The sequence below is a fragment of the Malania oleifera genome, chromosome 3, assembly GCF_029873635.1.
Source record: "Malania oleifera isolate guangnan ecotype guangnan chromosome 3, ASM2987363v1, whole genome shotgun sequence".
Lineage (NCBI taxonomy): Eukaryota > Viridiplantae > Streptophyta > Magnoliopsida > Santalales > Ximeniaceae > Malania > Malania oleifera.
In genome coordinates, this window is record NC_080419.1 from 15,074,049 (window position 1) to 15,146,137 (window position 72,089).

General features: G+C 33.6%; 1 protein-coding gene across 8 annotated transcripts; it reads right to left on the reverse strand.

The window, feature by feature from the left end:
* Nucleotides 1–4,115: 4,115 nt before the first annotated feature.
* Nucleotides 4,116–36,924, reverse strand: LOC131150209 (organelle RRM domain-containing protein 1, chloroplastic). Of its 8 annotated transcripts, none has more exons than XR_009135493.1 (6): nucleotides 36,615–36,903; nucleotides 35,937–36,005; nucleotides 34,980–35,086; nucleotides 34,835–34,894; nucleotides 31,967–32,294; nucleotides 4,116–4,434 (listed from the first exon to the last, which is right to left on the reverse strand). XR_009135493.1 is itself a non-coding variant. In XM_058100807.1 (6 exons), the coding sequence occupies exons 1-6, from the start codon at nucleotides 36,847–36,849 to the stop codon at nucleotides 4,431–4,433; spliced, it is 543 nt and encodes a 180-aa protein (XP_057956790.1). In that variant the 5' UTR covers nucleotides 36,850–36,916; the 3' UTR covers nucleotides 4,116–4,430. The 8 variants fall into 8 exon arrangements, 3 of the variants coding, with proteins under 3 accessions (XP_057956790.1, XP_057956789.1, XP_057956788.1); XM_058100807.1 differs by lacking the exon at nucleotides 31,967–32,294 and adding an exon at nucleotides 11,587–11,654 and having other exon boundaries at nucleotides 36,615–36,916; XR_009135492.1 differs by lacking the exons at nucleotides 4,116–4,434; nucleotides 31,967–32,294 and adding exons at nucleotides 23,048–23,203; nucleotides 25,675–25,834.
* Nucleotides 36,925–72,089: the final 35,165 nt, after the last annotated feature.

Genomic DNA, 72,089 nt, shown 5'->3' on the forward strand with positions numbered 1-72,089 from the left:
TTTAGATCGTCGATCCGATGACTGACGGGGCCGAAATCGGGGAGAGAAGGAGGAGAGGCCATAGGAGAGAGAAAGGGAAGAGAGCGGTGCTGATTTTTGCGATTAAAATGAGTTTAGAGTTTTTTATACTACGGGCTTCGTCGACGAGCCACATCATCTCGTCGACGAGTTCTTAAGTAATTTCGTCAATGAACCTTACCCTTCGTCGACGAAATTCAGAGTAGCCCAAATTCTTCTCTCGGTATTTTCTCGTCGACGAAGCCTTGATAAATTTGATGGAGTATTTTCCAAAAGTGCGATGTCGTCGACGATGTCTATTGCCTTCTTTTGTCCCTGTTTCCATTTTCCTCCCTCTTTATTATTAAAATACTATTATTCTTCGGGTCGTTACAGAGAGGCAATGGTAGAGAGGCTAGGGTTTTAGGACCTGATCGCAGGTTTGCAGACAAGAAGGAAGGATAAGAGGATCAGGGATGGAGAGAGGTCGAGAGGGAGAAGGTAAGCTTACAGGTGTAGGGTTCTGGTGTTGCATAGAGGAGGTTAGGAAGAAGAAATAAACCTAGGGTTTCTTGCTCGAAGAGGGAGAGAAAGGGGAACAGAAAAAGAGAGAGCGAGGGCTGCAAAAATTGAAAGGAAGGGAAAATTTTGGCTTAAGTATCTTAAGCCTTGAAGCCTCCGGATTGCAACACGTGTCACACTCCTGGCCGTGCGATTAGAAAGCTATGTAACCTCCCCCATCATCGTGCGATGTGTGCTTCTCCTCAACGAGCCAGATCTTGCCACATTGGTAATCCATGCGCGTCTTGCCGCAGCCATTGAATCTTTGATCCCCATCAACGGCAGTGATTGCCTCGTGTGAAAAGCCTTCATAAATGCTTGCACGCTCATTTGCGCCTCAGGCAACACGTAGCAAGCTTGTCCCCCACACTATTAATCCTTGAAACGACTCATTGCAAGTCGTTGGATTCTTGCCTGCAATGGACGCCCATGATTGAGCCACATAGCCAATCCTCACCTGCATACATCTCTCATTCATAAGATGACACGCGACATTGGCCTTAACCGGGCCTAAAACTAGTTGACCCTTGCCTTGGATCGGTTCTGCTTCGAACTGGTTTGGGTCCTCTGAATCGATATTGAAATCGATTTAGTTTTTATTTTTTTTTATATTTAAATCCTTAAATAATTCACCAAAATCCACAAAAAAATCATAAAAATTTAGAAAAACTATAAAAAAAAAAGGAAAATAAGTTTGATCAATTTTTTTGCTTATTTCCATATTTTTAAACTTGATTTTAAATTATGAAAGATGTTAAAAATCATAAAAATCAAGAAAAATACCAAAAATTCAAAAAAAAAATTGCACTAAAAAAGTGTTTTTACACTTAGAAAAATAAAAAATTTCAAAAAGCCCATGATAAAAAATATTTTTTTGATTTTCTTTAATTGTCTTTTTTGTTATTTGGGGAAAAACACAAAAATTGTAACCAAAATTCAGAAAAATTACAAAAAATATTTTTGAGGTTGAAAATCATCTTTGACATTCTTTATAACCCCAGATGCACTCCCAAACCTCCCGGATTAATATTTTCTTGCTTAGAAAAAGCCTACAAATTCCAAAAATTTCAGGAGTGTATTTTTATAAATTATTTTCTTAATTTTTCATCCCGATGATTTAAAAGAGAGACACGAGCTCTTCGGAGTATGGTATGCCCCGGTTATGAGGGAATACTTATATAGTATTTGTTTTATGCATTTTTTCACAATTTTTTTAAAGGAAGTAATTTTGAAAGCTTATTAAATTTAATTTGTGGGATAATTTTCAATTAATTAGGTACCGTTCGTAGAATGGACGTGCAAGAGGTGCTAATATATTTCTCTCGTGTAACCGAACTTCCGCACCCGACTCTGATAACGCAGACCGATTCTACCATTAATTGTGTAGTAATCAAGTGTTTTAATTACATTTCAAAAGGCTAGTGGCGACTCCATTACACTTTATTTTCCATGAAAATATACTTTTAAAATCCACCATCTCGTCCAAGTTCGCCTCGGGAACGTCGCGACACTAATAAGCCTTTTAATGAATTACCCTTTTCTTGGACAAAAGTATATTAAATATATTAAGTCTAATGAAGATTAATACTTGTCCAAATAAAGTTTCAATCAAATACAAAATATCTTGTTAATGAAAACAAATTTGAAAGCTCATTTTGATATCTTATAAGCTCGTATGTCCTTTATAAAAATATACTTGAACTTCTTTGGGTCTTTAGGACATAAAACTTGTTTTGACTCGATCAGGACCAAGTATGCAAATGTCCATAATATCAAGATGTTTGAAAACTTGTCCCTTTAGAAAACATATTTGAGCATAGGATGTTTTTGACAAATTCTTTGATTTAACGTGTCCTAGTATGCACATGCAATTTTGCTAAACTCTTACTCAGAAATCATGCATGAAACAAAACTGCAAAAGTTATAATAATTCCTACCTCAAACACTTCTCATTACAAATAATTCTACATTAACCTTCCTTTGGTTGTGGTTGGGTTCTTCCGAGTAAGTGTCTTTTTGATCCTTCCTACTTAATGTCTACTTGGTCTGATCTTTGCCTTTGATATAGTATTTCATGTATTTGTCACTTGTACTTGTACTTAACATGATCTACAAAGATGAAATACACTAGGAATCACAAATAGGATAATATCATCAAAACACATTAAATACGATTATGAAGCCACCAAAACTAACAGTTTTATACCTATTTATATCTTTTTAAGGTCAAACTTATATTAGTTTTAAGGTTACAAAACATAAATTCAAGTCATAAATCCTAATAATAAATTAAACCTGTTTCCAAACATTAAAACCCTATTCATAAATTATGATCGTTTCTAAAACATTATAACCTAATAATAAATTGGAATCATTTTATAATATTATAGATCCAATTTATTATAGTTGACATATTTTTTCAATGCTTATTAGCCTTTGTCATTGATGACTATGTGACTTTTATTTTAGGAGTATGTGATCTTCACTTGATGACTAGTATAGCTATCGTCACCTTGCTAGCCTCTTTTGTCTTGGCGACTACTTGATATTTTTAAAATGCCTAGATAACAAGTAATTTGTCTCACAATTTTCCGTTATAACTCCTTGATAATTTTCTTGATTGGACGACTATAATCATTCTACAAGGGAGTGTACAAAGAAAGTGCGAGCAAAACTACAAAGCAAACATACAAGAAAATATTATAGGCCCAATCAAAATAGAAGGACTTTTAGGCATGAGTTTAATAAAAACAAGACTAGTTCTAGTGTGTGAAAATGTGGATAAGCTAGTGCATAAATGTACATCAGTTGTTAACTTGTATATTAGAAATTATATATAAATTAAATAGTTAATATAAAAGATATTATATTTTCATTGTTTATTATGTTTTTTATCTTCTTCTTCTTCTTCTTATTATTATTATTATTATTATTATTATTATTATTATTATTATTAGTAAATGTAAGAATAAAAATATAATTGTTAATTTGTTACTATTTTATGTGTTCCATCCATCACACATTTTTTTATTAGTTAATGTTAACATGAATTCTATTCTTAAGTGTTGAATAGTGTGAAAATAGTTTTGAGCATTGATGTCTATGAAATAGACTTATAAAATGATAGAAAGAAGAGCTTTATGAAAACTTTCTAATAATTAAGTTTATAAAAAATCAAATAAAGATATAGAAGGCGTCCTTTAAATATAAAGGACTCTGTCAAGAGTTGTTTACCTATTAGCGAGGTCAACTACAAAAGATAGTGACCTTTATCTAGGGGGTCATTGAGGTGTAATTCATGCTTTTAAATAAGAACATGTGTTGACCCTACAAGGTTTAAAATCTTATTTTGATGATAACAAATCAGATGAACTTAACATATTTGATTAGGTGATGATATTTCAGGACTCAAGTATGTGAATACAAGGTCAAATGCTCACAAGGATCATTAAAAGCTTATACTCCAACGAAAGATGATCAAATGAAGCTTAAAGTATATTAAGACATGAATTCAAAGAGATCCAAAGATAGCTCAAGCAACATCAACATGAGTAATGTAACAACCCGAAAATCTATACCATTTTTTTATAATAAAATTACTCTGATACTCTTGTATTATAACATCTCAGACCCCAAGTGAGCACTGAGGAATCCCTGATCATGTACATACCTATGCAGCGGAATACATAAACTGTACATCCACATTTATAATACCAGAATTCAGTAAATCTACCCAAGCCATACATACATATATACACATAACCCCAGTATCATTTACTCAAAAATACCATCTCTTGTATACACTTACCCTACAAAAAGGGTAGTGTAATCATCCTCTTTATCTGCGAGCCCGATCTGCTCGCCTAACTGGATCACCTGAAAATATTAAATCACTGGGGTGAGACAACGCTCAGTAAGAGAAAATATGATATTACTAGTGTGTGACAAAAAAACTACATAAATACTATACTGATAAGTAATTGAAACAGTGAAAGCTGATAAAATAATATACAGTACATTTCATATCTATTATAATTTAAAATACATTTGTAATATCTGAGTTTTCTATTTATTCATACTTCTAGCAGTGTAATATCTCTGCTGATATTCTGTAAATTTGTATATATATATACGTAACTGTGAAAAATATCCTGAAAAACTGTACGTCATGATTTAACCCCTCATGATAGGGTTGTGCGGGTCCGTAGGCGGGACTTAATTCTGGTTGGCCTATTAGGTAAGTCAACTATAACTCTACCATTCTCAACTTGGCCAATCTGCAACCTCTTCTAGGCACAATACTGGTATCCACCTCGTCAAACCGGCCACCTCTTCTAGGGAGCCTGCAATCCCTCTAGGCATGGTTGACGGAAACCTTCTACATACTATCTAAGATGTGTGGTTGCACTCTGATCTATAATAGCAACGGTATTGTGCTCTGCTAATAATTGATATGATTCATCAGGATCTAATATTGTGTATACTATATGTATTATCTTACTATTTCACCATGATTTCAAAATAACCATAGCACTATAAATTTGATCTGAAATACTGTAATATTTGACTCAAATAACTGTAATATTTGACTGAATCATCTGTAATATCTGAGTGTTATGGTTTTGGAAAATCATGGAATTCTGTAAATACTGTAAAATATTTGTTTGTAAAATGTATCTGTCTGTTTAATATCTGATAAAACATATTTTTGTGCAAAAATACTATAACTCATGATAGTCTGAAAACTGTATAATGATATTTTTTGCTAATATACTATAAAATATGATATTTGAAAGCTGTATAAATATTGAATTGATTTGTTACGAGCTCATGCCACACAACTAAATAAATAAATTTCCATGCTCTGAAATCTGTATTTTTTGATAGGCTAATAATTTGTGAATTGAATAATAATCTAGTAAAACATATAATTTACTGATAACCATACTAAAATTCCGAGCATAGCATATTTTCCTTACCTAACTGATTGGGAGGCTTGCCTCCAACTCTATTCTCATGCCCTCGGCATACTATCCTCAAAATCTTGAAAACATAACACCCTAATTTTACTCCACAAAACTCCAGTATATTCTCATATAATACAAAATCTGGACTCAAATAAGCCCACTAATACTAAAAATATCTAAATAATCTACTTGCCCTAATTTTGAGATGGTGCCCAAGTTGTTCCAATCAACAATCTGTTTTAGCAGACTTGTAAAGAAACTTCACAGGATCGACGTGGCGACTTCTGATTGTCGAACCGAGGAGTAACAGGGCGAGAAATCTAGAGAGAAGGGAAGAGAAATCAAGTAGGAGAGAGAAAAAGCTGAGAGAAAATGAATTTTCTCGCTGAACCGTCATTTGTTGTTATTTATAGACCTTTGGCCACATGGCCTCGTAGACAAGCCACGTCATCTCGTTGACGAGTCCAAGAAGTGAGATCATCGATGAACTCATTACCCTTGTCGACGAACTTCAGGCCCTGAAATCACCCATCTCGATATTTTTTCATCGACGAGACATATATCCTTGTCGACGTGCCCAAGTAGGCTATTTGTCGACGAACGTTTCGCGTTCATCGACGAGGCCTTGCCGAGTCCCCTTTTAAATTTCCTTCTCCATTTTCTTTTATTATTTAATTGCTATAAATTTTCCGAGTCTCTACATTCTCCATTCCTTATAAAAATTTCAACCTCGAAATTTGCTATTTATATTAAACACCATTCATTAAGGAAAATAGGCTACTTATTATATTAATTATTCTCACTTATGACAGAGGAATACCGTGGTAACAAAAGTAGTTCTGGGAGATTACAAATATACTCAAAAAAGAAAAGTTCTACCAGAACCCAAAACATTGCCTACCCTATACTCTAAAATACAACTATATATTCATCACTCTGTACTGAATAATATAAAACTGTCATTATCTGAACAATACTAACTACTACTGTATCCCACTAAACAGGTGTGGGTATTTTTGTCTGATTTCCTCCTCAAGCTCCCACGAAACTTCCTCTATGGCATGATTCCTCCACAAGACTTTTACTAACTAAATTTTCTTGGTACGCAATTCCTGTTCTTTCTTATCTAAGATCTGTACAAGTGTTTCCTCATATGCCAGTGAATCTCTAAACTCTATCTTTGCATAACTGATTACGTGGAAAGGGTTTGAAACGTATTTCCTCAACATGGAAACATGAAATACGTTGTGAATTCTAGATAGAGCTGGTGGTAGAGCTAGCCTATAGGCAACTGACCCCACTCTCTCAAGTATCTCAAATGGGCTAATGTACTTAGAGCTCAACTTACCATTTTCCCCAAATGTCATAACTCCTCTCAATGGAGCTACCTTCAGAAACACCCGATCTCCCACGTCAAATTCTAACTCCCAGCGACAAGTATCTACGTAACTTTTTTGCCGACTCTGAGCTGCACTGATTCTGTCTTTAATTAGTCAAACTTCATCGTACGCCTGCTGAACCAATTCTGGTCCCAAAACTCGTCTCTCACCCACTTCATCCCAGTATAATAGAGAACGATACCTCCTACCATATAAAGTATTGTAAGGTGTCATCCCGATGTTGGCATGATAACTATTATTATAGGCAAACTCAACCAGCGGCAAATACTTGGCCCAGCTACCCCTAAAATCCAACACACATGCATGCAACATATCCTCAAGTATCTAGATCGTCCTCTCTGTCTGCCCATTAGTCTGAGGATGAAAAGTTGTGCTGAATGCTAAGTGTGACCCCATAGCCTCCTGAAAACTCTTCCAAAATCGTGACGTAAATCGGGGGTCATGGTTTGAGACTATGGATACTGACACACCATGTGAGCAAATTATCTCCTGAATATACAACTCTGCTACCCTGTCCATAAAATAGTTGACTTTGATAGGGATGAAGTGAGCGGTCTTCATTAGTCGATCTATGACTACCTAAATAACGTTTTGTCCCTCTCACGCTAGCAGTAGCCCTGTTACAAAGTCCATGGAGACGTGATCCCATCTCTACTCAGGGGTGTAGAGTGACTGCAACTGCCTTGTGGGTCTTTGGTGCTCAGCCTTTATCTACTGGCACATCAAGCACTGCTTTACGAATTCAACAATCTCCTTCTTCATGCCGCTCCACCAGAAGGATTCCTGTAAATCCCGGTACATTTTAGTACTACCTAGATGCACAGGGTATAAGGATCTGTGAGCCTCCTCCAAGATAACTCTCCTGATTCGAGTATCTACAGGAACGCATAATCTGGAACAAAACCGCAAGGCTTCGTCATCTGATATACTGAACTCTTTCTCCTACCCGTTTTGCACTTTCTCTATCAACTCTGCTAGTTTTGGATTAGTTCTCTTGGCAACTTTAATCCTTTCTTGCAATGTAGGTCGTAACACCAGGTTGGCAATAAATGCCAGGTGATCACCCTCTATCAACTCCACGCCTAACCTCTCCAAATCCATTTGGATAGGGAACTGAATCTCCACCGCTGATACCGCTGCTCCTATTGTTGTCCTACTCAGTGCATTAGCCACCACATTTGCTTTGTCTGGGTGATAGTTGATAGTATAATCATAATCCTTGATAAACTCCAACCATCTTCTCTGCCGCATATTCAAATCTTTCTGGGTGAAGAAATACTTTAAACTTTTATGATCAGTGAAAATCTCACATTTCCCACCATAAAGATAGTGCCTCCAAATCTTCAGAGCATACACAATTGTTGCTAACTCTAGGTCGTGCACTGCATAATTCTTTTTATACTCTTTAAGCTATCTAGATGCGTAGGCGATGACTCTTCCATGCTGCATTAACACACATCCGAGTCCCTTCAAAGATGCATCACTGTATATCACAAATTTATCCTCCCTTGATGGAATAGACAGTACCAATGCAGAGACCAACCGCCGCTTTAACTTCTGGAAGCTTTACTCACAATTATCGGTCCATTCAAACCTCACATTTTTCCTCGTGAGTCATGTTAGCGGACCTGACAATCTGGAAAAACCATCCACAAAGCGTCGGTAATAGCCTGCCAGACCCAAAAAACTTTTAACCTCCTGGACATTTCCTGGTTTTACCCAACTCACCATTGCCTCTATCTTACTTGGGTCAACTGATATACCGTCCCCGGAGATCACATACTCGAGGAAAGTAACTTGCCTCAACTAGAATTCACATTTCTTTAACTTCGTGTAAGACTTCTTTTCCCTTAATACCTGCAATACCAGCCTCAAATGATGCTCGTGCTCCTCAAAACTCCTCGAATAGACTAGTATATCATTTATAAAAATCACAACGAACTGGTTTAGGTATTGATGGAACACCTGATTCATTAAATCTATAAATACTACTGGGGCATTAGTCAACCCGAACGACATTACCAGGAACTCTTCGTGCTCGTATCTGATTCGGAATGCTGTCTTTGATACGTCCTTTGCCTTGACTTTCACTTGGTGATAACTTGATCGAAGGTCAATTTTAGAGTAGACCTGAGTTCCTTGGAGCTGATCAAATAAGTCATCAATCTTGGGAAGAGGATATTTATTCTTAACTGTCAATTTGTTTATTTCCTTATAATCTATACACATTCTCATGGTCGTGCTCCCCAAGGCGACACGTTAGGTCTGATAAACCTTTTATCCAACAATTCTTGCAACTGATTTGTCAATTTTTTCAGTTTAGCTGGAGCCATTTTGTAAAGCGCTTAAGATATTGGTGCCGACTTTGATAATAGATCCACAGTAAATTCGATCTCTCGATTTGGTGGCAAGTTAAGTAATTCTTTTGGAAAAACATCTGAAATTCTCTGACCATAGGAATATCAGCCTGTTTCAGTTCTTCTTTCTGTAATTCTTTTATGTAAGCTATATATCTCTGACATCTACCCTGAATCAGTCTCTTCGTCTGAATAGCTGACGTTAACTGTGGCGAGACAACCTTGCATGAACCCACAAATCTGTATTCTTGCTCGCATGAGGGTCTGAAAATCACTTTGTTTCTGATGACAATCTATGCCGGCGTGATTAGTTGTCAGCCAATCCATACCCAATATTACATCAAATCCCTGTATATCTAGTATTACAAGATCAGCTGGTAGCACTTTCCCCTGAATGAGTACTGAAAAATTTCTAAGTACCTTCTTACACCTCACAATAGATCCAATCGGCGTGAATACCAACAACTCAACATCTAACAACTGTGCTCCTAACCTAGCTACTTTAACATACCCCGATGATACAAAGGAATGTGTGACACCTGTGTCAAACAAGACAACAACTTTATATGACAAAACAGTAAGTATACTAGTGACAATGTCTCCAGTAGTCTCAGCATCTCCCGACGTCAATGCATAGACTCTCGCCAGTGCAAAGTTCCTCTACTGGCCTCCACGGAGCGCCTACCATCGTCCACCCCAATGCGATCTTGGGAGCTGGTGCATAGATTGGTGGTCCCCAACATGATCGAGCCATATGACCAGGTTTCCCACATCGGTAATAGACTTTCTCACACAACCGACACTTGCCCAGACGTCTCTGACCACACCTAGGACAGGTGAGATAAATTTGCCCTTCTTGATATCCACTGTGTCCTATCGTCTGCCTCTGACCCCCACCAGATCTGCCTCCTTCCCATGGACTCTAGCTAGAACTCGTCTGAAAACTTGGAGGCGTGGGCCTCTTCCTCTAGCTCAATCCTCCTACATCTGCCTGCACACTCTCCTCTGCTACAGTGGTTCTATCAACCAACTTAGATAAATCCTGCATCTTTAATACTGCCTCCTGCCTGTATATATCTCGTCTCAAATTTCTTTCAAACATCCTAACCTTTTTAGCTTCATCTGGGACAATATAAGGGCAGAAACACGACTACTCAATAAATTTCGTCGCGTACTGCTAGACTGTCATCGTTCCTTGGGATAGGCTAAAAAATTCTTGTACTTTAGCCTCTCTGACCGTGGCAGGATAGTATCTGTCAAAGAATATGTCTCTAAATTGGGCCTAGGTCATCAACACTGGAATAGGTCTCTGCTCCTTCAGTAATTTCGTGGCAGTCCAGCATCTCTCGACCTCTCTTGCCAACTTATACGTGGCATAGAGGACTCTCTGCTCGTTAGTGCAGTGCAACACCGTCAACACTTTCTCTATTTCCTACATCCAGTTCTCAGCAACTACAGGATCAGCTACTCTTGAAAATGCTGGAGGGTTCATCTTCATGAACTTCTCTATCGTGCATCCCTAAGCTGTAGATGGACCTCCCTCCTCCCTGGAGCTCCGAACAATCTTAGTCATGACCTGCTGAGCTACGCTACGTAAGACAACATCTGAGTCCCTGCCTCCTACACTAGAAGGCTCTGCTCCATCGTCGCCACTAGCATGAGCGCTACTACCTCCTGGATTCATCCTACAATAATATCAAATTATCCTAAAGATCCAAACCTTATAATATTATTCTATCTAAAATACCCCACACTTCCTATCACTAATTTAAGGTCTAATCCTACCATATGGAAATAGAAATTGACGATAGTTTACTATGATTTTCCTGAAATCGTCACCCTAGGAAAATCACGGAAACCACCCCGAAATTCTACCTCCAGACCGCAAAATAGAACCCTAAATTCTCATCCTAATTCCCCAACATCAACTCACTGATATCCTGTTCCACTCTTCTCAAAATTCCATTCCTATATTTTGATATTGTTTTCCGCTGTATTCTAGAGCTTGTAGAACCTAACAACCTAGGCTCTGATACCAAACTATAACGACCCGAAAATCTATACCATTTTTTTTATAATAATAATTAAAATTACTCTGATACCCTTGTATTATAACATCTCAGACCCCAAGTAAGCACTGAGGAATCCCTGATCATGTACATACCTACGCAGCGGAACATATAAATTGTACATCCACATTTACAATACCGGAATTCAGTAAATCTACCCAAGCCATACATATATATATATACACATCACCCCAGTATCATCTACTCAAAAATATCATCTCCTATAGACACTTACCCTACAAAAAGGGTAGTGTAATCACCCTCTTTATCCGCGAGTCTGATCCGCTCGCCTAACTGGATCACCTGAAAATATTAAATCACTAGAGTGAGACAACACTTATTAAGAAAAAATATGCTATTACTAGTGTGTGGCAAAATAGCTACATAAATACTATACTGATAAGTAACTGAAATAGTGAAAGCTAATAAAACAATATACAATACATTTCATATTTGTTTTTTATTTAAAATACATCTGTCATATCTGAGTTTTCTACCTATTCATACGATATTCTGTAAATATGTATATATATACATAACTGTGAAAAATACCTTAGAAAACTGTACGTCATGATTTAACCCCTCATGATAGGATTGTGTGGCTCGTAGGCGAGACTTAACTCTGGTTGGCCTACTAGGTAAGTTAACTGTAACTCTACCATCTTCAGCTCGGCTAATCTGCAACCTCTCTTCTAGGTATGGTACTGGTATCCACCTCGTCAAATCGGCCACCTCAACCCACACTTCTAAGGAGGCTGCAATCCCTTTAGGCACGATTGACGAAAACCTTCCACACACTATCTAAGATGTGTGGTTGCACTCTGATCTATAATAGCAACGGTACCGTGCTCTGCTGATAATCGATATAATTCATCAGGGTCTAATACTGTATATACTATATGTATTATTTTACCATTTCACCATGATTCCAAAATAACCATAGCACTATAAATTTGATCTGAAATACTGTAATATTTGACTTAAATAACTGTAATATCTGAGTGTTATGGTTTTGGAAAATCATGGAATTCTGTAAATACTGTAAAATTTCTGTCTAAAAAATATATTTTTCTGATTAGTATCTACCTGTAAAATGTAGCTGTCTGTATAATATCTAATAAAACATATTTGTGTATAAAAATACTGTAAATCATGATAGTCTGAAAACTGTATAATGATATTTTCTACTAATATACTGTAAAACATGATATTTGAAAGCTGTATAAATACTATACTGATCTGTTACGAGCTCACACCACACAACTAAATAAATAAATTTCCATGCACTGAAATCTATATTTTCTGATGTACTAATAATTTGTAAACTAAATAATAATGTGGTAAAACATATAATTTACTGATAACCATACTAAAATTCCTAATATAGTATATTTCCCTTACCTAACTGTCTGGGAGGCTTGCCTCCAACTCCACTCTCACGCCCTCGGCGTACTATCCTCAAAATCCTAAAAACATAACACCCTAATTTTACTCCACAAAACTCCAATATATTCTCATATAATACAAAATCTAGACTCAAATAAACCTGTTAATACTAAAAATACCTAAATAATCTACTTACCTAAATTTTGGGATGACGCCCAAGTTGCTCCAATTAACAATCTGTTCCAGCAAACTTGTAGAGAAACTTCACAAGATCAACGTGGCGGCTTCTGATCGTCGAACCCAGGAGTAACGAGGCGAGAAATTTAGAGAGAAAGGAAGAGAAACTGAGCAGGAGAGAGAAAAAGCTGAGAGAATGAATTTTCTCGCTGAACCATCGTTTTCTACTATATATAGATCTTTGGTCACGTGACCTCATTGATGAGTCCAAGAAGTGAGATCGTTGACGAACTCATTACCCTCGTCGACGAACTTCAGACCTTAAAATCACTCCTCTCGGTATCTTTTCGTCGACAAGACACATATCCTTGTCGATGTGCCCAAGTAGGCTATTTGTCGACGAACAAAACGTTCGTCGACGAGACCTTGCTGAGTCCTTTTTTAAATTCCTTTTCTCCCTTTTCTTTTATTATTTAATTGCTATAAATTTTTCGGGTCTCTACAAGTAAAGTGTGTGGAAATCTAAAGTTGACTCAAGCTCAAGTCAAAAGGAACACAAAACAATATACCATGGAAGACTTGAAGATTAGAGTTTTTAGGCTAAAAGATCAATGATGTAAGTACTTCATATTAAAATATCTTATGGAAATATATTGAAGCTCTTTAGGGATTAATTATGGACTTAGAGACTTTATTTCAAATCCCAAAAAATATTTTATAAGTAATCAAAGTAAGAGAGCAAAAAGAACTTTTGAAAACTAAACTGAAAAATAAGAAAATGGATTGCCCAGACGACTGAAGTTTCACTTCAGAAGACTGAAGAGTAAGTTTAGTTTGCTAAAGATTTTCCTGTTGAAATTCTGAAGAGGCAGTGCCCCCTCAGAAGGCTGAACTGGTTAGCCCAGTCGACTGATCCTATTTCTAGTTCAAATTTTTTGTGTTTTAAGGTATTTCAAAAGATTGAACCCGACACTTTAGTCTACTGAACTCTGTTAACGATTAATTTCTTTTTAAATGTTTTAAATGTCAAATAAAGGTTTCTTATGCCTCAAAATTTATGAAAACTTGGAAAATACTCCAAGTAATCTTGGGCAACACGAAATTACTTTTGAAAGCCTATAAATACATGGTTTTAGCAAATTAAACTTATCAAGAAATTCAAAATTTGTTCATAAGCTGAAAGTCTTGCTGCTCTCACTTGCTCAACTTCTTACAATACTAATTTGTTGAAAATCTAAAGTGTTGAAACATCCTACACTGAGTTCTATTGCCGATTCTCATCTAATAGAAGAAAATTGGTGAATTCATTCTTGAGCTTCAATCTATTTCAATTTGATATTTGAATATTGAAGTATATAGTGCTTTAAATTAAACTAATCTACTCTTGTGAGAGTGTTATTGTATACAGGGATTATTTCTTGTTTCCTTGTAGTGAATTGACTCCAAGTTGTTGGATTGTTGTGCCGAGTGTGGGGTATCGCTTGGAAAGGCGTAACTTTAGCCTATTGAAGGAGTGACTAAGCGTGGGGTATCACTTGTAATGGTTTGCTCCACCCGGAAATGAGTGTTCTAGTGGAATCCTTGGGTGGTATTGGCCTAAGGCGAGGATGTAAGCTGAGGATAAACCGAACCTCGTAAAAATCTTAGTCTCGCTCTTACTCTATTTTTTACATTCAGTATATATATATGTATATATTGTGTGGTGTGTATGAGTGCAGGTTGCTAAAAAGAAACAAAATCCAAGATTAATAAGAAGACTCTTAAACTGAAGAAAATACGTTTTTATTAAACTTTTGTAGAAACCCATAAAGGAGTACGTTGTTTAATCGTTTGTGAAAATCTTAGTTAAGAGAGTGCAAACAATTTTCATTCAATACAGAGCTTGAAACAATTATATACATGGAGGCTAAGATGTGAAAATTATACAAATTTGGAGAATAAAAGAATCAACTTCTTCTAAACCATCCGGACCAAGAAAGTTTGGGTAACTAGATAAAAAACCTTGTTCACAAACTAAGGACTCCATAGATTTTAGGTATTCCCTTTTAGAAATTAAGAAAACTACTTAATCCAATTTAATACAAAGATATTGAACTAGTTGAAATAGAAAATCTCAAAAAAGAGTTTAAGAGCTTATTGACGACTATAACATTGAAACAAAACAAAAATGACATTGTTGACCAAAATCGTAGAATGATTCGTACAAGGCTTAAACTTAGAAAATATTAAGATTTGAAAAGCAATATGAATTTTGGGAATTCATATGAAATCAAAAGAAAGAAAATCTGAAGCAAATTGAACTTATTGCATGAGTATTTTGATTAAGAAAAGATATTTGAGCAAAATGAGAGGTATTTAAGCAAAATGAGAGATATTTGAGAATGAGAGATACTCGAGTAATATGAGAACAATTTGAGCAAAATTGTAGTACAATGCACAAATGATTATAATATGTTCCATACATATATGATATGCTGATATGCTACATACTTATATGCTAAATGCTGATATTTTGACATGCATATGTGGTGAGATACTAATGATATGATAATATGAACTAAATACTGAACTATGACTAATGCTAAAATGCTGACTTGTATGATATCTTGATATTACCAAAGACATGATAATGACTTGACTTATATTGATGATTTATGACTCACTATACATTACAAATTTGAGCATGAAATTAATAAGTATGATTATGAAGCATGAATCTTGATATGATAATGATATATGAGTATGAAATTAATTCTTGACCATATCAATTTACATGCTAAATGATGGATCACATTATATATCTCTTGCATAATTGACTAATGGATAAACATTTTGAAATATATGCTGGCTTATGGACCTTTGTATTGCAATCTAAATGTGAAATTTGTTTTGATCCTTAATATCTCTGCATAATATTTATTTCGATTTATCTTCTTGTTGATACAAAAAGGGAGAGAGATTTGAGTTGAAAACTTGATATCCATAAGCAACGCATGATATGATATTGATATGATTCTTGATATTGGTATCCATGAGTACTTACATGAAATAAATTAATATTGAAAGCATGACATGATAAATTTGAAAGCACAATTGGTATCTTCATGAATACATAGTTTACAATTCACAAATGAAAGTCTAATTTATTAAATATAAGATACATGTCATTCAGGAGGAGTTAGTCTTGTAAATAATGATATCATGATTTATGGAATCATTGAAAATTACGATATATAATCTATTGTATTTTTTATGCTACTTTGAGACTCTTTGTTAATCTTATTATGCATGATAAATGCAAAGTTTCTGTTTTGAACCTTCACTAGATCTATACTTTTGCTTATGGTTGCTCATTGCCTTAGTGTTTATACATTTTTCTTGATATCTTACTCTTTGATTGATGTCAAAAGGGGGAGAAATTTTAGGCAAAAATTGAACATGATACCTAAGCATGTATATTGGCTCCACTATGAAAGTATTTGATCTTGAATGATGTGATTTTTATATATGAGCATGATATTGAAACTAATATTGAAACTGGTCTTGATATTGCAAATATTGTGAAATTGATGCTTATTGTAAAGGAGAATCTTTTTAAAGCTTACTCAATTTTTTTCCTCCTTATTTGTTATCATAAAAAAAGGGGAGATTGTTGGTCTTACAAGACTCCAAATCTTATTTTGATGATAACAAATCAGATGAATTTAACATATTTGGTTAAATGATGATATTTTAGGACTCAAGTATGTGAATATAAGGTCAAATGCTCACAGAAATCATTGAAAGCTTATACTCCAAAGAAATATGATCAAATGAAGCTTAAAGTATTTTAAGGCATGAATTCAAAGAGATCCAAATATAGATAAAGCAACATCAACATGAGTAAAGTGTGTGGAAATCTAAAGTTGATTCAAGCTCAAGTCAAAAGGAACACAAAGCATATACCATGTAAGACTTGAAGATGAGAGTTCTAAGGCTTTAAGATCAATGATGTAAGTATTCCATATTAAAATATCTTATGAAAATATGTTGAAACTCTTTAGGGGTTAATTATGGACTTAAGATACTTTATTTCAAACCCTGGAAAATGTTTTATAAGTAATCGAAGCAAGAGAGCAAAAAGAACTTTTGAAAACTAAATTGAAAAAAAATAAGAAAATGGACTGCCTAGACGACTGAAGTTTCACTTCATCACAAGACTGAAGAATAAGTTCAGTCTGCTTAAGAATTTCTTGTTGAAATTTTGAAGAGACAGTACACCCTCAAAAGACTGAATTGGTCAGTCGAGCCTAGTCGACTGACCCTGTTTCTATTTCAAATTTTCTGTGTTTTACGGTATTTTAGAAGACTGAACCCGACACTTCAGTCTATTGAACACTGTTAACGACTATTTTTTTTTAAATATTTTAAATTTCAAATAAAGGTTTCTTGTACCCCAAAATTTATGAAAACTTGAGAAATACTCCAAGTAATCTTGGGTAACACAAAATTACTTTTGAAAGCCTATAAATACATGATTTTAGCAAATTAAACTTACCAAGAAATTCAAAATCTGTTTATAAGCTAAAAGTCTTACTACTCTCTCTTGCTCAACTTCTTGCAATACTGATTTGTTGAAAATCTGAAGTGTTGAAACATCCTACACTGAGTTCTATTGTTGATTCTCATCTAGATAAAATTGGTGAATTCATTATTGAGCTTCAATATATTTCAATTTGATATTTGAATATTAAAGCATATAGTGCTTTAAATTGTACTAATATGCTCTTGTAAGAGTGTTATTGTACACAGGGATTGTTTCTTGTTTCCTTGTAGTGAATTGACGGTCCAGATTGTTGGATCGTTGTGCCGAGCGTGGTGTATCGCTTGGAGAGGCACTACCCTAGCCTATTGAAGGAGTGACTAAGCGTGGGGTATTGCTTGGAGGCGTAGCTCTAACCTATTAAAGGAGTGACTGAGTGTGGGGTATCGCTTGTAACGGTTTGCTCCACCCGGAAATGAGTGTTCTAGTGGAATCCTTGGGTGGTATTGGCCTAAGGCGAGGACGTAGGCTGAAGATAAGCCGAACCTTGTAAAAATCTTGGTCTCGCTCTTACTCTACTCTTTGACATTCAGTATATATATATATATGTATTGTGTGGTATGTATGAGTGCAGGTTGCTGAAAAAAAAAACAAAATCCAAGATTAATAAAAAGACTCTTAAACTTAAGAAAGTACGTTTTGATTAAACTTTTGCGAAAACCTACAAGGGAGTACGTTGTTTTATCGTTTGCGAAAATCTTAGTTAAGAGAGTGCAAACAATTTTCATTCAATACAGGGCATGAAACAATCATATACACAAGACTACAAACAAAAGCTGAAAATTTCCAAAGAGCTGAATACCATATCTTAATTGGGTATTTTGTGGTTGATTTCTTTAGCTGTTTAATTGGTTGTTTGATTGTTTAAGTATAACTTGTGTTGTGTTGAAATGTTGGTTTGTGGATTGAATAATTAACTAAATTTTTGCTGTGTGTTTGATAAATCAACAAGAGGTCAAAGAATTCATAAAAAGAATTAAAATTTTTAATAACCCAATTCATCCCCCTCTTAGGACAACTCCTTACCTTTCAACATGATCTCCCAATGTCTCAAATATGAAAGAAACAACTCTCAATTCCTATTGACTATAAATGAGAACCAAACTAAAAATTTCACAAATTCCCAAGCTCTATACAACATGAATACTTCTATTTTAAAATCTTTATATTATGTACGCTGAAATCATTCATTCCTTATATTAGAACTTGAACGAAGGGATTCATCTAATATTGTGTGCAAACATCATTTTTTTGTTTAGACAACTTATAATCACCTAAACTTGTCTACAAATAGAACATAAATTCAATTTGAAGCTTAGTCTAATTTTTTAAAATTATTTTTTAGGCTTTAGTTGCCTATTTTGTTTGTGTTCCTCAAGATTAAGCGATGATTAAAATTAATGTGAAGGCATCTGACCTTAAGAAAATTCAAAACCATATTATTTGTTTTGTTTTTTTTTTTGTTGCATGTTCTAAATAATAATAATAATAATATATTAATAAATAGAGACGAGATAGAAATTTTACGCAGTTCGGATATACCTACTCCATGGGCAAATGGAATAAAAAATTTCACTATCTCGGGTAAAATTACAAGATGATTTGGAACTGACCTTGTACAAAATATTGGAATCGACATTCTACAAGATATCTCTCTTCTCTTTATCTTTCATCTTCTTTCTATATGCCTACTTACTTCAAGCATGCAAATATGTGTTCCAAATAAGAAGGGGAGAGTGTCCTTATATAGGGCAATAAGGATAGCTAAACATTTATTGGGATGAAAAACGAAGGAGTGGAAGATGGGGTGACATTCATATTTTTCATAACACTCCCCCTTGGATGTCACTCATATATTAACTTATTCTGCTAAAATCTTTAAAATGTTTCATTCCGATGAGATGAACCAATTTCTTAATTAGCAGTTTTCCGTAAAGAATTACATATCTAGTTTGAGATTTAGCATTGTGAGGATCAGATAGATATTCAGCATATCCTACTAATTGAGGTTTGGAATCAAATGAGTAGAATAGACCCAAATCAGATATACCTCTCAAATAGTGTAAAATGTACTTAATTCCATTCCAGTGTCACCGAGTAGGAGTAGAACTATATATAACTAGTAGATTTACAGCAAATGCAATGTCAAGTCTTATACAATTGGCCAAATACATCAAAAAGCCCTTAAATATGGTACTTCAGGACCAAGTAATTCTTCTCTCTCATCATGAGGTCGAAATGGTTCCTTCTTAGCATCAAGTGATCGCACCATCATTGGAGATCCCAAATGATGAACTTTGCCCATATATATAATTGCCTTAATATCTTTTCGATACATTTAGATTGATGAACAAGAATTCCGTCATTTACATGTTCAATTTGTAGGTCAAGACAATATTTTGTCTTTCCTAAATCTTTCATCTCAAATTCCACCATTAAATAATCAGCAGCTTTAGTGAGCTCTTTAGGAGGCTCAACTAAATTCAAATCATCAACATAAACAACAATTATAACAAATCTAGATTATGATATTTTAATAAAAACACAGACAAATTGGATCATTTATAAATCCTTCTTTCACAAGGTACTCACTTAATCGATTGTACCATATGCATCCAAATTGTTTTAATCCATATAAAGAATGCTGGAGTTTAATTGCATATAAATTTATGGATTTTACTTCAGCAAATTTAAATCCTTAAGAGATTTTCATATAAATTTCATTATCCAATGATCCATATAGGTATGTTATTACTATGTCCATAAGACGCATGCTCAGTTGTTTAACAACTGCTAACCCAATTAATAATCTGAAAGTGATTTCATCCATTATAGGAGAATGTGTCTCCTCATAATCAATTCCGCGTTTCTGTGAGAAATCTTGTGCCACAAGTCTTACTTTAGATTGAGTAATTTCATTATTTTCATTTTATTTGCGCACAAATACCCATTTGTATCCAACAAGTTGGACATCTTCTGGTGTCTGGACTATAGGTCCAAAACTTCTCTTTTCAGCCAGTTACTTTTATATCAACATTCATTAATAGATTTAAGTTCAGGATCTTCATTATTTCTAGTAATGTCAGTAGCTACTGCATATGCAAATGTGTTCTTAACAACTTTATTTCTATCTCACATTTCTCCTATGTAATGAATTGAGATTTCATTATTATTTTCAGGTACCTGTCCATTTTCAATGGATGTCTCTTCAAGAGGTTTATCTTCAGAAGGTTGTATAATAGGGATTTCATTTTTCAGGAGAAACAAGTTTGTGAATGTCGAATGGATTATCCACCTCTATAACCTCTTCTAGAGTGTTTACATATTTCAATTTTCTCATTGTGGGAGTTTTATCTTTTGCATCAACAGGTTTTCCACGCTTAACTTGTGATTTAGGTTCATTAGCCGACTATTGTCTTTCAGGGACATCAATATGTGTTGGAATATTTGCAATAGGTATATAAGATTTTAATATGGCCATGATATCTGCAAAAGAATCTAGTAATTGATTTGCAACCCCTTGTAAATGTATAATCTTCTAAACTTCAAGTTCACTTTGATTTGTACGAGAATCTAAATGAGATAAACTCGTGACATTCCATGTGATTTCATGTTGTGCTTCAAGCACTGATTTTGCTCCCTCTAATGTAGAGAATATTATTTCATCAAAATGACAATCTTGAAACCGTGCTTTAAATAAGTCACCTTTTAAATGTTCAAGATATCTAATAATAGACGAGGAATCAAAACCTATATAAATACCAAGGTTACGTTGAGAACCCATTTTAGTTCTTTGAGGATGGGCAATAAGAACATATATTACACAACCAAAAGTTATTAAATAAGAAATATCAAGTTGTTGCCTAGAAACTAATTGTATAGGTGAAAAATTATTGTAAACAATTGAATTTATACGAACTAAACATGCAACATGAAGAATTGCATGTCTCCAAACAGATAAAGGCAATTTGGTTCTCATAAGCATAGGTCTAGCAATGAGTTGAAGTTTTTTAATAAAAAATTCAACTAAATTATTTTGTGTATGGATATGAGCAACGTGATATTTAACATCTATTCCAAGTGACATACAATAGTTATAAAAAATTTGGGATGTAAATTCTTCAACATTATCCAAACCAATTGATTTAATTGGATGATCGAAAAAATGAGCTCATAATCTAATCAGTTGAGAAAGAAGTCTAAAAAATGCAATATTATGAGTAGAAAGTAGAGACACATGTGATCATATAGTAGATACATCAATTAAGACCATGAAATATCTAAATGGTCCAGATGGTGGATGTATTGGTCCGCATATACACCATGAATTCTCTATAAGAAATTGGGAGATTCAAGACTTACTTTTGAAATAAATGGTTTGACAATTAATTTCCCTTGAGAGCAAACAGTACACATGAAATCACTTGATAAAAGAATCTTTTGGTTCTTTAGTGGATGACTGTGAATTCTCAATGTTTCTTCGCATCATTACATCTCCAATATATTCAAGACGATCATGCCAAAGTGCAAATAACTTGTAAATAACTTTATGTCATTGCAATTTTGGTCCAGAAGATAAAGTTGACAATTTCTCTAAAATGTGTTTCTTCCTAGAAACAATAAAAATTCATTATAAAATTTATCATAGCAATAATAAATATAATAGTTTATTTATTTAAATCCAAATTTGGCTTACTTTATATTTTAAAATATTACATCATTATTTTCGTTTTAGTTTAAAAGAAAATCAACAACATCAAGATAAATAGAGTTGGATGGTCTAGCATCAAGGTCTATTAAAATAATATTATTAGCAAAATTTGTTTCTATTTCTTTACTATTTTTTTTTTAATAGAGGCTTGGTATAAATCTACTAAGTGTCTAGGTGTACTACAGGTACATGACCAATGGCAGTTTCCTGCACATTTGTAGCATTTATTTTCATGATGTCTGAGTCATTAATCCTAATCATTCCGCTTCTAGGGGTCATCCCTCTTATGGGGGATTGTAACCTCATGTCAATGGCAGTGATTATTTCGATCACGGCCATAACCATACATTCGGCCTTGTCCTCAACCACGAGATGTATTTATGTTCACTTCAAGAAATGAGATTGAACCAGTCGGACAAGTTTGGTGATTTTTCATCAAAAGCTCATTATTTTACTCAGTCACAAGAAAACATGATATAAGTTTAGAAAATTTACAAAATTTCATCTCCCTATATTGCTGTCGCAAGAGCACATTAGTAGGATGGAAAGTAATAAAAGTTTTTTTTTTTTTTTTTTTTTTAAAGCATCTCTTCATCAGTATTATTTTCACCACATAATTTTAGCTTTGAGCTAATCTTATACGGAGCTGAGTTATATTCACAGACTATTTTAAAATCTCGCAACCTCAAGTGCAACCATTCATATAGAATATTTGGTAAAAATCAGTCTTTTGGTGGTCAAATCTATACTTTAAATTTTTCCATAAGATAAGTGAGTCTTTATAGTGAGATATTCAATCTTTAATTTTTCATTTAAATGATGACGGAAAAAGAAGATAGCTTTTGTGCAATCTTGCAGGGATGCAGTATTTCCATCTTAAATAGTGTTTTCCAAGTTTATTACATTTAGATGGATAACAACATTAAGAATCCATGATAAATAATTGTTACCTTTGATACCAATGGGAACAAAGTCAACTTTGCTTAAGTTCGACATCTGAATAAATTAACAATAATAAGACAATTTAGAAAATAAAATGTAAAAATTGAAATAAAACTGAGATAATAATATAATATTATTTCCACCATTCCTGGGGACTTAAATATGTTTCTTTAGGAATATTATATTATTTTTCTCAATTTGTACTTTTCATGAGAATGATCCCAATTTACAATATTAAATTGGGTAATAATTTACCACATCTTCCAAAGGTTAGATATACTACCTCATCTGGAAGATAAACGTTTCACCTTTTCAAAATGTCGAATTTAACATCTATTCGATAGGTTAAAAATATACCATCTTCAGGAGCTTAATATTTATCATCTCTTATGAAGATTAGATATATAACTTCTTCAGGAGATTTATCTCTTTGGGAGATTAAATATATAGACGAGAGATTTAAATGTATAACCTCTTTAGGATGACTATCTTACCATCTCTTTTGGAGATTGATATTCTTTAAACTTTAAAAGACATATTCTCTTCTGGAGAATATTATACTCTTGTGGAATAAAAGTTACAAGAAATAAATTAAATAGAATTTAAAGAAATATCTCAGATAGTTAAAGTCTCTTGCTAATTACGTGTTATAAAAGATGTAGGAAAATAAATAGAAAAAATAAATAGAGACGAGACAGAAATTTTACGTGATTCATATATACCTACTCCACGGGTAGATGAGATAAAAAATTTCACTATTTCGAATGGAATTACAAGATGATTTGGAACCAGTCTTTTACAAAATATCAAAATTGGCCTTCTACAAGATATCTCTCTTCTCTTTATCTCTCATCTTCTTTCTATATGTCTACTTACTTCAAGCATGCAAATGTGTATACAAACATGCAAATATGTGTGTTCCAAATGAGAAGGGAAGGGTGCCCTTATATAGAGCTATAAGGATAGCTAAGCATTTATTGGGGTGAAAAACGAAAGGGTAGAAGATAAGGTGACATTCCTATTTTTCATAACATAATAATATTAATAGTAAAGGAGTATGACCAAAATGATGTATTTTTAACACCAATTTTAAATAACAAAAATAAAGAAAGAGGGACTAAAAGTCCTCTTCTAGTAAGAAATAATGCCTACGCCTTCTCTTCTAAATTGTCAAATTGTCAACACGTTTGAATCTTCAAACATCTATTTTAAACTAAAAAATTGACTAATCTTTTGTGTGTGTGTATGAGAGAGAGAGAGAGAGAGAGAGAGAGAGAGAGAGAGAGAGAGAGAGAGAGAGAGAGAGAGAGAGGTCATTATTGATTCAAATAGGAGAGCAGAAGAAAATAAGAGTTAGAAAAACATATGAAAGCATATATAAGAAAAATGGGATAAAAAGGAGTCAATTGCATAATTATTAGAAAATAGGGATGAAAGAAAAAAGAAAAAAGAAAAAATCTAAAGAAATTTTTTTAAAAAAAAAATCTAAAAACACATTTTAATAAAAATAGAGGGTACATATGCTCTTTATACAATTCATAAATTGAGTCAATGGCAGTGCCCCATTTGTATGGATGTACTGGAACTAGGGTTGCAAATGAACCAAACCGCTCATGAGCAGCTCGAGTGCTCGACTCGATAAGAATTCATTCAGACTTATTTATTGTGTAAATGAGTGAGCCCCAAACCCAATTTTTTAATCTCGATTTGTAAAGGAGATAAGAGTGAGCACAATTAGGTTCAACTCATTTTGACTTGTGAGCGGTTTGATAATTGACTTGATTGTGTTCATTTATTACACTAGTTAAGGAACACAGTAATGAACTCGTTAATAGGTTCATTAAGTTGATCTAATCCCAAAAGTCCAATACTGACCCAATTGCCCATGGAAAAAGACATGAATCCCGACTCAAACAAAATATGTGAATGAAATTGTAAGCATGAGCTCGAGCTCGAGTTGAGCACTCAATCTACCGAGTCGAGTTCGAGTACACTAAATTTTGAATCGCCCTAGCTCAGCTCGACTCATTTGCATTCCTAGTTGGAACCAATGGAACACCATTTCCTCTCCAACAACTTCTCCTGTCCAAATTGTAAAGCTTATGAATTCTTTCTTTTATATTTTCTTTTTAAAAAAAAAAAAAATTGTCTTCCTAAGTATGCTCCTTGAATCAAGATTTTTGTTTAGTTGTGAAACATAACTCCTTTGATTCTGCTACCTCAAGAAAATCACTGCTACCATCTATCACATTTGGAAATTAAGAAACTTGTTTTACAAACTCACTCATATTATGTTACATTTAAAAGCAAGAGTTTCAAACTTTATATTTAAATTTAAATACAATTTTATATTATATTTTATTTAAATCCAATATAAATCAAATCCAAACTCTGCCTGCGATGCACTTAATGTCCTAATTTTTTCACACACAGTTGGTCCCAAGCCCGGGTTAAGAAGGAGGGTTGCGTTAGGTAGCTGACAGCCAGCGTAAAATTTGTCAGATCACTATGATATGAATCCTTACCGAATATTTGCTGGGGCATCCCCTACGAGCGATGTGTTGCACTCGAACCACCCAGGTGTAGTGAAAAGTGGGCGAGGGTGGGCTAGGTCGTCGCCCTGAAGCAACGCGCCGTGTCGGTGCTTGGGTACGGTGTCAAATATGCAAGGGTTCTTGCATCATTCTGGACGTGAGCAGGTAAAGACGTTAGTTTAGAAAACTATTATTAGATTAGCAATTTGGAATATAGGGACACTTATGGGTAAAAACATGAAAAATTAGAAGAAAAATTAATATAATTTGCCTCCAAGAAACTAAGTGGGTGGGGGAGAAAGCTAAAGAAATTGATAAATTAGGATTTAAACTTTGGTATACTGGAAAAGAAAAACATAAGAATGGAATAGACATTATTATAGACAAAAACTTAAAAGATAGCGTCGTGAATGTAACTAGAGTAAGGGATAGAATTATAAAAATCAAGATGGTATTAGGACAAAACATAATAAATATCATTAATACTTATGCTCCTTAAGTTGGCTTAGCAGAAAATCTTAAGAGACAATTTTGGGAAGGTATGAATAGTATTATACAAGGCATACCAGGGATGGAGAACATATTTATAAGATGAGATCTGAATGGACACGTTGGAAGAGATAACAAAAATTATGAGAGGATGCATAGAGGATATAGATATGGAGACAAAAATGAATCTGGCGAGATGAACTTAGACTTTGCTATGTCATATGATTTTAGTATAATGAATATTTGCTTTAAGAAAAGAGAAGAACACTTAATAACCTTTAAAAGTGAACAAAATAGAAGTCAAATAGATTTTTTTTTTAACTAGGAGGGTAGATCGTTTATCATGCAAGGATTATAAAGTTATTCCAGGTGAAAGCATAACCACAGAACAAAGAGTCTTAGTGTTAGATATATGTATTAAAAAATGGAAGAAAAATGATAAATTAAACTAGTGTAAAAGAACTAGATAGTGGAACCTAAAAGGAGAAAATATAATAAAATTTAAAAATAAAATGATCAAAGATAGGGATTGAACCTTAGAGGATGGGATAGATACAAATACTCTTTGGAATAGATTAGCTAGTTCTATTAAAAATGTAGCAAAAGAGATTTTAAGTGAATCAAGGGGAAGATTCTTGAATAGTAAAGAGAGTTAGTGGTGGGATAAAGATGTACAAAAAATCATAAAACAAAAAGAATTTGGTATAAAACGTGACAAAAATGTATAACAAAGATAACTTTGAAAAATAAAAAGAGGCAAGAAAAGTTACAAAAATGGCCGTTAGCGAAGCTAAATATAGATCATTTATTAGTTTGTATGATAGATTAGGTACAAAAGAAGGGGAAAGAGATATATTTAAACTTGCTAAAGCTAGAGAAAAGAAGAGCAAGGGCTTAGGAAATGTAAAATGTATAAAAAGTGAGGATGATATTGTCTTGGTTAAGGACGAAGATATTAAAGAAAAATGACAAAGTTACTTTAATAAGTTGTTTAACGAAAACCAAATAGAAGGCTTAAACTTAGAATTGTCAAATGAGAAAAAACTAAAAATATAAGATTTATTCGCAAAATTAGAGTTAACGAAGTTAAGTTTGCACTAAAAAAGATGAAAAATGAGAAAACTATGGGACCAGATAACATCCCAATTGAAGTTTGGAAATGCTTGGGTGATAACAAAATTATATAGTTAACTAATTTATTTAATACAATTGTAAAAACTAGGAAAATGTCAGATGAATGGAGGAAAAATACTTTAATACCTATATACAAAAATAAAGGAGACATTCAAAATTGTAATAACTATCGTAAAATTAAACTTTTGAGTCATATGATGAAACTATGGGAAATGGTAGTTGAACAAAGATTAAGGTTAGAAACAAAGATTTCGAAAAATCAATTTGGTTTTATGCCTGAGAGATCTACCATAGAAGCTATTTATCTTTTAAGAAGATTAATGGAAAAGTTTAGAGAAAAGAAGAGGGACTTGCATATGATATTTATTGATCTTGAGAAAACATATGATATGATACCTAGGGAAGTTCTATGATGGGTTTTAGAAAAAAAAATGTGTATGTTGTAGGTATACCGATGTCATTAAGGATACGTACAATGGAGTAATGACTAGAGTAAGGACTATAGATAGAGAAACTAGAGAATTTCCAATTGCCATAGGTGTACATCAAGGATCTGCTTTGACTCCTTATCTTTTTGCTTTAGTGATGGACCAATTGACTAAGAATATTCAAAAGGGGGTTCCATGGTGTATGTTGTTTGCAGATGATATTGTATTAATTGATGAAACTAGGGACAAAGTAGAGGCTGAGTTAGAATTATGGAAAAAAGCTTTGGAATCTAGAGGCTTTAGGATAAGTAGAAATAAAACAGAATATATGAAATGTAATTTTAGTAATGATAGGAGGAATATTTGAGACAAAGTTAAACTTGATGAAGAAAAAATAAATAACACTTGTAGATTTTGATACCTTGGATCTATTATGCAAGTTAAAGGAGAAATTGAAGATGATGTAATGCATAGAGTTAAAATAGGTTGGTTAAAATGAAGAAGTGCTTCAAGTGTGCTATGTGATCGTAGAATACCTTTAAAATTGAAAGGGAAGTTTTATAGAACAGCTATAAGACTAGCTATACTATATGGATCGGAATGTTGGGCGACGAAGAAACATAATATCCAAAAAGTAAAAGTTGCCGAGATGAGAATACTTAGATGAATGAGTGGTATAACATTAAAAGTTAAATTAAGGAATTAACATATTCGTGGTAAGTTAGGTGTAACTCTTATAGAAGATAAGATAAGGGAGGGACGACTCAAAAGGTACGAACACTTGCAACGTAGGGCTTATAGTGCACCTATAAGGAAGAGTGACTTAGTTACTGTGGGAGGCAGTAGAAGAGATAGTGATAGACCTAAAATAACTTAAGAGGAGATAGTAAGAATTTAATATCCTTGAATCTATCTAAAGAAATGGTCTATGATCACATAAATTAGCGGAAAAGAATTCATATAGCCGACCCCACTTAATGAGACTAAGGCTTGGTTTTGTTTGTTTGTTATAAATCCAAATCCAAAGCGTTTCCAAACATAAAATTAGTGTTGATTTGATAATAAAAAAAGAATTAGGGAATTATCTTATTCTCTCTACTTTTTTTTTTCTTCCTTTGGTCAGGATTTTCTAGCCTTTTGTATTCCCCTGTGCTCAATAATATATTCTGTTACCTTTATTTAATAAATGGTAACAAAATATGAAAAGCAATATGGGGAAAAAGGAAAGCAGTATCTAAAAGTGAAATAATAAAAAATGAGCCAAATCTTGTAGGTGTATCTTTTAAAAACATTTCTTTATATTATTTGTACACATTTTTTTTTTTTTTTTTGAATTTTAACTTGTATGTCTTTGGAAATTACTTTGCCTTAGAATTCCTTTAGAAAACATGCATAATTATGTTCTTCATATACTGCTTAATTGATAAAGGGAGAGTTGGAATGTTGATTAGGATAATAAGAGTGTTATGAATGTTACTTTCTCTCACATTAATTTGCTAACCTTTTTATTATCAACTAATGACATTGCTTGTATTTGATTTGGCTATAATGGAAGAGTTGAATAACTAGCCATAAGTATAGCTATTTCCCTCTTGTTGCCTGACCGCTAAGAGAAATCATCTCTTCATGTCATGACTACAAATATGATATTTGAAAAAAAAAATAAATAAATAATAAAAGAGAAGGCAAAAATAGGCACAAGATTTGTTGTGAAAATAGGGTCTCTTCCAATAATGCGCAGCAGAATAAACATTGCATAAAAGGATCACACATATACTTGCAATAATATCAATGATGAATACAAAATCATTCCATAATCATAACAACATAAAGAAAACAATAATAAAGGCAACGACACCAGGAATTAAGTGGTTCGGCAAAGCCTACATCCACGGGAGCAATCGGCAAAAGATTTCATTATGAAGATCAAAGATTACACACTACAATGATCTTCTCTCCATCTCTCACCCTCTCTCACTCTCTTACTTGTCAAAATATGCCCAGAAGAACATGTATAACAAACCCTCGGAGGCTTCCCTCCGAATCCCCAACCGTCACACCGTTTACATTCAAAATTTAAATATTTTCTTGCCACCTAGGCGCACTCGTCGACAAGTACAGGGGATTCGTCGACGAGTCAAAGAAGCCCACTCGTTGACGAGTCTATTCTCTCGTCGACAAGACTTCTGCTCTGAGATTTTCTAACTCTCGGTATCTACTCGTCAACGAGCACAAGACACTCGTTGACAAGTCGTTGTTGCTGCACCAACATATGTTTTTCTCCCTTTGTTCATAAGCCCCCACAAAGTATAAGAGCCACACTATAAACAATAATCTCCACCTTGGCAATTATACGCCCCTTAGGAGAACTCGAAAACATATCTAACTGCTCCACCTTGAACTTAGAACGCTCGGTTGGGACCGTCTCCCTTCTAGCACTTGGAGACATGCACCAAGTCCAAGCAATACCGCTTGAACTTGCCGATGTGAGCTTCACCTTCTACCATTAACCTCGATACAGTTATAAATGCAATACCCAAAGGCTTCACCTTAGGCTTCCAACAAGACAATCCCACAACAATAAACACTAAAGCTGCTGTAAGCCTTATATCACCAAAACCCCCGTATAGTCTTCAACAAAACTAACAACTAACAGCCCATTGCTTGCTGAAACACCTCATTGCAATCATGAGGAACCTTTGACATACTCTGGACATCACAACCCGTCCTTGGGTAGCATACGATAGACCTTCAACATTGATTCTCTATAGAACCCCCTTGAGACAACAAACGAAGTCTTCCAGCAGTTCCATCCATAAAGCCACCTTGAGATAACACCAATCTCCCTGTAGCCCTGTTCACAAAACCACCATGAGATAACACCAATCTCCTTACAATTTTGTCCATGCGAATCAGCAAACCAAGACCTATCTTGGTCGTACCCAACACATTCATGTCAAAACTTTTAACAGAGTTTCCAACTGATTAGCCTCAATCAAAGCCTTTCTAGCCAATAACATGTTATTCACACACAACATATACATCACTCCACGACATCCTATCACCATCTTCTAAACTGGAAGTCTCACTAACTCACTTGAGTAGTGATCTGATAGTACATATGAGCCCATCGTGATCCTGTTAGTCTCCCGAGCTAAAAAACTCTTTGCAATATGAACTATGTCATCTCTGCCCTAAGTCTATTGCTCCACTTGCATCACATACCCATTCATATTGTGATACTATTGACTTGGGATAGAACTCCCCGTATTTCTACCCTAAGTTCCTAACTCCACTAAAATAACATGATTGTTGCTACTACAATTTTCTAGCATTTGTTTATCTTCCTTTACCTGAGTATGCTACTCCATGACTCTATCACCAAAAGTCATGTCCTCGATCACCCCTTTGTTTGGCATAAGATCACCCAACTTGCACCCACCTTTCTTATACCCCAAAAAAGTGTACAATCCGAACATAACACCAAGCCTAGATCCTCCATCACTAGAATAGTCCACCAGTGGACATCCACTCGCAACAGAGTAGTTTACAGCAAAACTTGCCCACATTCACCAACAACTTTCCCATCTACTGATACCTTTGGTGATTGGTTACACAAGAAACGCATCATACTCACTAACTTCACCAAGAAGTACCCTGCAAGCCCTACATATAACCTGCCCTGCTCACAAAACTTCTTGAACGAAACCAGCGTACTTAGCCCGAATGTTTGACTTGAGAATCTCTCTCCCGGTTTGGTTCTCTGCCTCAATCACTGCATGAAGTACATCAAGACCCTTCGTGATAAACACACAAAATACATGTCTATCCCCTGATGCTATCATCATCGGTTCCCAAACATCTTAATACATGTAGTCACCCATATGCTCTAACTGCATATGCCACAAGAAACTCGACTCAGATTCAACAGTTGCAACTCCACTTACAACCGTAACATCCTACAGTGCAAAGATATTTCCCGCTACTTTATCCCCTTTCATCACTATCAAGTTACCTTCACACACTTTCATTTCTCCATATTCAGACTCGTAACAATATCCATTACAGTCTAAATTTCCAATGAAAAACCATTCTTCCTTAGACCCGATTCATACTTTACGTCACATATGACTTTTACAACACCATCACGCATTTTGATTTTGACATTTCCAATAACAAACATTTTACATGGAATATCATTTTTCATCAAAATACAACTAGTATAAACTGACCTGTAGATGTCAAACTATTTTCTCGGATAAAAAAACCTGGTGACTAAGATCCAAGAATTACCCATGAGGCACTTCGAACCCGATGAAACATGTAGCATATCTCCATCACTACATTCTGAGTCTTCCTCCACTATACTTGCAGATTTTGATGAACCCTTAGACATATATCGGCATTCTCGTTTTCGATAAACTAATGCCGGAGAATTCTCATCCACGACGTGATACAACACGTCTCTAGTCAAACAAAATTGAATGATTGCTCCCAATTCATTCAAAGTCGTTGCATCCATGCTATTCGGTTGAATTCTGCATAAACATTCACCATGCCCTGTTACACCAAGAGATCCTTAAATTCAGAGGCCATACAACACGCTCTGATACCAATTGTTGTGAAAATATGGCATCTTCCAACAATGTGCAGCAGAATAAACATTGTATAAAAGGATCACACATATACTTGCAACAATATCAATAATGAATACAGAATCATTCCACAACCATAGCAACATAAAGAAAATAATAATAAAGGCAACGACACCAGGAATTACATGGTTCGGCAAAGCCTACATCCAAGGGAGCAATCGACAAAAGATTTCACTATAAAGATAAAAAACTTAACACTACAATGATCTTCTCTCCTTCTCTCACCCTCTCTCACTCTCTTACTTGTCAAAATATGCCCAAAAAGAACATATATAACAAGCCCTTGGAAGATTCCTTCTGAATCCCCAACCGTCATACCGTCTACATTCAAAATTCAAATATTTTCTTACGACCCAAGCACACTCGTCGACGAGTAAAGGGGATTTGTCGACGAGTCAAAGAAGCCCACTCGTCGACGAGTCTTCTGCTTTGAAATTTTCTAACTCTCGGTATCTACTCGTCGATGAGCATAGGGCACTCGTCGACGAGTCGTTGTTGCTGCACCAACATATGTTTTTCTCCCTTTGCTCATAAGCCCACACAAAATATAAGAGTCACACCATAAATAACAAGATTTACATGATTTGATTTACAACCGGTACTTGCAAGCAAAGATAACAAGAGATTTCACTATTGGAAATGATCAAAATACAAGAACATATAGACCCAAAGACATCCATAATACACACCCTCAAAATTAACTTCTTATAAAATTAGGGAGAGCAAATTAAAGCTCACTAAAATCGAGAGACAAATTAACCTCAATTGAAGTTTACATTCTCTTTATCAATATTTATTTCTCCTCTCCTTAATAAATGGTCACATATTAATTGCAAATAATCCCTCTTTGAATGAGGCAAAAGAATCCTCTATTTATTACAAATAACTTCTCTCCTTGAATTGGGATTATGAAGAATGAGAGCATTCATATGGGTTGACCCATCATAACACTTCACCTATTGGATACCCAATGGAAGTAAACATACTTGTTAATAGAAGGGAAGTGTTATTAGCATATATCTATCATAATATTTTTCCCCATTTATTCTCATGCTTGATTTTAGTTTTCAACTAATCTTGATAAAGATGGAATGCTAAGAAATAATTCTTAGGTAGGCTCTATCCACCAATTTGAAACTTTGTGAGCTATTATTTTCCCAAATGCTAAAGGGTAGGTAGAGGATGAAAATCTCACTTACATGGGTAAAATGCACAATATCTATCATTAATGACCTTCTTTGCCTACACAATTTTACAAATTTTACAATTTTGACCGTGTATCAATAAATGTTGTCTTCCAAAACCAAAAGGAAATTTTTTTATTTTCTTGCAGCCACACTCAAATCCTACTATATAATAATTCAATTTTGTATTAATTGTTTTTAAAATGGGTCATATTTGGGCACCTAGCATTGAGAATTCCACTTGTGAACTGTCCCATATTAAAATGAGTAAATGATGGGTGCTTATATAAATGATTGGGCCCAAGATCCAATAGGCTTAAGTTTTTGGGTCAGGATCATCTAAATTGCCAAGATGAATCCAAATAGGGTCAAGACGTATAAGGTGGAATTGATTTGGAGGCCCACTTGGAATACAATCCGAGACACATAAAACATAGTAGTAAGGCCCACTTAAGCAAGTTGTTGGAGAGCTAGTCTCATGAGGGAGAAGATGATTTCCGTTCAAGGGGAAGTAGTTGAAACTCACAAGTGATAAAGCTTCCGTTCAAGGGGGAGCAGTTGAAACTCATAAGTGAGGGAGAGATTGTTGAGAATTCTATTTGTAAGTGTCTCACATTGGAAAACGTGAGTAAATGATGGGTGCTTATATACATGGTTGGTCTCAAGATCCAAAAGGCTTAAATTTTTGGGTCAAGTTGATGCTCACTCATGTCTATCAAATACACCTATGGACTGATCCGGTTCTAACACCTAGCACCTTCCTACACGTGAACTCTTTGACCATTTTTTAGGTTTTCAAACCATTTTAATCTTAATATTTTTTTCCCTGAACTTTTCTCTAATATAATGACATTTTTTTTTCATCATTTCCATTCTTGCTTAGAAGTCTTGCATATCACAACTCACGACTCTATGAATTTGAGAACTCCTATATCTTGAGGTGGATTTGGGTAATGGAAAATCTAAAACTAGAGAAGCAAACGCAAAAATATTTCGAACCTAACGTTAACACCTGTTGTCTTCTTGTAGCATTATGTTAACTAAAACATCTGAAAACGAAATTATACATGGTATACCACGAATTTCATCAATGGATAGCATCTTCTTTTTCAAATTAGCAAATGTTGAGGGAAAAAAAAAAGATAGGACTATAGACCTTGAGCATGCTAAGCTGATTTAAAGATACAATCCCAAATCGATAATAGACACTTTCCCACCTCCAATAATGCCTGCGTTAGAATTTATAAGGCTTTGCCTTTACCTGGTTTTTGGGAGGTCCAGGCCTAGCAATTGTAACATAGATGAACCTACCATCAAAAAACTGAACAGCAAAAACACACTTGGTCAGAAAACTTCTAATAGCCCCCAAACTGACAAAGAACCAAAGTGGTATATAGGTAGCATACCTTTCCATTCATCTCTTCAATAGCCAATTGAGCAGACTCTTCAGTAGTAAACCAAAGATATGCAAATCCCAGAGATTGTCGATATTTTTTATCTGTAATGATTCTGACTGCACAACAACAAACAGCAATCATAAAATAATGAATGATTAAAAAATCAATTGCTTTAAACGTCAAAAAAATGATACTCAAGGACTGCCGTTTCAGGTTTGATGGACAAGCAAGAGAGCATAATTAAGGAAATATTATTTATAATGTCCCATAAGCTGCACCTTGAAGTGTTTGGCATGCAAGAATGAAATGGATTAGGAGTGGAATGGAGAACATGTAGAAGTAGACTAATCAATTCCATTACATTCCATTCTGCTCCAAGGCACAGCCGCACAATCATGTTTGGTTTGTAGATGGAACGAGAGATGGAAAGGAATGCAATGAATTTGAATGGGAAGCCTGACAAAATCAATGAATAAATTTGATTCTATTCCCCTCGATTCCATTCCAATTACCGCTTACCAAACATGTAGTAAATACTACATAACTATATGATTGGCACATAGGAACGGATTGGAATTGGATAGAGTGGAACAAATCCATTGCTTGGTTTTTGCATCTTCTTCATTTGATTTTGCATTCGATTTTATTTCTGCCTCATTTCATTCAATGCACCAAAAATGCTGTAAGCTCTAATGATACGAGTTCAATTTCAACAAGCATATAGGTGTGGTGTGCACAAATTCAATAAAGTATCACCTCATCCAATAACTAAATAGTTTTACAATGATCTTCTCTCCCTCAAAGGAAATGGGTGTAAGGGCATTATATCCAAAAACCTGAATCTAAATTCCCAGGAATCGGATTCAACCATGGGGTGGGTACCGCTGCTATGCGGGCACAAGAACATGCAGAAACAATTTGGTGTAAACTATTTACAGTATTTTATACAACAGATAGGAGGATAACCTTTACTAACTTCTCCAAACCGTGAAAATGCCTTGGTCAAAATTCTCTCAGATGTTGTTAGCGGCAACCCTGCATCAGCTTGAAGGCTTCAGACAAAAAAGTAATCATCTGCAGAGTGGTTGATGGAGAACCATATTTAAATGAAAAAGCAGCTTGTATGTAATTGGTGGCACTAGCTTACATATCATGCAGACTGGCATTATTCAACAATTTAGGTGCTGAAACAGAGTGCTGGAAGAAACTGAGACTTAAGCAAGAAAATGAGAAATACTTCTTCTTATTCCACATACCAATACAAAGCTATACATGCTGTATTTATAAGCAGGAAAGAAAAAGAAAGAAGAAACAGAAAAAGAAGAAGAAAGAAAGAAGAAACAGAAGAAGGAAGAAGGAAGAAGAATCACGGAACAGAATACCAGAAAATAAAACTAACAAACTAACTAAACTAACTAAGGTTCTGTAATAGGTGCCTCAAATGTCAAATCTTTGACAAAGCTAAAGAATACCATTTTTGCTAAAATAATTTTCCCAGTGCAGTTTCCATTGCAGATTATGGAGAGAGGGTAGAGCCCAAATCAAATGTAGAAACACTTTTTTTTTTTTTTTTCCTTTTTTTCTTTTCTTTATTTTTGGTAATGGAATACAGACTAGTCCTATTTGGTGGATATAGAAGGATACCTTTTATGAAGATTCTGGTTTTATCACACTCAATCGAAGAACTCGAGCTCAGGCAACAGTGAAAGCTAGCGGGAGATGAGTACCAAGGACTGAATGAGGAAAATTTGGACGCCGGGGAGAGCTTCAGGGGGCTTCTCCTGGAAAGTAGGGGTTCCGACACAGATAGTTTCCGAAAAGAAAGCGTGTGGGATTGAAGTGGAGGTAAAGGAGGAAGACACCGCCATAACAGGGCCATTCGAAACCCTAAGGAGTTTCAGGAACGAAGCGCAGTAAGACTCAGAGAAATGAATTACGCGCGAAAATGATGAGCTGAGGATTGGAGGCCCATCGATGAAAGGCCTACAATTGAAGCGTGGGCCGTGTGGCCGCCTTCAGAGTGGGCTAAACCAGAGGCCCATGGGATCTTTTATTTTATTATTTTAACTCTTCCCTTTGAAATATCATTTACTATTTTGATTCCTCAGAATCAAATATTATCATGATGTATTAAAATTAAAATTTTAAAAATTAAAATAAAAAAATGTTGAATTTTACTTGTGGTCAATATTATTACCAATATTTTTTTTTAAGTATTCGAATAACCAAAACTTTATTTCTTACTATATTTTTTCTTTATATTAAACACTATTAAAAATGAAACATTATTCTAGAAGTTAAAATTTTTTTAAAAAAAATCAAATATTAAGGATGTGCGCTAGTAAAATTTTGTTTATTTATTTGGTAAATTTTTTATTTTCTTTCCCACTTCCCTTGATAGCCAAACATAAAAAAGTGAAATCCCTTTTTTATTTTTTTTCTAATATTTTCCAAATTCCAAATGGGTCATAAGTTTTTTATTATTAGAGAAAATATAAGACAAAAAAAAAAAAAAAATGACCTTCCACGAGATTTTGGCAAAAAAAACACGGATCTCTTTTGTTATTCAAATCTCCCCTAAGGTATCAAACATCTTATTGTTCATTTCATTTTATTGTGCAAGACAAACATAATATACACAAAAGTTTGTGCTTCAAAATGGACATATAATATTATTTTCATTTCTCCGGCCATCCAAAAAAAAAAAAAACACTTGTCTTGGGAATAAGGATGGGCCGGGGAGGTGATCCAACAGAAGTTTGGGCCTTTAGTTGATTTAATGGGATGGGCTTTAATAAATTGGAAGCTCTTCTCATCGAAATTGAGCTCTCGGGCCGTTTCAATGTAAATGGGCCTAGCTAAGGTTTTTTTTTTTTTTTTTTTAATGCGATTTTTTTGACTTTGACTTTATGCGCTTAACTTGGGATTAATTTTAATATGAAATTCTAGAAGCTCGAGTTTTGGAATCAATGAGACTGTAAATTACTCTTAAATATGATTTTTTTTTTTCAATTATTTTCTTGTTGTGCAGAAAAGAATCTTGATTTTTTTAAAAAAATAAATAAAAATGGTGGCGGTGTGGGCGTAGGGGCAATGAGGAATAATGTAAAAAATATATATACCTTAAAAAAAAGTGCATCCACACAATTGTTGCCGAATTTACTTTATAATAAAGATCTATTTATTATTTTTTTGCTCTTTGGCATCAACTACTATGTTATTCTTCAACATGAGTAAAAAAGCATATTTTTTAAATTATAAAAATAAAAATATTTATGAAATTATTTATTCATATATAATTTTTTTTTTTGTCAAACATGCGGCAATTGTGATGAATAATACGGAAAAATATAGAGATAAAGGAACAAAAACACACTAATTTAACATGATTCGACAGTTTGCATTTATATTAACCCTAGTCGTACAGAGGTATTAGAAAAATTCATTAAATACTTCTGCTGGGGGTCCACACGTGTTCCACTCAATATGAGCCACATACTATAATATTTTTAAAATTTATATATAATAATTTATAAAACTAAGGTTATTTTAAGAATAATGTTGAAAAAAATAAAACCACACATTCTCCTTTTCAATGTTCACCATCAGTCTTAATTATATTATAAATTATTGCAGAAGGAAAACACACATCTTTTTAAGCTCCATTTAGATCAATAATTTTGATTAGAAAAAAGAAAGAAATAAAAATTAAGAAGGAAACTCATTTTTCAATATATTTCTATTATACCCAGCATAACTAGAAATTAAAATGTGTCTAATTTGGTTGAAAATTAAGAAAAAATTAAATATTAATTATATATATAATTAAATTTTATTTATTGATTTGGTATATATATATATATATAATTTTTTTCTCATTTTCTTTGACAACAACACATGAAAAAATAGATTCTTTCATATTTTTTTCTCCTTTCCCGATTTCTTTCTATGCTCCAAACAAGGTCTTAGTGTTTTGTCCCTTTTCTACACTTGCAATAAAAAAAATATAGTAACCATTATCTTCAAGAAATAACTTTGTTATTTTTTTTTTATCAATTTAAAGTGCAGATTAGACTTGGGTTATACTATAAGAGATAGTCATAGTCTATCTCTCGTCTCGTGTCCCTTCCCTATCTTATTAAATTCAAACCTAAAAGCATAAATAAATTTCTCAAAGTTTTGACTTTGGGAATGTCCCTTGACAAAAAAATAATAGTATTGAAGAATTTTTTAAGAGAAAATTTGTTAATTATCAATTATTAAGACTACTAAATACCCATAGTGGAGCAATGTTGGTCCTCGTATTATCAATCTATTAAATGTTCATTAGCAAAAATATTTATATTTATTTATCTATTAGGCCCGAGTGTAGCATAAATTTGGTAGTTATTTTTTGAAAATTATTTATGTTGATCCAAATGTGATATCTTGTATGAAAATCGTATAACCAAAAAAAAAAAAAAAATCTCATGGCACATATACATCTTTTAAATAAATTAGAGACTGCAAGAATGAAATGAGTTAGTATAAAATTACAAATCTCATGGCACATATACATCTTTTACATAAATGAGAGACTGCAAGAATGAAATGAGTTAGTATAAAATTACTAAAAAATAATTTTATTATATTTGTAGCTATTAAATGGATTTAAAAATTATAAATAGAATCTACATATTGAAAATCAGTTAGTTGCTTTGTTAATATTTGTAAAACTAAAATAAATTAAAATTTTAATTAAACAAGTTTACTTGTGTCATTGAATCAAATAATAGTTAAAAGTTATGATTAAAATAATTAAAAATAAAATAATACACATTTAAACTATTATAATAAAATAAAAATTATTATATTTATTTATGCACTATTTTAATCAAAATTCATTTTACAAGAGCAATCTTTTTGCACATGACAATTGAAAAGTAATAAAAACTTTTGTAAATAGTTTAATTATTTTTTATATATTTTTTTAAAAATTATGAACATTTTTATTTTGAATTCATATGATTATTTTGTTTTAATTTTAGTTAAAAATATGTATAAAATAAACAATTTAATTCAAAAAATCAAAAGTTTTAAATATTAAAATATTTTAATAATAAGTTGTCAAAATAATAACAAAATATAAATTTTAAATTTTAATTTTTATAGATCAAGAAATAAAAAATTAACAATGCATCATAATTTGATAAAAAAAAAACAAAAAACAAAAAATAAATGGTACCAAAAGGAGTAGGTATAGGGCCTAGAAGCCCTATTCCAAAAAGGGAAAGGGGGAGACTACAAATTTGTCTGTAACTCCTGGAAAAAAAAAAAAAGGCAATTCCTAAAATGTGGGGCCAAAAGTGAGAATATGGATAATGAAGGCCCCTTGTAGCAAAATTTGGCATAGGATGCATATTCATTAGTCGGTTTGGTCCGTACATGTAGGGGTGAGCATAATTCGGGGAAATCAGAATTAACCGAATTAATTGACCGAAATTGGTCGATTCGGTTCGGTTAAGAACATAAGATCGGTCGATTCAGTTATAATTTTACAAAGTTCGGTTAATCGGTTCAATTAAAAGGAATGTTAATTCGGTTAATCAAAATAACCAATTTAATAATTAATTAAAATTTAAATATAAATTAGTATATGTTAATTTGTTAATATATTAATTAGTATATGCTAATTTGTTAATTTGTTAATATGTTAATTAGTATTTAGTAAAAAAAATTTACAATTATATTATGTTTTTATTAATTAATTTCAAATTAATTCGATTAAATTCGGTTAACTGAATTACCCAAAATGGTAATTCGACCAGGTTCGGTTTGGTGAGGCCCCTCTATTCTGTCGGTTCGGTTAACAGTTCTCATTAACCAAAAATTTTGGTTAATTCGGTTAATTAACCGAATTTGATTGAATCGACCGTTTTCTCATGTACATGGGTGGGCTAAGCTATATATTATCCTATATTATTTAATTTATACCATACTCGCTCTAGCTGACAGCTGTGAGGAATTTTTAATTTTATTTTGAAATTTTTTTCTCATCTGGATCGCACCCACTGAGAAGAATAAATGCCATCCCTCCCCCATAAACGCCATGGTCCAATCTCTGGACCTTCTTCGCTTTCTCTTTTAGGCAAGAGCATATAAACTTTCTCTCTCTTTTAATTAAAATTTAATTATGAAAATCTAAAGAAGGAATGGAATTTAATTTATTTTTCATTTGATTTATTTGGTATGCTTTAAAGAATCAACATAGTTTGAATTGCATCGTATTTTGACAAGATTTAAATTTTTGATTTACGAGGAGATAAAAAATGGAAACGAACTTAAAAATAAGAAATATTTGGATAAAATGCTAGAAAATCATTTTCTTCTCGTCATTATATATATGTATATATATATATATATTGTTGCGTGTAATTTCAGCTGATTGCTAATTCTATTTTTCAGATTTTAATTAATTCCAAATCAGCCACAATAACACCTAAACGTAAACCTGTTTATTTTTATGCGTGTATGTGTGCTAAGTCTGATCAAGAAAAATATATGTTCACCAAACAATATTCAGCAAAACATAAGCATGCCAATCACACAGTCACAATCCACAAGAACGCATTTACATGGTTCGGCCCAAAAATTGGCCTACATCCACGGCAGAAACTCACCTCTAAGATACTATATTAACTCCAGTGGGAATAAATATACATACACAGATTTACCCCTTTTTGGCTTTCCAATTTCTTTTAGAAATCAGCTTAAGAATAATCCAAGAAATCCCTTTTTCGCTCCTGCGAAGAACCCTAGATTTCTCCTTATATTCCTTCCTAAATTTCCCTACAAGAAATTCCTCCCAAGAAGCTAGATCCGTGCATTACCTCCTTTACCTGTTCGCGAACCTCCGCTGGAGGTCGGAGACACCCAGCGCCGCACCTCCTCCTGCCGGTTCCTTCTTTCGTGCGGCCTCACTCTCCCGCTCCACTGCTGAAGCCTCTCGGTTCTGCAGGTGCTCTCTCGGCTGGGAGGTCTCCTGCTGCTAGAAAGAACTTGCGGCTGGCTGTCGAAGAAGATGGAGCGGCGTCTCTCTTTCTAGGTTCTGGAGCTGCAAACAGGAGAAGAAGAAAACCTCTTCTGCCCCTTCCGTGTCTCAAGCTGCGAAAAAACAGAAAACTAAAGCAAGCCTGCTTTTCCAGCCTCTCCTGCATACTATTATATTTACAATAGTAAGTGGTAATTACATCCATGCCCCCATAAATAATAAAAAACACAGCACTAGCCATTGGATCTAAAACGGAATGGACGGCTGGATTTGTTTTAAGCCTTGACACTCCAACATATATATATATATATATATATAAAGATTATTTTATGGTGTATTGATAGTAGTATTTTTGTTATTTTTCTTTAAAAAAATTTATATTAGCAACAAACTAATAATTCGTGATTTATAGTCAATAGTCAAATCATCAAGTCTCTGTTGTAATTATCAAGCGGTGCTACAACCATAGATTCATTGCAAACTTTGAGTTACCTCTGGTTTTCAAACTCCATATCAAATGCTTATTTATGAACTTGTAGAAGTCAAATAGTTAACAATACTCGACATGAGATTGATCACAATATACTTTGGAATCGAAGTGATTTATTTCAATTTTTCGATAACTAGAAAATTGAGTGGGGGGAGATGGTGAGATTTGAATCCTACTCAAAAGTAGGGTAAGAAGTATGCATCACTACTACGACATCTCTTGTCCTTAGTCCATTTTATTATTTTAATAATAGGAATGTTTTTAATTTCAATTTCTTTGACTTTTGATCATATGTTCGTTAACAAGAATTAATGTAGACATTTTTTAAAATGAACAAGTAAATTGCATAAAAATATAGAAAATTAAGTTGCTTCTGAGAATATATATTTGACATTTTGACATATTTGTAGTTTCCGAGGTCCATCAAAGAAGAAAAACCCTTTCCCTCTTTAGAGAGAGAGAGAGAGTGTGTGTGTGTGTGTGTGTGTTGGTACAATATACAATTCACATACTATTGTTAGTGATATTTCTAAAAAATAACTATTTCATTTATAATCTATTTTATAATGCAAACTAATAAAATTAATTTTAAGGAAAAGGCCTCTACTTACATTACATCCTGAATTAAATAAAGGCATCTTCTTATAAACTGGTATGCAAGGATCGTTTGATCATTCAAAATATTTGCAAATCTCTCTCTCTCTCTCTCTCTCTCTCTCTCTCTCTCTCTCTCTCTCTCTCTCTAGGTCATGAATCGTGACACCCATTCCTTCTGTCTTTTTAATCGAGTTTGTTGTGAGTCAGTCCATTGATGGAAGGGTACCCAATTGGGTGGATTTGGATTGTCAACCAATTAACTTGGACGGGCAAGTTTGTCTTTTGGGCTTGAATTAGTTATTGTTATGAAATCACGCCCTAAGGTTATGCACACACACATACAACAATTACAATAAATGGAAAAAATCAAAAGAGAGAAGAAGAACAACAAATTTACGTGGTTAGACATGCAATGTGCCTACGTCCACGAAAGCTCTGCACAATTTCCACTATCATCAAAATTGGCTTAAAGTTTTAACCTTTGGCCATAATATGTATATAGAGCTTTAAATTAAAAAAAATCCTAAAATACCCTCATATGATAATAGTACATTATGCCTTGACTCAAATGCCCTATGGGCCCTTGAGCCCTCCCACTATACTTCAAGCGGCTAACCCCTATGTATATAAGTTATAACTCAACAATCTTCATCTTAACGAATATTCACCCCCTTGGAGCTTTTAAACTTGTACCCCTACCAAAAGTTGCACATCACTGATTCAACAACTAGCAATATGGAGTAAGTTCAAGTAATGCAAGAACTTCTCCTTAGAAACAACCTTCTTTGAAATATCAACTGCATTTTCTTGTGTAGCTAGCTTAACTAACTGATCTCATTAGTACTAATCAACTCTCGTATCTTGTGATATCTAATTGCAATATGCTTTATTTCTAAATGATAGACTTGATTTATTGCTAAGTCAATAACACTCCGACTATCATAATGTAAATGAATAGTCAGTTGTTCTATGCTAAGTTTAGTTACCAATCCCTTCAACAACATAACCTGATTGCAACCTCTGTTACTGTTATATACTCTACTTAATGGTAGATAATGTAGTAACAATTGATTGTAACAAGAATTTTGAGCAAATAGGTTTACTTGTCATAGTGAATACATAACTTGGGGTGGATCTTTTGTCATCCAAATTTCTTGCATAATCTGCATCAACGAATCCTTGTATTAAAGTTGAATTATGTCATGTATCAAACTCGATGCCAAGATCTGCAGTGCCTTTCAAGTACTCGAGGACTTAGTTCAAAGCACTCAAATGTTCCTTGCTTGGATTTGTCATTAACTTACTCACCATGCTAACTGCATGTGTAAGATCTAAATAAGTACAAACCATGACATACATCAAGTAACCCACTACTTTGGCATATGACACTCTTGACATCTCCTCCACACCGTCCTTTGATTGTGGAAATTTTGTTGAAGATAGTGTGAAATAATTTGCCAATGGGATAGACACTAACTTAACATTACTTATGCTAAATTTCTCCAACACCTTCTCTATATAAGTCTTTTGAGAGATTCAAAGCTTTAGATCTTTCTATAAATATTCATTTTTGACCAAACAAATCTTTACTTAAATGAATATATCAAAATCAAAGAAAAATAAAGAGATAGAAGAAAATTTACACTAGGTGATCAACCCACCACTTTTAGGTGATCAATTGACCTCTTTCCCTCCCTTTGACCCTAAAAAAATTCAAATTTTGTGTTATCCTCTAGTGATTGGTTAGAGAATTTGGGCATGCCACATGTCAAGTAATAACATTGACAATTGATAGTTGGTAGTTCTCAGCAATTAATTTTGAATTTGAATTTTTAAAATTCAAATTCAAAAAGGCATTTCCTCTCTATTTCATTGGAAATCTATAAAAGGACCATTTAGGAGAGAGATAGAGGCACACCCAAGTAGGGCAAGGAGAGGATTTCCAAGAGTTTTCATGGGTTCAAAAAGGGATTTTTATTAAAATAAAAAATGAGAGAAAATCACATATCTCTTCCTATTTGGGGAGTGGATTGAAGTAAGGGTGTCCTCTACTTGGTCTACAGTGAATCATTCTTTAATAAGATCATTGTCTAACCATCTACTTTATTCATTTCCATTAATTTTATTAGTTTTTGTATTTTGAGGCATGTTGATATTTCTTTGAATGTTTATATTCAATGCTTCATGATTTCTCCATTAATTCATGTTTTTGCAACGTCCTAGAGAAGAGTCCAGAATGGCGAGGGGTAATAATAATAAAGGTTTGATGGAGTCACCACTAACTTGTTATTTTCCTAAGTGTGGCTAGTTCACCAAATTACTACTCGTTGATTAGTCTCTAGACTAATCATAGGCCAATGAACTAGTAGTCTCGGTCTGCATATACTAGAGTTGGGATCGGAAATCTAGTTGTGCAAGGGGAAGGTACTAGCACCCCTTATACACCCATTCTATAAACAACACCTAATTAACCATGAATTATCCTTAAAATGAATCTAGTGGTTTTAATTAACTCCTAAAAAAAGTAAATAAATATTAAAAATTTAAAAGAAAATGAAATATGGTGCAATTTGTGAATGTCTAATAAGACCTCCAAAGTAAGGAAGATCTGAAACACCTTTTTACCCTTTGTTTAATCATTATGACACACACACACAAAATATAATATATAAAGATAATAATCAAACCAATTTATCAAATTTGAGCAAAAATTTTTTTTTTTTAAACATTTTCAAGTTTTTCAAAATTTTTTAAGAATTTTCTAAAAATTTTCCAATATTTTTCTACAATTCTTTGGGATTTTTAAAAACTTTTTCTCCATTTTATTTATTTTTGGTATTTTTGATTTTTTTTTTCGTTTTCTGCTATCTGAGTCAAAATAGCTCAAATAATTTTTATTTATTTATTATTATTTTTTTATTGTTTACTATCTTCCCAAAATTTTAAAATAAAAAATAAAAAATAAAATTTTAAATTAAGAAAAATGAACTGATGGTTTGGGACCGATCAAATTAGTTCAACTGGTCTAAATCGGGTCAACTCAGGTTGACCTCGGTCAAATCTGTGTTGACTCGGTTTAGACGGGCTTGCCACTTGTCATCTAACAGTGTTGACATGCAATGTAGGATTTTTATTTTTATTATATATATATTTGAATTAATAGCAACAGGGCGACGTCACCAAGACGTCACTCGCCACGTGGTAGAATTCGGCAGATCTTGGGAGTTTGACATGGATCACTGATCTGGTAGTGATACATCAGTGTTTTATCCTCATCTTCACATCCACTTTAAGCAAATCATTGAGAAATTGATTAAACTGGTTCATATACTAATTCAAATCCAAACTCAAGCATAAATGAAGAAATAAATATGACTTCTTCAAAATATTTTTGTTAGTATTTACTCTTCGAAATTAGAGAATCCATAAACCTTTGGTAGTTTTCTCCTTTATCACATCAAGTACAATGAAAATTTGCCAAACAAGATCAGATAGTATTAAAGACGATCTATTCTAGGTCCATCCTAATTATCTTCATCCATCTTCTTCGGTGCCTTTCCTATTAGAGTCGTAAACCTTCTATTGAACCAATAGATTAGTTCCCCGCATTTGCCATAGGTTGAAGTTCCCTTTATAGTCGAACTTTTCAAATCTAGTCTTCACCTTGCTCATCCTTTTTATGATTTATATGCAAACCCTTGAAAATAAAGCACAAATTGGTGCTTTGATACCAATTGTTGGGAAATCAAGCCCTAAGGTTATGGACAAATACATATAACAATTACAAAAAATAGAGAAAATCAAAAGAGAGAAGAAGAATAATGAATTTACGTGGTTTGGTAATGTGTCTACGTCAATGAAGTCGTTACGTAATTTGCACTATCATCAAACGAAAGCAACCTTGCGGTTCAACCCATGGCTATAATATGTATATATAGCTCCATATGAAAAATTCTAAAATACCCTCATATAATAATACAATTACATTATACCTTCGGCCCCCTAAACCCCACCAACGCACTCTCTCTGGGCTTAATTAAGTACACAAGAAGGTTTCACATCCTAATTGTAACAAACTTCAACTGAAGAACTATTTTGAATATTAGTCATAACTCAACAATTATGATGATGATCTGGACTTGATCTTACAAGTTAGGGTTAGGCAAGCGGGTTTAGGTCAGTGAGAATGGGGATCTAGCTTGGCTTTGCACACATACACACACATTTAAAATTTGTCCTAATTAATTGCATTTAAAAAAAAAAAAAAAAGACTTGTACAATGAAAATCATTATGATGAAATAATTTTTATTTCTTCTCCTTAAACATTCATGATTTGATTATTATTAATGTATTATTTTTTAACCTTCATGCTCGGATTACAGAATCGATCAACTATCAGTCTTTTTTTTTATACCGATTTAGATTATGGAGAGAACTTCTAAATGTATACGCATTTTTGTATCATTCATATGCATAATCCATGCTTTCTTTTTCGAACTATATATTATATATGTTATCCTAATGTTTTGACTCGAATCAGAAGCAATTTTTTTTTGGGCCAGGAGTCATTCTCACCTACACCGCCTGGTAAACTGGTGCCACATGCTGCAGCCGGACCAAACCAAAGCAGCAATTGAGCAATACAGCTGCAATGCATAGGCATAACAGTGACAGCAGAACTGCAGAAGGGACTGATTAAACCGGCCAACAACAATGAAAGAAAAGGATGGAACAAGGCAATTAAGGGCAGGTCTGGATTCTATCCTTGACTAGGACACCTTCCCTTCCCTTTTCATGCATATCTTTATTCCTTCTTTTGATCAAACACCAGCACTTCCCTTTCCTTTTCCATGCACCACCCCCTCTCTCCTCTTTCACTCCCCCCTTCCCATGTACCTTTCAATTTGGACATCTTAAATTCGTTAACTTGTCACAAAAGATATTTGTTTTTGTTAGCTTTGTATTGCCGAGTGAGTGAGTGAGTGAGTCGACTACCTATAAAAAAATTAGAAGTCTTAAATTTGAAGTGGTATTCGATTTGAATAAAATGTAATACAAAATGATTTTAAAATTTATCTGAATTCACCTAATTGCATGTCTAAGGTCTAAAATTCATGTTTTCAAACGTAGCGTAAACTTTTTAAAAATTATCCACCACCCAATCAATCTTGAAAAATTATTCAATAATTCGGATTGCCATGGGTTACAAAGTCGCGATTTAATATGTAGTATGCCCTACTTTACCTAATTTTCGTGTCAACTTGTGACCCTCGCGGGCTATGATAATTAGCATGACTCGAAATTATAAGGTTAAGCTTAAATTCGAAAAAAAAATTAATTCATGGTTATCTATTTGAGTCTTGAGACTCTAATGGCTGGTATGAGTTATCACAAATTCCTAAATAATTAACTTTAATTGTCCTAATTTGTGCCTACACACACACACACACACACACATACATATATATATATATATAGTAACTCCTCAAATGCCATAATCTTGCTTATACATGACTTCTTAACGTCCTACATAAGGGGTAATGAGATACAAAATGGGAGATGAGCTATCTTCTTTCGTGTAATATGGCCTGATTGAGTGTTGGCCTCTGATAAAAAAAAAACAAAAAATAAATCTATTAATCTTAGAGTCCAACTGCGTCACAACATCCAAAATTTTAGAATTTGGTTTATAATTCCTAATTTAAAATATGGCGGGCTAGACAACTTACGTGCCTTACTAGGTTTTGCCGGAAAAGTCGAAACGAGTTTATGACGGGTTTGCTGCACTATATATATCTATCTTAAAAGTAATCGATTAATTTGTAATTAGACAAATGACAAAAAATGGATCAACCAACGCGGTGCAAGATTATCCTATGTGGGACCCAAAGCACCAAAGGATGGACCAGTGGAGGCAAACATTCTTGAGGAAAATTACAAACCAGCAGTTCGATCAGAAAGATTTTTGGAGTTGATTATGATTAGATAGGATTGATGATGATTAGTTGGATGGTGATAGGCATATAGGATGATCATGGTCTGAATCTGCCTGATCCATTCTTTTATGTGTTTTGGTTAACAACTGGTTTTGATAAGCTCAGCAATGGTGTCATGTTAATTCGGATACCTTTGTAGAGAAGAATTCTTCCCATCTCCATCAGCCTGCCTTGTCCACCACGGAAAACCATAAGAAAACAAACTGAGGGAAAATGAAAATTGAGTTCATATTTACCATTCATTCTCCCTTTCTGTCTCCCCAAGCTTCTAATCATCTTTTTTTTTTTTTTTTTCATTATTTAGGATAAATCACTTTGATTTTATTAAAAAAAATCTTGTTTTTGTTGATCTTGAAACAAAATTATATGGTCCTTGATCTCTCAAGTTTTATTTTTAATACCATTGATTATCACTTAAATAGTATTTGACAGTATGGATTTCAAATTTTTCATTTGAATTCATGTGATTTGTGGAAGAAAAATATATGATCCGATCATCATGTATTTTCTTAGGATATTTTTAAGTTGTTAGACATGATGCATATCTTTACTATAAAATTATTTATTTTCAACTATTAAAATTAACTTTGGATGCAAGATGTTAGAAAAATGAATATGAAAACATGACGTAACGAATAAAATTAAGAGAACTTATCGGTTCAGCCATTGAGCCGTGCATAGCACTATCCTTTGGAAAGATTCCACCCCTTCACTATGGTGTAGAATACTTATTGGTGTTTACCCGTTAGAAGATAGGAACAATATGACTTGGTTAAACCAAACAAATATAAATAATCACAGAAATCACATTCAGATCAACCACAGAAACGCTTTCATAGAAAGAAGAAAAAAATCAAAGCAGTCGCAAAATGATCATAAACAGGCCACAAAAATAATCAAAACCGTTTTAAAACACTTAAATCAAAGTATTTCTCAATCCCTCAAATTTGCATTTTAAAGGCGTGAATGGTAGAGAGGAGGCTTAGCTCATTTGTGCGTTTATGTGTGTATTTTTTTCCCCTCACATAAGAATTCATGGGAACTAACCATTTTTAGTTTAGAAGAGGATGGGTCAAGCAAAGCATATATAGTAAATACTCTCATGTTGTAACTGCATAAACTAAGATGACAAACTGATACAATTTATAAAAAAATTAAGAGAGATTTGTATGTGTGTGTTTTTTTAAAAGCAATTAAATTGATGAAAGGACTGTATTTTGTCCTTTAATTTATTGTAAAAAACAAATATGTGTTTTCAGAAAAGTGATGTTTGAAGCTTTCTTTGCAATGCCTGAGAGTTCATTAGTTAGGAGGGGATGGAACATGTTTTCAAAAAACGATGTTGTAAAACACACTTCCTAGTGCATACATAGGAGATTGAAAAGAATAGAAAAATAAAAAAATATGGTCATTTACCTGTTTTAGTAGTAATGTGTTAATAATGTTCGTAGAGTCTTTGTAGAATCTCCAATATTCCATTAATGAAAAATGTTTCTATTGAAAATTCCACTTGTGAAGTTTGTCTGGAAAAAGTGAGTATTTAATAGGTATTTATATACATGGTGTAGCTCAAGACCCAATAGATTTAAACTTTTGGGTCAAGTTGGTGTTCACCCATATATATCAAGCACGCCTTTGGACCCCTCCGGTTTTAAATTGTTGTGTCGGGCAACCCACTTGTACCAAACACCAATACTATAACTATTGCTATTGAATATATAAGAAACTAAAGTAATGCAGAAACTAATAATAAAACAGTAAAAAGAATAAGATAAGAAATTAATGAGGTTCGGTATAGAATTACCTACGTCATCGGGCGCCGATGATCAATCCACTACTTCTTGACAAAGTACAACTTTGAGGTGTGTTTTACAAATGAAGAGTTGAGCTCTTTATATAACTTTAACCTCAAATCCAAAAAACACTTCTCTCCAATGTGGGACAATTACTAAAAAATTTTCAAAACAACTTTTTATACTAATGTAGAACTATTCTACTAATGTGGGACAAAAAACAACAAATCTCTACCTTGACAATAAATTCAACAAAATTTTCAGTCACCAACAATTTCTGGAGTTCCACATCATCGGCGCCTTAAAAAATTATTTAGACTTGCAGGATATTGATCAAGTCCAAACAATGTTTGAACTTGATTGTTGTCACAATTTTGGTCAACATATCTATAGGATTTTCATTTGTAGCAATCTTCTAAAGAAGTATCTTGCCTCCATCAATAATATCCCGTATAAAATGAAACTGAACGTCGATGTACTTCATTCGTGCATGATAGACTTGGTTCTTTGTCAAATGAATAGTACTCTGACTATCACAGAACACAACAATGTGCTTCTGAACAATTCCTAAATTTTCAAGTAAACCTTGCCACCAAGTAGCTTCCTTAACAGCCTCTGAAACTACCATGTACTCTACTTCTGTTGTAGACAATGCAATGGTAGACTGTAAGGTAGACCTCCAACTCACTAGACCATTAGCAAATGTAAAAACATATCCAGTAGTTGATCGACATTTATCCAAATCACCTATAAAATCAGAACCTACATATCCAACAACATGTTGATTAATAGTATTATTTTTCTCAAATACTATACCAACATCAATCGTATTCATAATATATCTCAAAATCCATTTCACAGCTTGCTAATGTCCTTTACCCGGATCATGCATATACCTGCTCACCATATTAACAGCTTGTGAAATATCAGGTCTAGTACAAACCATTGCATACATTAGACTACCAACAACACTTGCATAAGGAACCTATGACATATACTTACGTTGCTCATCTGATTTAGTAGATAAAACCGCACTAAGTTTTAAATGAGGAGTAAGAGGAGTGTTTATTGATTTTGACTGCTCAGATATGCCAAAACTCTGTACTACCTTCTTCAAATACTGTTTCTGAGACAAACTAACTCTTCCTCTCATTCTGTCTCTGCGAATCTCCATGCAAAGTATTTTCTTTGCTTTACCAAGATCTTTCATCTTAAACTCTTGATTTAACTAACTCTTCAACTTGTTGATTTTTTCCCTATTCTTTGAAACTATCAACATATCATCAACATACAAGAGTAAATATATAAAAGATCCATTTTGTAGTTTGCGAAAAATAAACATAATGATCATTTATTTCTGATGTACTTTTGACCTATCATAAACTAATGAAATTGTTTGTAGCACTGTCTTTGAGACTGTTTTAAACGATACAACAATTTACCCAGTTTACGTACGCAATTTTCTTTTCTAGCAACCTGAAATCCATCTGGCCGAGTCATATAGATTTCCTCTTCCAAATCACCGTGTAAAAATGCAGTTTTTACATCGAGTTGAACTAGTTCAAGATCAAATTGTGCTACCAAAGCCAATAAAATTCGAATGGAAGAATGTTTAACAACCGGAGAAAATACCTCATTATAATCAATGCCTTCCTTCTGTGCGTAGCCCTTAGCTACCAATCTAGCTTTGAAGCGAACATTGTTTGCATCTGGAAATCCTTCTTTCTTTACATAAACCCATTTGCAACTAATTGCTTTCTTACCCTTGGGTAGTTAGGCTAGCTCCCAAGTCTGATTCTGATGAAGAGACTGCATTTTTTCATCCATCGCTCTTCTCCACTTATTTAATTCAGAGTTCCTCATTGCTTCTTTGAAAGTGTAAGGAACATTATCATTTACAACTGGAAGTTCTTAGGCCACCATATCAGTATATCGAGCAGGTTTTCGAATTTCTCGTCTTGGCCTCTAAGAAACAATTGATTCTTATTGCTGTGAAGATTCTTGAATCGAAATCTCCTCTTCTTGTATACTATTCCCCACCATAACTGGAGAGTTACCTTGTGTAGTCTCATTTCTTACTAGGTTTCCCAAAATTGTCTCAACCTCCACCTGTTGTTGAGTACCACTGGTCTTCTCTTCAACTCGTGACTCCTTGCGTATTGTTTTCTTCATCATCGCAAGTTCATCAAAAGTCATATCCCTACTTAAAATCATTTTTTCCGTCTCTAGACACCAAAAACGGTATCCTTTGACTCCTGCACTTATCCCCAAGAATATTGCTTTCTTGGCTCTTAGATCCAACTTAGATTCTTTAACATAATAATAAGACATAGTACCAAATACATGTAAAGAATCATAATCACTAGTAGGCTTTCCGGACCATACCTCATTGGGTGTTTTCCCCCTATTGCAGATAATGGTAGAGGATTGATAAGATGACACACATATCTAACAGCCTCAACCCAAAACCTTTTGTCTAACCCAGCATTAGACAATATACATCGAACTTCTCCAGCAAAGTTCGATTCCTGCGCTCTGTCACCCCATTCTGCTGTGGTGTATCTCGAACTGTGAAGTGTCGAGCAATACCTTCATCCTAACATACCTTCATAAATGGGTCACTCGTGTATTCACCACCATTATCTGATATGAGCTGTTTAATCTTTCTGCCAGTTTGAGTTTCAACTAATTCTTTCCACTTAAGGAAAATATCACACACTTCATTTTTATACTTCATAGAATACACTCAAACTCTTCTGGAAAAATCATAAACAAAAGTGACAAAATAATGCATACCACCCAACGAAGCTGTTTTTGTGGGGCCCCGTACATTTGTATGGATGTAGTTTAAAATACTTTCAGTCTAGTGCATTGCAGTGCCAAATTTCACCCTAGTCTGTTTTTACAGAATGCAATGCTCAAAAAATTCAAGTTTGCACACCTTTGCACCCTTTAACAAACCTCGTTAGCTAATTGTTGCAAAGATTTTTCTCCTGCATATGCTAATCACATATGTCATAACCTGGTTGTACTTGAACTTGCATCTTTCTCAGAAACAACAGCTGCTGAGCTAATAACTGTACTACCTTGTAAATAATACAAGTTATTTTTCCTACCTTGACTGATGTTGGGTATGTTCCAAGCCTAAAGAAGAATATGATTTCATTGGGTGCCTTAAAATCTAAAAGGTTCACTATCACTTTGAAAGATGAAACCTTAAAGAAGAATCTGATGTTAAGGCATCTCAATCCTGTCTACTTGGATTTGAAAGAAACTTACTCACCATACTGATTGCATGTGCTAGTTATGGTCTTATACATACCATAGTATACATTAAACATCCCACAATACTAGTATAGGGGACCTTTAACATGTCCCAAATATCATCATCCATCATTGGATATTGAGCGGTAGACAAGTTAAAGTGATTCGCTAATGGTGTACTTACCGATTTTGCATCAGCCATACTAAACCTTTCTAACACCTTCTCCATATAACCGCCCTGAGATAATAACAATCTCCTTACAATTCTGTCCCGACAAATCTCCATCCCAAGTATCTTCTTGGTTGCACCAAGGTCTTTCATGTCAAACTCTTTATTCAATAAAGTCTTCAACTGATTTACCTCAATTATGTCATTCGCAGCAATTAGCATGTCATCAACATAAATCAATAAGAAAATGAGAGAACCATCATCAAGATTCTTTACATACATGCAGCAATCATACTCACACCTCATGTAGCCTATCTGGATCATATAAGAATCAAAGCATTTGTACCATTGTCTCAGAGACTGATTCTGCCCGTAAAGTGAGTTCTTCAGTTTACAAACCAAATGCTCCTTCCTGGGTTAACTAAACCCTTTTGGTTGTACCATATAGATTTGCTCCTCCAAATCACCATGGAGAAATGTTGTCTTCATGTCCATTTATTCCAAATGCATATTATAGTGTGCCACTAATCCCAACACTACCTTTTATGGAATTGTGTTTAACCACAGGTGAAAAGATATCGTCATAATATATTCCTTTCTTATGTGAGTATTCCTTTGCTACTAATTGTGCCTTGAATTTCTTTCATTCCTTTTCTGAAATTGTTTCCTTCTTCCTATACACCCCCTTGCAGCCTATTGCCCTCTTCCCATCTAGAAGCTCCACCAAATCCCAAGTATGGTTCTTATGCAACGATTCCATTTCTTTCATCATTGCACCTATTCATTTACTTTTCTCCCGGTAGTACACTGCCTCTTGAAAAGTAGTTAATTCCTTGCAACTGTTAATGAAAGAATAAGATACTAGATCATCAAATCCATACATGGGTGGTGGCCTTATAATGCTTTTGGATCTACGTATAGGAACACTGTCTACCTGCTGGTTTCCTGAGTTAGAACTCTCTGCAATCTGGGGACTATCATCATTGCCTTAAGTTTCTAACTCCACCTACACAACATGCTCATCTCGGCTTTCTGGCTTCTGTTTTTCTTCATCTTCCTCTTGAGTACATTTCACCATGACTTTCTCATAAAAAACTGCAGCTCTACTGATCACCACCTTGTTTGCCATTGGATCCCATAACTTGAATCCTTTCACACCTTTATGATACCCTAGAAAAATGCAGCGTCTAGTGTAACGACCTTAAAAATAGTTATACAAGATTAGTGGAATAATCCTTAAAAAATAAAAAAAATAAAAAATTAATTAAATATTATTAAATTGAATTCATTAAATAAATAATATAATAAACACACAAATAAATATATAAAAGTAACTTCAGGAAGAATCCTGAAGCAATTCCAATTGAAAACAATTGGAGATTGCCCTAGAATTGTAGGCTCTCAATTCTCTTTCTCTCTCTCTCTCTCTCTCTCTCTCTCTCTCTCTCTCTCTCTCTCTCTCTCTCTCTCTCTCTCTCTCTCTCTCTCTCCTTGATTTCCTCGGCCAAATGTGCGCCGATCGAAGAATGAAAAATACCCTTGGGTTCTAAATTTGACTACCAACATTTTAACTGGAGTGGATTTGTTGTAGGAGTGTCGTAGGCACCACTCCTGGGATAAGGTAAGGGGAATACATTATGTCAGTTTTTAAAGATTTTGAACTGATTAAATTTGAGGATTTGGGCGCATAGAATGGTCATTTTTAAGTGTTATACATATTTGAGAATAACTAGGAGGGTGGTTCGTGTGCCTCTATTTTAGGAAAAATTGCATGTTTAAATTAATTGAATTTTCGAATATTATACATATATGTCATATTTGAATTTCTGTATGATTTAGGTGTATGGAATGGTCATTTTTGAGTGTTATACATATTTGGGAATAACTAGGAGGGTGGTTCGTGTGCCTCCATTTTAGGAAAAAATGCATGTTTAAATTAAATAGAATTTTAAAAAAATAATCGGACCAGATTTTGGAAATACACGCTTTTTCTCGGTGGATTACTTAAATGAAAATTTTAACATATAACCGTGTGGCATGAGATTAATTAACAAATAATTTTATATGAAATTGTTATGGTATGATATTGTGAGTATGTGGTGTAATACTAGTTTATGGATATATGTATATAGCGGGATTACTGTGAAATTAAAAAATGACAGGTTTGCTATGGATATGGGGATATGACAGTTTAATTTCATTAATCATTAAATGGTAAGTTAAATTATGTATTTGATTATAAAAAATTGAAGTGGTGATGCTCAGTATAGAAACTCTATGTAAAGTTTATACTAATGCCGAAGGCCTGAGTGGCATATAAAATTGAAGAGGTGATGCTTAGTATAAAAACTCCATGTGAAGTCTATACTGATGTCGAAGACCTGTGTGGTGTTTAAATTGAAGTGGTGATGCTCAGTATAGAAAATCTATATGAAGTTTATACTGATGTCGAAGGCCTGTGTGGTGCATAAATTGAAGGAGAAGGTCTGTGTGGCATATAGAAGTGCTATTGTCACATCCCTCTATCACACCCTAGGCCCCACTTGGCGAGTTCAGGGCGTGACAACTATAGGATTGTAAATTTAATTATCCGTGATGTGTTGTAAAACCTTACGTTAATAGATTTATTATAAACTACTTTACCTTGTGTGTGATATGTCGTAAAACTTACGTTAGTAAACTTATCTAACTGCATCATATTGATTATATTGATGTTGAGTATATTTAGGGGTAATATAAGAGACATATATAAATAATTGTCACAATTGAACTCATTTTCTACACACTGATAATAATGTATTTCATCTTATTGAGAGGTGTCTCACCCATCCAGAATATTAACTTTTCAGGTCCTTTAGGAAGTCGAGCCTTGGAGCTCCAGGGCGGGACTTAATCGATCACGCCGAGGGTGAGTGTGGGCAGGATATTGTATGGTTTATGTTAGATGTTTTTGGATATTTGTGGTGGTCATATGTATTATTTTGGGACTAGTAGATGTCTTGGTTGGGTTAGTACTCTCGTAGGTCAGTTTCAGGAAAATATTTGCTTCCGTTGTTTGTTTAATTATGTTATGGACAGTGATACCTTGGACCCTACTGAGTGCTTAATGATATGACAATCGTGGTATCAGGGCATGTATGTGTTGATGGTAGTTATGATATGAAATTCCGTGTATTCATGTATATGATGTGTTGAAATTTTTTGGGGTCATGGTAAGTGGTATTAGAGCATTTATCTGATGGCGTTGCTAATCATGTTATTTGGTTATTTTAAAATTTCGGATCGTTACATCTAGAATTTGCATCAAGTTTTGATCTCTCCTCGCTAGAAATGTGCATATAAGCTGGATGACCGAATATTCTCAAACTGGAGTAATCTACCATATTACTTGTCCATACTTTCTCTACAACTTTTCCCTCTAGTGAAGCCTTTGGTGATCGCTTTACCAAGAAACGTGTTATACTAACTACCTCGACTTAGAAGTTTTTCACTAGACCTGCATTCAACCTGAGACACCGAGCTCTCTTTGAGTTCGGTTCATCCTTTCTACCACACTATTTTGTTATGGTATCCGACAAATTGTGAAATGTCTCCTTATGACCTGCTGCTCACAAAACTCCATGAACCTAGAATCAACATACTTGGTCCCATTATTTGACCTAAGGTATTTGATTCTCCTCTTGGTTTGATTTTCCAAAATTTAAACTTGGTAAACGTCTCTGACTTGTATCGCATAAAGTACACCCAGAACTTCCGTGAGTAATCATCAATGAAACTCACATAATACATATGTTCACCCCATGATGCTACTCTCACCGCCTCCCATACATTCGAATGAATATAGTTAAGAATACCTTCTGTCTTATGAATAGATGTTTTGAAATGCACCCTATTCTGATTTCTAAGAACACAAAACTTGCAGAAATTCAGTTTACATATTTTCATGCCCTTCAAGAGTTTCCTCTTATGAAGTTCCTTCATCCCATGCTCATCCATATATATATATGCCCTAACTGCATATGCCACAAAACGGTGTCATCAAACTCAGAATCTACAACTGTAGCTCCACCTACAACCGTAGTGCCCAACAGTGTATAGGTGTTTCCTGCTAACTTATGCCCTTTTATCATCGTTAGAATGCCTTTACACACACTTTCGAACTTGTAACTAAATCCGTCATAATCCAAAGTGCCCAATGAAATTGAACTCTTCCGTAGATCCATTATGTGTCTTACATCACATAAGGTTCTTATAACACCATCAAACATCTTAATTCTTACGTTTCCTATTCCAATTATTGTACATAAAACATCATTACCCATCAAAATGGAACCAGAATTAACTAACCTATAGGTGCTGAACCATTCTTTATTTGGTGTCATGTTGTAACGTCTCGATTTTCATATCATTTTTTTTAAATCAACAATAATCAATACACTGCCACATCACACTCTTTGATACCATATCAACATAATTCGACCTGAAATGGGTACTAAGTAAATAGTCTATCTCATACAAACATATCTAACAACGGAAGTTAAAATTTACATACCATCCAGAATACAAATAACTAGAGTTTTAACCATATATATATATATATATATATACATGTCTAAACACATTCCCAAAAATCAACAAAATACTCTAGGAGAATCATACATCCCTAGCTCATAACACTCACCCTGTCTATCAGGGTACCAACTCCCTTTTATCTCGGAGCTTTATCTAATTGTCTATCACGTTTTCCTAAAATGTTTAAATATTTGGGCGAGACACCTCTCAGTAAGATAGAATAAATTATCTACAATGTTTGATAGTATGAGTTTAGTTATGTAATAATATACTCACTTAAGTGATTATATCATCTGAGAAGATATATATATATATATATATATATATATATGTATATATATGTACTTGTAATCATATAGGTATAAAATATAATTTCATAAGCTATGTTACCATTTCTTATACTTACACATCTACAACCAATATTTATCAGCGAAAGTTCCCGAGGATTAAGGGGGATTACACACCCATACATATAGCGCCCCTTTGCTCTGATATCATTTGTAACCTTACCCGATTAACTTGGGTGCAGCTACAACTGATACTTATCAGGACACTCACCTCACTCAGTAAGCCCTCAGGCGGAGAGTTACTTTACCCTAATTATTTATGTAATTAAATTCAAACTCTTTAATTTCTCATTTTCATTTCACAAACTAGCTTATGAGTGTCCACCAGTAACAAATACACATCTTGTCTGTAACTCATGGCTGCCCTTAGGATATTCACATCGTCATACTTCCCCCTATGACCAGACTGAAGGCTGGACCTAATCGCAGTTGGCCTACCCGGCTAGACTAAATAATGAAATTGCCTGTCCGTAGTACGATTGGCTTACCCACTCTTGGTCCAGATGCATGGTGGGAAAACTACCCTTCTCACTAGCTCAATCAACTGCCACACTATCTCCACGAGACCGTGTGGTTGCACTAACACCTCGCTAGCAACGGTACCGTGCTCTCTAACCAACAATCGTCCATCAAGGTTCTTATTTCACAATTCAGTATTCACATTTCAATATTCACGTTTCAGCATGTTGGTACATTTCATCACGTCAGAAATATCCTCACCATTTTCTCGATCATTTTCATTATTTCAGTGCACATTTCATCTCATATCAATATAAAACTCAATTCAATATTTTTGTATAAAACATTTCTGTACCAACATATCTTTCTATCACATATATCATTCTTTCAATTGAAATACATCTGTATCTCATATTTTTATCAGATCACAGTAAAAATATGTTTGTATAACATATTTCATCATTTCCCAGTAAAATTATATCTATGTTTGACATTTCATCAATTCTGTATATAAACCTCATATCATTATACTTATATATAAATATATATATATGCAAATATTATTGGGTTTCCATTTCTTCATATCTGTATAAAATATTTCAATATAATCATATCTTATTCTCATTTCTTAGTACAATTTATATATTTCAATTTCAATCACATTCCTAGTATTAAACAATCATTTCATATTTCCTCTTGCCACACAAATTTTCACCTGATATTCATAATATAATAACCACCATGAATATATCCTATTTTCATTTTCACATATTTACTCAACCAGTAATTTTAAAAAATAACTGTTATAATTTATTCTCCTTACCTGACTTACTGAGAGGCTCGTTAACAACCCTAATCCTATGCCTGCGATGTTCGAAACTCAAAACCCTTGAATTCACATTTCCCCAAACTAATCAACTTAACCCCCAGAATATTTCTCATTTAGCATTTCCTAGTCCCTATATACTCCAAATTAACAATTGAACCCTAAGATACCTTACTTACCTTAGTTTTGGAGTGGTGCTTAGGAACCCCAACTCAACGATCCGCTCCAATTAAGTTGTAGAGAATCTTTCCTAGATCCTTGTGGCGGTTCCTGATCGTTGAAACAGGCTTAAACAAAGTTGAAATCAAAGAGATAGAGAGAAGGAGGATCGAAGAGAGAGAGAGAGAGAGAGAGACAGAGAGAGAGAGAGAGAGTGAGGGGAGATAATCTCGTTGGAAAATGACCCATTGCCTATTTATAGGTTAGGACTTGTTGACGAGACACGTATACTCGTTGATGAGCCAAAGAAGGGAGTTCGTCGATGAAAATAGTGGGTTCGTCGATGAACCCTGAATAGTTTGAAATTCCTATTCTCGGTATCTCCTTTGTACTCATCGATGAGTCCCTACTTAAGCCTCTTTTAAATTTCTTCTTCCTTCTTTCTTTCCCTCTTCCCTTTTTCCTTTATTATTTTCATAAATTAAATTTTCCGGGTCTCCACACATGTGATAAGAACACATCAAGTCTAGGATTCAAAAGTCCGTGAGGCGATCCAACCTTGATGAAATTGAAAGCATATCACCATCAATGCTTTCCGAAATTTCCTTCTTCTACTACATTTGCTGATTTTGAAGAACCCTCTTTATTTTTGGCATTTCTCTTCTTCCATTCTAGACACTCCGTTTTTATGTGTCCATTTTTACCACACTTAAAATATCGAATATCCTTCTTCTTCTTGGACTGCGATTGAGACTTATTGTGATTCGATCCATTCCTGAATTTTCCTCTCCCACGTTCATGGTTACCCTTCACCACAAGCCCTTCACTATGTGAAATTTCATCGTTGACTTTCTTTCTTTGATGAAAGCCCAGCAATGCGCTTGTTATCTCTTCCAAATTTAGGGTTTTTTTACCCAATGTTAGAGTCATAACCAAGTTTTCATATGTGTGAGATTCAGGTAGAGAATTCAATAGCATCAACGCCTTATCATCTTCCTCAAATTTCACATCAACCCACATTAAATCATTTATGCTTTGATTGAATGCATTGATGTGTTGGTTCAAATCCAAACCTTTCACCATCTTAAGCCAATATAACCTTCTCTTAAGAAATTATTTATTTGTAAGAGACTTAGACATATACTAGCTTTCAAGTTTTTGCCAAACAACCGCAGGATAATCCTCTTCCATGACGTGATACAACACGTCATTGGCTAAATACAATCTAATAGTCGTCAACGCCTTTGCTTCCAAATCCTTTCAATTTATATCATCCATGCCTTCCGGTTAAACTCTGTATAAGGCCTTCACCATACCTTGCTGCTCGAACAGATCCTTCACCTTTCTCTATCATAAATCGAAGTTTTCCGTTCCATCGAATTTAATGACATTGAACTTTGCAGAAGAAGTTCCAGAAGCCATTACAACAATACTATGATACTAATTTGTTGTGGAAATTGAATGCATAGCAGAATAACACGATCTTACAACGCAACTATCAATGGTGAATAATATAGAAACAATACAATCACGCAGATTATATGAAATCAATAACAAAGACACAAAGAATTACGTGGTTTTGAAATATTGTCTTCATTCACAGGAACAATCGGTAATGATTTCTTACTATCTTGTGTCAAAGACACGAACATCATTACAAATACAACATATACAATGTATTTATAAAGGTTTCTTGGAGGTTTTTCCTCCAAACCCTAACCAACCCAATGTCCCAATTCAAATTTGAAAATTTGCGTTGGGTTCTTGAGCCAAACTGTCAATGGGTTGTAATAATTGGTAACACAAAATTGTTTCTTTTTCCTTTATTTTTGGCATAAAATATGCCCATTTCCTTCCATTTTTATTGGGACTAATCTAAAAAAAATTAAAAGCATGGTTTCCTCTCTCTCTCTCTCTCTCTCTCTCTCTCTCTCTATATATATATATATATAAGAACAAAAATATAAACACTACTAATTAAAAGAAGAGGAGATAGTTTCAATCTACATTTTCTGCTCATTATTTCTTAAGGATCTATTTGAATAATTGATTTTACATGGTAAAAGAAAGGAAAGGAAAGAAAAATAAGGAGGAAACTCATTTTCTCTTATAATTCCCTTCTTTATTAAAACTATAAAAATTGAAAGTTTGCTTTAATATAAGTGAAAATTAGGAAAACTAAACATTAACGGTGTGTAAAATCAAAGTTTTGTTTATAAATTTGGTATATTTTAATTTTCTTTATCATTTTCCTTGATAACCAAATAAGAAAATAAGGATTCTTTAATATTTTTCTTTCATTTTCCTAATATTTTGTGAGTTCCAAGTGGGAGCTAAATGACCTCATGAGTTCTCTTACATATAAAAAATTAAAATTAATATAAAATTTTCAATTAATGACTAAATTAGCAACCCTCCCCACCCCCCCTCGGCGGAAATATCTTCCTTAAAAAAGGTAATTTCAAGGGTTGATTGCAAACAAACATGCACATCTCATGTGCCTAAGGCTGTAGATGAGGTGAGTCGAGCCAAGTCTTGTCTTGCCCAAGTATGTTCATCAAAAGTTTAACTGAATTCAAACATGAGCCGAACTCAAATGGAGCTTTGAGAATGAACTTATCCAAATTTGTGTATTATGCAAATGAATGAATTCACAAGCCCTTATCAAGTAAAGCAATCGAGATGTTCACCAACAATTTAATTCTTTTGGAACCTCTCATTTTGAGAATCAAGAGATTTTGTTAGGCAAAAAGGTGAATAGTGGCTTTATCTTATTAATAGTGCCTTTGAGCTTTTTGGCCCCATCAAGCTTTGCTATTGGTTATGAGTATTAACTTTATTGCTAATTTAGGTTATAGAGTTTGAACTAACTAATTTTATATGCAAATAGTTCTTGCTTTTAAGCATACTATAGTTTACCAAGTCTAATTTGACCTTATTAAACTAACCTATAAGTGATTCTAATTCAAACTTATTAACCAAACCCAAATTGAATCTATAATTAAGTTGCTCATGAGTCGAAACGAGTCAAGTCCATTCATATTCAGGAACATAAAATTAATTAGCTTTAGGAATTACTCATTCATATAATGAACGAGCCTAAAATGAGTTCTCACTAAATCGAACTTCCCAATCGCTTGTGAGCGAACTGATTCATTTGTAACTTTATGCATGCTCATAACTAATATATAATTATAAATTAAATTGAATAGGTCAACTGAGTCCACTAATTAAACAAATGAGGTCATGAGCAGCTCCACCCATATTGATGATGAACGTCAACTTACCACCCAACATGAAGCAAAATACAATGAAGTAATTAGATCATGCACCATTTAAGCATTAGAAATTTATGGCAGTTAATTAATTAGGCATAATTTCATGATGGAGATGGAGTTATCAGTGAGCGTGCAAGTTGAACATGAAAAGCAAACACCTTTCCACTTGCACAATCATGATCAGACCAATTCATCATCTTCATCAATCGTCCAAGTTATGAAAAATGGGGTTTGAATATTGTCGTTGTTCATTTATCCATCCATTTCTGGAAGATGCCTTTGGTGGACTTTTATGTGCATTAATGTTGGAGCACTCTTGTAGTGCTTCCCCATGTAGCATTACCCACTTCATTTTCTTTTCTTTTCTTTTTTTTTTTGAATATTGTCTTGTATGTTTGGACATTTAACTTGGCTCAAACTTGCATATTTCAATCCTTCGTATGGAATATTTTAGATGTAAATTCCTTACTTCTTTGTTACATCTCTCTCTCTCTCTCTCTCTCTCTCTCTCTCTCTCTCTCTCTCTCTCTCTCTCTCTCTCTATATATATATATATATATATATAAACTTTTTTTAATTAATTACATGGTGGTTTGGGCTGCATTTGTCTGATGGTCTCTCCAAACACATTTTTTTTTTTTTTTTACACTAACTACTATTTGTATGGGAAAAAAAAAAAGGAAAAAGGAAGAAGAAGATTGAGTAAATAAATTAATGAGTGGATGATTTAGTTATAAGTTCTTAAGAAAATATTTAATGACTAGAGGTTGAGTACACATTGTTTAGTGTCACGGTCCCACATTGGATGTATATTAGAGAGATTTTGTATTTATAAGGAGGGCTTGGGTTCAAACTAAGCGAGGCTCCTTTTATAAGATAAACCTGTGAGACTAGTGGGTTAAAGTAGATGATATCTCACCAGAGTTAGACCTAAGACCATTACATTATATTTGGTATCAGAGTCATCCTGAGAATACTATCATGTAAGTGAATCTGTCTTGATGGTATCATCATGTGAATGAATCATACACAGAGGTGTGAGCCACTTTGATGAGGTTGCTAGAGATCGGACGAGAGAACTTATTATGACCTTATATAAGATGTGTACCAGGGAGATCACCCTAACAAAACGTCAGAAATTAGACGGGAGAGTCTGCCACGTTCACTTCAGATATGTATCGAATGTGTACTAAGGAGATCTTGGACTTATAAGGAGGGTTTGAGTTTCAACTAAGTGAGATGCCTTTTATAAGACAAACTTGTTAGACTAGTGGATCAAAGCGGATAATACCTTACCAGAGTTGGACCCAAGACCGTTACATATAGGCTTGTATATTAAGATGGTTTGAAGACATTTAATGTAGGTTAAATAACACACTAGTTAGGGTAAGTTAATGAACATTAATGGCAATAAGTGTGATGACCCAAAAATATATATACGATTAAAACATAATAATAATAATAATAATAATAATAATAATAATAATAATAATAATAATAATAATAATAATAATAACGATCATTAAGTTAATACCAATACAGAAGTATTTTTCTGTAGGATCCTTGATTCCATATTTGATGCCTAAGAAAGACCTTATCTTAGCGAGTGCTCAGAGACCATTGCAGCTCAGTCGCTCCTTGGAGGTTGGCCTTATCAAAATGAAATTTCATAAAATAAACATGATAGATACTGTTTGTATACGTAAATAAGTACATAAACATAAAATAATATTTTGACTAACATAATTTGTAGAAATATATAATAATAATAATAATAATATAGATATTCTATGTGGGGCCCACATGAGTCCTGAGGCCGTGTGGCATCCCGAAATTGTGTAGGGCCCATAAAATCGTGTGAAGTATATTGGAATTACATAGAACCCACTTAAGTCTCGAAATTGTGTGAGGCCCATAAGACCATGTGAGCCCACATGAGTTTTCGAAATTCAAATTTAATTCTTTTTCATAAAAAAAAAAAACTAAAACATAACTTAAAAATAATAACAATGATAATAAATAATGATTTAAAAATAATAATAATTAATTAAGTATATTAATTAAAAATTAATCAAATGGGAGTGTCGGCAAGCACTCCCATTTCTCCCACATGATTCTCATCCCCATCTCATACCTAACCCATACCTAATTCATCTATGTCCATTCCTTAATTTTAAAAAATTATAATTTTACCATTCTTTCCACACTTTTACAAATTTAATTTTCTTCTCCAAAATTTTCCTATAAATAGGAAGCTCTTAACATTCATTTTTCACAAAAAAATTTCTAAAGAAAGAGAATGATTAGTGAGTGAAAGAACTAGTGGTAGAGGGAGAATTTTCGTTATGATTAAAATTCTCACTCACCCACTCTTTACGATCTCATTTTTTAAAGATATTCGTTGTGATCGTAACACAAGGTTAAGTGAGAGGTAAGTAAATTCGATAATATTATATTTTTATTTACAATTTTTACTTGAATTTATTTGTAAGTAAATTTTGATTATGTAAGATTTTTATTAAAATTTGTACCTAAATTTATTGGTAAGTAAAATTGTTTATGTTAGATTTTTATTTATACCTAAGTTTATTTGTAAGTAAATTTTGATTATACTAGTTATTTTTATAAAATTCTCTCAAATTTATTTTTGTACATGTTTAATTATACCAGTTTTATCTTTAATATACTTGCGTTTATTTTTGAGTCAAGAAATATTTTAAACCCCTCAGGTATTTTGCAACATTAATTTTTATTCAAAAAAATATATTTTTAACATGAAAATTGTGTGGCATGAGTTTATTTTTACGTTGCATATTTTACGAAAATATGAGTAAAAATGACCTGAGTTGATTTTTACGTTGCGTATTTCATGAAAATATGAGTAAAAAAGAGATTTTCATGATATTATTGAAATTTTATAAATTTTATAATAAGATGTTTTCAATATCCCTTATGGCACAGACGATACAAAAAATTACGAATGCTTAGTACCGCAACTTAAAGTTTAAACAGATTAGAGTACACCAACGCTATTTGCAGAGTGATTTTATATGGTAGTGGATTTCTCTTGAGTGCACATCTGGGTCGAATCAGGGTTTAATAAGGAAAATCTCACTTAATGATGATCTACGTTGATTTAATTTGGCCGAACAGCCAGTTAAGTCCAGTCTTTGGACTGCACAACTCAGTCATGGGGGTAAACATAACTTATGATTAATAGACATAAGGGTGGTTTTTACAATACGTGTATATACATATTTAATTACGTATATAGATCTATTGATGAATTAAAGGAAAATTATATGTTTATGTGAACGTGAGCATTTTATGCTTAGATAATGATTTAATAAGGAAAAGTATATATATATATATATATATATATATATATATATATATATATATATATATATATATATATATTTATACATGATTGAGTATTATAATTATAGTTTTAAAAATTAAAAAGTTTAATTTAACAGTTATAGTATATGATTATAAAATTTTACTGTTATAGATGATAGTAAAAGTTTTATACAGAAATTTTTAAATTTACATTTATTTTTAAAGTAGTTTTGAAGTTATAGTGTTAAATATTATTTTACGAAATTAAAATATAATGAAAGCTCATTTTGACCACACACTAATAATAATTTTATTTACTTACTAAGCATCGTCTCACCCCAATCATTATTTTACATTTCAGATCATTTTGAAAAGTGTACCAGAAATCTGGCGTAGTAAGTGTATGAGCGGGAATAGAAAGAGTGGTGTAGAATAAAAATTTAGCATAATACAATTTAGAATATGTTTGTGTATTTTAGAATTTTAGAAATTTGCATTTTAATAGTTGAGACATATATTTGTAATAAAACTAATTAGTACTCTGGTAATAAAAATAATTTAGATTTATTTGTGTCCGCTGAAAAATTTATATGTAAGAACCTACTCGGGTTCGGGTCCTTACAATAAGAGGGAGAGAGATAAATTTAGAATAATTTGAATCAAGGCAATGAGCAAGATTTGGGGCTTGGGTTTATTTTTTAAAAATGGGTCTAAGGCCCATAATTTTAAACAATGTGGGTTTTAAAAAATTGGGCCTTGGGCCTTTTGTTAAAAATGAGCTTTGTTTTAAAAATGGGCTTGAGGTCTGTTTGTTTGTTTTTTTTAAAATAAAAACGAGGTATGGGTTTAATAATTGAGCCTTAGGCATTTTAAAAATGAACAGTGAGCTAGGGGACCTAGTCAACAGGCTAATGGGTCAATGGGTTTGTAACGACCTAGAAAATATTCATATTCAAATATTAAAGAGAGAGGAAAATAGATACAGAAACAGAAGGAGGCCTTAGACATCGTCGACGAACATTGCATTTTGGGGAACAAAATAAATTCAAGAAATTACAAGGACTCGTCGACGAATACAGGGATTCGTCGACAAGTGGTTAAGAAATTTCGTCGACGAACACAGGGCTTCATCGACGAGAAAATGCCGAGAGGGGTTCTGAGCCAGCCTGAATTTCGTCGATGAATACAGGGCCTCGTCGACGAAATTTGTGAAGGACTCGTCGACGAACACAGGGTCTCGTCGATGAAATCCCCTGTTTATATATATATATACGGAATCCGAGGAAAAATTTCATTTTTATGAATCTCTCTCTCTCCCCTCTCTCTCTACGACTCTCTCTCCCTTCTCTCTTCATTTTCGAACCCACTAGTCGCAGGATCGACGATCCGAGCCTACCATGACGCTCCTGGTGGAATTCCCTACAAGTTTGCCGGAGCGGATCGTCAAAAAAACAAAGTTGAATTTCATCCTAAATTCTGCGTAAGGTCTTTTATTGAGTTTTTGACTTCGTGACAGTTATAGAAAATGATGTAGACTAGAAAATACTGATATTTTATTCTGAGGCATTGCGTTTTCAGGATATCAGGTTAGGAATCCTGCGGGTATAGAGTCAGATTTTTATAGGGGCTTTTCAAAGTTGAGGTAAGGGAAATATGCTATGCTAGGAGTTTTTATAGAATTAATAGAGATTTTATAAACATATTTTCATGTTAGTTTATTATACAGCTTTTATAGGAAATGAGCATAAATGTTTGTGTGGCCTAAGTAGACTTTCATGTAAAGAATAAATTTATACAGTTGTTATGAAACATCATACTATACTAGATACAAAGATATAGATAGTATATATATTTGATATAGTTTTCCAGCATATGAGATTATACAGATATAGATTTATATTCACAAAGAAATGTACTTGCTTATACAGATTCTATATGGATGGCTTCATGAAACAGTTATATACATATATCCATATACATGTATACAGATACACATATCAGTATTTTATATTACAGTTTATTACAGAACAGTATATATATATATATATATATATAGACAGTGTTATAACATGCCATGTTTTTTTTCCTATTACCATAACATACAGAACACAGACAGAGTATATATACAGAATACACAGATAAATATACAGAGGTAGCATCGAGATGCTATAGATACAGTGTTTACAGTACAGAAAGACAGAGTTATGGTAATTTTGAGAACACGATGAAAACAGTAAAAGAGTATATATATGTATATAGTATCAGATCCCTGAGGAAAGTTACACAGACAGATACAGATTACAGAGCACGATACCGTTGCTAGATACAGATAGAGTGCAACCACATAACTTAGATAGTATGTGGGTACCGTCAGCCGTGCTCGGAGAGTATGCAGCTCCCCAGTACACTGGGTTGAGGGGGCCGATTTGACGAGGTAGTAGCCAGTCCCGAGCTTAGGAGAGGATGCAGTTTGGCCGGACTGAGGTAGTGTAGAGTATGATGACCTATCTAGAGGGCCGACCAGATAGAGTCCCGCCTACGGGCCGCACAACCCTGTCATGAGGGGTCAAATCATGACGTACAGAGTCCCAGGGATAAAGTACAGATATTTATATATTTACGATTTTACAGTATAGTATGATATTATCAGTATGAAAAGTAGAAAAATATAGATGATATAGTGTACTTTAAATTGAGGAGGAAAGATATGATTTACAGTTGCATTACAAAACATTTATTATTTTAAAAGCATACTTAACTTAGTTGCCACACACTAGTGATAGCATATTTCCACTTACTGAGCGTCGACTCACCCCTTTATTCTAACATTTTTCAGGTGAGCCAAATAGGCGAGCAGATCAGGCTCGCAGATAGAGAGAGTGTTTGGTCACCCTGGTTATAGGGTGAGTTTTTGGCAAAATTGTGTATGTTTTTGGGATAGATGATACTGGAGTGGCATTTTTGTATGGTTTGTATATTCTAGAATCTGGTATTGTATAGTTTATGTATAAATGGTTTCATGATATATGTTTCCGCTGCGTAGGAATGTTTACTGTAAAAAAAAAAAATTGATAGAATTTTGAGGTCGTTACAGGGTTGGCTGGATATGGACCCATTGGTCGGATCCGATTAATTTCAGAGTGCTTATGTTCCTGTTTTTGAATGAATATTGAATAAATAACCAAGAAAAAATTAAGAATAATTCAAAATACCTACTTGTTGTCTTCCACTCCTTCAATCTTTAAATAAAATACTAATGCCCCTTTCAATCGTATGCTTTTGAATATCAGAACCTCTCTGTTGGTGAATTGCTCTACTATGTGAATTGCTCAATACTGCTAATGTTGTTCCCCTTTCTATCTCTGGGTCTCTGTATATCTCTATTTTTCTATGTGCTCTAGTTTCTCCTTGTGAATCTCAATTTATATGCCCAGAGATGCACTTAAATCTAACCCTTTATTAACTATTGCCCAATTTCGTTGGTGTAGGCGTGCAAGTTCCAATAGCGTTCCAAGGCTAAGTATTAGTGACGGTTTTGAAACCATCACTAATAGCGTATTATTAGTAAAGGTTTTAAAATTCGTCATTACTACTCTACTATTATTGACGATTTTGAAATTTGTCACTATTAGTTGCTAGTAGTAACGATTTTGAAATTCGTCACTATCACTCTACTATTAGTGATAGTTTTAAAACCATCACTAATACTCTATTATTAATGATGATTTTGAGCGGAGCCAATGTAGAATTTATAGTGATGGTATTAGGGTTTTAGTGACGGTTATAACCTTATTTTTTGCAATGTCCCGTCTCCTCCTTTTTTTTTTTTTTTTCTCTGCTACATTGGTACAAACAGTGTAATAATAAAAAGTATATCTTTGTTATATTTGGCTCTTGGACAAAATGGAGTGTCTACAACACTCATTGTTGGAAATAATAATTAACTCATGAGTTGTTTCACATTGAAAAACGATGATGATTTAAACTTTGAATTAGTTTGGTATTCAGTCATGAACAATATATATAAAGTCCACATAAGAACTCTAATATCTCAATTAGCATCTTCCAGAAATCGAAGTTGGTGTCGTTAAGTATGTCGATCTTTGAGCTCTTTTTATTTAATATCTTGATTCGTCAATTTAGAGATGAAATTAGCTCAAACGGACAGTACGATTGAATCTGAAACGGCCGAAAACCTTAGCAATGGTTCAAGTCGTTTGAAAAACGGACTTGAAATGACTCTGAAAACCTAGTCAAACCTTCTGATCAAAATCAATCAACTTTCCGTTAAACTTAATGGAATATACTCCCACTTGACGCTGTCACATGGTTGTTGACATGACATGTGGGGTCCTGGGATGACGTGGCGGCTGACACGTGTTCTGGTGTTCTTATTTTTGTACTTATTTTGCTTGTGTGCGTAATTATTGTTCCTAAATCCCTAACATTTTTGTAAGATCAACCATAACATATCGATAATTATAAGTAATTTAAATTTAAATTTAAACTTCAAACCCGACTCTGTTCAAGTTACTTGATAGAGATTGTTTGACCTATTTTAGTTTACTAGTGGAAAGGGATATAATTATTTATCTTTTCCTTCTCTCCTAACTAGTCCCATACCATACCAAATTAAGATGTACACTAGTAGTACTCTCTATGATTTTCTTATTCCTATATTCTTGCTCGTAATGATTTTTATCCTTATTGCGAACTCATGTAACATCACGTTTGATTTTCAAAATGAAATTTATGAAATAAAACTTTGATAGAAAGCATGTAGAGAAATGACGAAG

Excerpts from the sequence above, each read along its gene's own strand:
- LOC131150209 (XM_058100805.1), bottom strand. The coding sequence starts at position 36,849 with ATGGCCCTGTTATGGCGGTGTCTTCCTCCTTTACCTCCACTTCAATCC. Across the intron at positions 36,006-36,614 it reads AACCAGAATCTTCATAAAAG|GGTTGCCGCTAACAACATCT; the intron begins GTATCCTTCTAT and ends AAGCTGATGCAG. Across the intron at positions 25,835-34,834 it reads CTGGACCTCCCAAAAACCAG|AATGATGCAAGAACCCTTGC; the intron begins GTAAAGGCAAAG and ends GCTCACGTCCAG.